This window comes from Salvia splendens, chromosome 7 (assembly GCF_004379255.2).
Source record: "Salvia splendens isolate huo1 chromosome 7, SspV2, whole genome shotgun sequence".
Classification (NCBI taxonomy): Eukaryota; Viridiplantae; Streptophyta; class Magnoliopsida; order Lamiales; family Lamiaceae; genus Salvia; species Salvia splendens.
Genome location: NC_056038.1, coordinates 4624048 through 4693975, shown reverse-complemented (window position 1 = coordinate 4693975; position 69928 = coordinate 4624048). Strand labels below are relative to the sequence as shown.

The window sequence follows — 69928 nt, the reverse complement described above, 5'->3', positions numbered from 1 at the left end:
TGAATAGTGAAGAGATGAGACGGTTAACAGACAGATAAGAGACATGGATGCGGATGGCCTAATGTTGTATATAAATGGCTCACCCAATTTCTTGTCATTCCATAAGAAAAATAAAAGTTGTATATTACTCCCTCCGTCCCGCACTACTCGCACGTTTCATTTTCGGCACAGAGATTAAGGAATGAGTGTATAGCAAAGTCAAATATTACGGCTGTAGGTGAAAATTTTTACTAAAAATGGAAATAGTGCAAATAACTTGGGACGCCCAGAAAGGAAATAAGTGCAAGTAGTCCGGGACGGAGGGAGTATTATTTATGAACGAAGAATTATTATATATTTAGACAAGATGCTCAAATGAGTGGTCTATATGAGTGTTTTTGTTCAAATATCATTTCATCTCTTTAATATATTTAGACAAGATGCTCAAATGAGTGGTATACATAAGTGTTTTTGTTCAAATATCATTTATCATAATTTCATCTCTTTAATAATTTAGTATATCATGTTTGCTACAATATAATGCTTTTCCAACTCAATTGAAGATCTCAACTTTGATGAATTGGAAATCCAACTTCGTTAATTGTTTATTACTACTAGTTAATTAGAAAATGGAGATTGTGGCATACCAAATTGAAATTTAATCCCCCCACTTATAGAAATAGAGAAAACATAATGCTATGAAGTGTGGAGAAAGGGCAAAGTAGGCAATTCAATTAAAATACATCGGAGCACGGTGTGAACGCAAGAAGATTCCGGTGGAAAAATGCTCCGGTCGTGAAGATCATAGGAAAAAGAGGATGGGGCCCGCTGTCCCCACTTGTGCTGCATTTATGTGATTTATACGATGTAAAGTTGAAAGTGGGCGAATTATGGAACAAATTATTAATTATATATTTCCATACACGTACAGGCACGAATCTTTATAAAAGTTAATAATATTCTATTAGTCTAAGATTAAAGATTTATTACCAGTTTTCATTTGTGGCAAATTTTTCTCTTAAATGTGAATAAAGTGGCCAATTTTAATAAATATGTTAACGAAGGTTGGTGAAAATTGGAAAAGGTAGGGAATATACTATTTATATACTCCTACTTTATAAATAAAAACCTAATAATGCAATGATTTAATAAGTAAGAATTAAAATTATGAATATTTTGAAATGGCAAAATATGTTATTATTCTTGGAGTACTGGAGTGCGACACAATTTTTAACTCTACTAAATCCATCGACGAATTTCTGTTATGAAAGTATGCAAAGGATCGATGATGACAACAACCATGCGAAAAAGAAAGAACACTAGAGTTTTACGTGGTTCGATCGTAAGATCTACGTCCACGGCCAAAGGCAATATGATTCAGTATATTGAGAAATATGCAGAGATTTACAATCACTCAAGAACTCTCTCCAAGAACTCAACACCTCTAATCTAATTCTAAACCAAGAACTAATCAAGCGATAGTTTGGAGACTCTTTTCTTGAATATCGAAGTAGCTGATTAACTTTTTCAGATGCAGCCTTCGTCTGCTTTATATCAGTCCCTTCATCCTCCAACGGCTCTCTTGAGATGTTAGTTAACAAACCAGTTATAACTGTTCCAACGGCTACTTCCCGTTTCTTGGTTTGCATCAACATGCCGAAGTGCTGCATGATGCCGAGCTCAGTAAAATGCCGAGCTCAATGAAATGCCGAGCTCAATAAAACGCCGAGCTCAATAAAACGCCGAGCTCAATAAAACGCCGAGCTCAATAAAATGCCGAGCTCAATAAAACGCCGAGCTCAATAAAACGCCGAGCTCAATAAAACCTTGAACGAGCTCAACCTCTAACAAATCTGCAGCTGTTGAGAATGACATTGATTTTAGCTTGCTGCATCCAACGGTGATTGTGAGATTATACTCCAACAAACTCCACCTTAATCTCAGAATCAACAATGAATCATAATCCTCTGACAAAACCTCAAACTCATCACTCCACAAGTCCCACCAACCCCAAGCAGTATTTAAACTTCATGGCTGGCAACGGCTTTGTCAACATATCAGCCGCATTATGCTCAGTAGATATTTTCACCATCTTGACTTCACCTCTCTGTATTTCATCCCTTATGAAGTGCATCCGCACATCTATGTGCTTACTTCTTTCGTGAAACACTTGGTGTTTGGCAAGGCATAAGGCGCTGCTGCTGTCACAGTTTATCTCCACTGTGTCTTGCTTCTCCCCAAAATCTTCTAGGATTCCCTTCAGCCATATTGCTTCTTTCACAGCCTCTGTCATTGCCATGTACTCAGCTTCCGTAGTAGATAAAGCAACCACATGTTGTAATCCAGATTTCCAGCTTATAGCAGTGCCATTTAGGGTGAACACATATCCAGTTTGAGATCTCCTATTATCTCTATTTGATGCATAATCAGAATCGCAAAACCCCACCAGTGCTCCACCTTGATCCTTACAATCTGCCTTGTACAACAGACCATAATCTGAAGCACCCTTCAAGTATCTGAGCAACCACTTCAATGCTATCCAATGCTCTCTCCCATGGTCTGACATAAATCGGCTAGTAACACTTATAGCCTGAGCCAAATCTGGTCTTGTGCATAGCATTGTGTACATTATGCTTCCTATGATGTTTGCATAAGGTATCTTGCTCAGCTCTTTCCTCTCTAAGTCATTCTTTGGTTTCTGATCCATGCTCAACTTAAAGTGAGCAGCCAATGGTGTAGAGACAGGTTTGAAGTCATCAGCCTGAAATTTCTTCAAAACTCTCTGGATGTAATTCCTCTGCAACAACCTGAGCTCTCTCTTTGGCCTATCCCTCAGTATATCCATGCCAAGGATTCTCCTTGCATTTCCAAGATCCTTCATTTCAAACTTGGATTCCAGTTCAGCCTTGATTCTCTCAATCACTCCCAGATCTGCTCCTGCCACAAGCATATCATCAACATACAAAAGTAGAAAAGCAATTGGTACACCATTCCTTTCTCTGATGTAAACACAGCTATCATACTGCGATTTTCTGAAACCAATACTCATCATATGCTCATCAAACTTGAGATACCACTGCCTACTACTTTGCTTCAATCCATACAAACTTCTCTTGAGCAAACACACTTTGTCTTCATTCCCAGCCTCCATGAACCCCTCGGGTTGATGCATATATATTGTTTCTTCAAGTTCACCGTGCAAGAAGGCTGTCTTGACATCGAGTTGGTGTAACTCCCAATCATACTTTGCAACAAGAGCAAGCAATATCCTGATGGAACTGTGTTTTACAACCGGAGAGAACACATCATTATAATCAATCCCCTCTTCTTGAGTGAATCCTCTAGCAACAAGCCGTGCCTTAAATCTGACACTCTCAACTTCACCAACTTCAATCTTCATCTTGAAGATCCATTTGCAGCTAATAAGCTTTTGGGTCCCTGGATTCTTCACCAAAATCCAAGTATGGTTTTTGAGTAGTGACTGGATCTCTTCTCTCATAGCTGCAAGCCATTTCTCCTTTTCCTTACTTGACATAGCTTCAGCATAGGTGGATGGCTCTAAGCACTCCAATACCTCAGCAACACAGAGAGCAAAAAAACTCATCTCATAATCACTGAACCTGGCTGGCTTTCTGATCTCTCTTCTGTTTCTGTCCCTGGCTATAATATGTGATCTCTGATCATCATCAATCTGATCTCGTTGCTGGGGTTGCTGTGGACTTGAAGCTTTATGGGAACTTGAAGCTCCACCTCCATTCTGATCATCTGGATCACTAGGTGGTGGCTGGCCATGCTGAACTTCTTGATCAATAGATACTCTTTCACCCATCTGATCCTCAGTCTTCAAGAATGGCATATGATGCTCATGGAAGACCACATCTCGGCTCACAATTATCTTCTTGTTCCCCTCTTCAGTGCACCACAACCTGTACCCTTTTACTCCATGTTGGTACCCAACCATCACACATTTCTGAGCCCTTGCATCAAGCTTTCCCTGCTTGCAGTGGGCATATGCTCTACAACCGAACACCTTGAACTGATTGTACTCTCTATCTCCACCATACCATCTGACATCTGGGATTTCATTTCCTATAGCTGATGATGGAGAACTGTTAATTAGCACTGCAGCAGTACACACTGCCTCCCCCCAGAACATCTTTGGCAAGCCTGATGATAAAAGCATGCATCTGACTCTATCGAGGAGTGTTCGGTTCATTCTTTCAGCAACTCCGTTTTGTTGCGGATTAGCCGGGACTGTCCTATGCCTTTGTATCCCATTTGATTTGCAGAAAGACTCAAAATCTTCAGATAAGAACTCCAGCCCGTTATCAGTCCTCAAGCACTTGAGAGTGGTGGACTTCTTCAGCTTCATCTCTGTGCACCATTCTCTGAATTTTTCAAATGCTTGTGACTTCTGCTTTAGGATGTATATCCAGACTTTTCTGCTATAATCATCTATTATCGACATGAAATACCTGCCTCCTCCCATAGAAGCAGGCTGAGCTGGACCCCATAAATCACAATGCGCATAGTCAAGAGGTAATTTGGAGGTGTGTTTACCAGCCTTGTATGGTAGCTTCTTGCTCTTTCCCAGAGCACAGTGTTCACATTCCTTGAACCTCTGATCACTTCCAGCCGGAATGACCCCTTTCTGGATCAGTTCTCTCATCCCACTTTCTCCAAGATGGCCGAGCCTCTTGTGCCACAGACTCATATCAGAGTCCTCTGCAAGATTCACTGAAGCAACAACAGTTTCTGCTACTAGATAGTATAAACTGTTTCTTCTCTCAGCAATCAGCAAGATTTTTCCATTAAGTGAGACATTCATATAGCCTTTCTCAGAAGAAAACCTGAAACCTCTAGATTCAAGCATGCCAAGTGAAATCAAATTCCTCTTAATCTCAGGAATGTACCTGACTTGAGTAAGCAGTTTTGTTGATCCATCATGAGCTCTCAATCTGATATCTCCAATGCCTTTGATGTAGCACATCTGATCATTCCCCAACATTACTGACCCGGTTGCCTCAGAAAGGTTTTCAAACCAAGCTTTGTTGGAACAAATATGGAAGCTGCACCCGGAGTCCATTATCCAAGAACTCTCTATCCCACCACTCACCACATTCATGATCTGGGGTGGATCTGTGTCTTCTGCAAGATCAGCCTGATTTTGGGTAGCCTTCTCTTCGTTTTGCTTCCTTTTCCACGAGTAGCAATCCCTTTTGAGATGCCCAGGTTTCTTGCAGTAATGACAGCTTCGCTTCTCCTCATTTTGCTTCTGATACTTAGGCTTTTGATTCTGATTGAATTTCCTTTTCTTGCCTTTGAAAGCCTTTACATTCAAGGCTTGACTGCCACTTCCTTCATTTGTCGTCGAAGAGTTCTTTTCCAGCTCCTTTGATCGAAGAGCACACTGAACTTCTTCATATGTGATGCCAGATTCTGCATTCCGGCCAAACAGCATTGCATCTTTAAGATGCTGGAATGTTTTGGGAAGAGCATTCAAGAGCAAGATGGCCTTGTCTTCATTCTTCATGGGGCCATCTACATTCTCCAAATCATCCAGATTCTTGCTGAAATCATCAATCTGCTCTGCGAAGGGTCGGTCTTCAAGAATCTTGTATGAAAAGAGGCGCTGCTTCATGTATAGGCGATTAGCAAGCGACTTGGTCATGTACAGCGCTTCGAGCTTCGTCCATACCCCATGCGCTGTGGTTTCCTTCGCAACCTCGCGTAACACCTTGTCCGTGAGATTGAGAATAATGGCGCTATGGGCTTTCTTGGCAATCTCAGCCTTCTTCCTCACGCTCTTCTCATCGAGATCTTCTTTTTCTTTCCCCTTCGGATCAATTGGCTCGATTGCTTCATCGAGCCCTTGCTGGATCAACAGAGCCTTCATCTTGATCTGCCACAGACCAAAGTCATTCTTCCCCGAGAATTTCTCCGCTTCGAACCTCGTCGTCGCCATCGATATCAACTCCGATTGCGTTTCCCACAGACGGCGCCACTTGTTATGAAAGTATGCAAAGGATCGATGATGACAACAACCATGCGAAAAAGAAAGAACACTAGAGTTTTACGTGGTTCGATCGTAAGATCTACGTCCACGGCCAAAGGCAATATGATTCAGTATATTGAGAAATATGCAGAGATTTACAATCACTCAAGAACTCTCTCCAAGAACTCAACACCTCTAATCTAATTCTAAACCAAGAACTAATCAGCTACTTCGATATTCAAGAAAAGAGTCTCCAAACTATCGCTTGATTAGTTCTTGGTTTAGAATTAGATTAGAGGTGTTGAGTTCTTGGAGAGAGTTCTTGAGTGATTGTAAATCTCTGCATATTTCTCAATATACTGAATCATATTGCCTTTGGCCGTGGACGTAGATCTTACGATCGAACCACGTAAAACTCTAGTGTTCTTTCTTTTTCGCATGGTTGTTGTCATCATCGATCCTTTGCATACTTTCATAACACTTTTAGATCATGTTTGGTTGACGGGAAAGTAAAGCTGACAAGGAAAATGATTTCTGAGAAAATAAATCATCGAAATAAGATTCCTAACAACTTTACTTTCTTGTATTTGGAAAAAAATTAAGATTTTAAATTTAATATTTAATTTAAATAATAAACTAAAATACAGTACCTTTTTTATTAATAAAATAATAATAATAATAATAATGAAAAAAATTTAAAACTTTTAATAAATTACTAATTAAAAATAAAACTATAATTACTATATTATCATGGTCGTAATTTTAATATAGATTATCCACCATAATACTAATATAATTGTATATTATAATCATAAATGATATAAAAAATAAGTATAATTATTACTATTATAGTACCTAGTTACAATTATAGATATTTACTGATATTATAATTGAATGAAAAGAATTTATTTTTAAAATGTCAATAAAATTTTATTAATTATTTATTTATTTTATAAAGTAATAATAATTATTTATTATTATACGATTCATAATTTCAATATTTATTTTTATTATAATTATAATTGTATGGTAGTTATTTATTATATTAAAAATAAATATGGTCATTATTTTAAATTATTTTTTTAATTTTTTTAATTAAATAATAATAATAATAATAGTTGTATAAAATTATACTTCACTCCATTATATACCTACAATGTAAGAATCCTAAACTGGAAAAAGAATACCTAAGAAAAATTAGGATTTAGAATCCTGGAAAGTACTATTTTCCTTGTTTTCAGGATTATGATTATTTTCCTAGTGTTATTAAAAATCAAAACAAACCCGAGATTTTAAAAATTAACTAATCAAATTACTTTTCCAAACATAATCCTGACAACCAAACATGGTCTTACTAGTTCCTTCATCTCAACTAAGTTGGGATAGAGGGAGTACATGTTAATCAATGCTTTGGTTACTCGAGCTTCTAGAATGATTAAACATGAATTAATAGATAACTTCGGTTCCATTTTTTTTAAACATGCAACTATCAAAATCACTTAAACGTGCCAAGACTCATGTACACAGATAAACACTAAAACAAAACACAATTCAATGACATTCGATAATAATACACGATATTAATAAGTTTACCAATAAAAGAAAAACATCGAAAGAACTTGATATCAAAACTACGAGGTCGAAATCAGGCCCCATCATTGGCGAAATCTTGAATATAGTTGCGAAATCACAAGAAAATAATGTATTAGTTTGTTTTTAAAATCATAATAAATTAATATGTTAATTTTAGAGTTGGAACATCTTCTATGTTTTCTAAATACTAAGAACTCATTGAATTACAACTAAAATGAACATCAAAAAAATAACTTAAAAATAAAATGCATATTACTGAACCTCAATCATGATAAAATCAATCCTACAAAAATATTTAAGAACGTAAAATTTAAATTATTACCAGAAATTATAGGAGTACTTACATTGAAAAGTACTCCGTATTCAATAGAATTTTTTAGTATATCAAGAAAAAATTGAATCTCGTTTGATGAATAATTTTTTGTGTTTGTAATAGGAGTATTACAAGTTACAACTGACTAATACCACCTTTGTCCTTCGATTTTAAAATTTTATTATGTTCTTTAATTTTTATGCTTAATTGCTAAATTAACATTCGTATTTAAATCCAAAAAAAAACTAAAAATAGATCGTGAGTTTTGTTTATAAGAAATGGTAATAGAATGTGTGTTTGTCAGAATTTTATGGTGATATAACCTTTAATTTTAGTAATACTAGTAGTAAGTAGTAGTTTAATTAACAAAATACAATAAAATATCTCAATTGGGTTAGTTGGGCCTGCTTTCATTATTCATTCCAGTTGTTTAGATAGTTGTCAATCTTAATAATATTCGTTATTAGTTGAATTTTATTGATGGCATGCCGATCATTGCTAATATACGCAGAGACGGATCTAGCATTAAGCTAGATGGGGCAAATGCCCCTGCTCATCTTCCATTCTTTAGATATATGTATAACTAATTATAGAGATTTTTGTGTTAATCTTCCACTAATTGCCCCTTCTTTAATTTTTAAAATTTCTCTATGTATATTTTTGCCCCTCTTGCTAAGAATTCCTAGATCCGTCCCTGAATATACGTAAGCACCAATCAGAATGAATATTGCACGACTATTTTGAAAAATAGTACTGTGTCTAATAGTAGTAAAAGATTGATGGAGACTGATTACATTCTTTTCACTTTCAATTTTCTTAACTAGGAGTTGTATTTTTTGCTATACTGGAGTAATATTTTATTGATGTTCATTTTGAAAATAATATACTCCTAAATTGTCAATAACATATGTCACCATAGGGCTTTACATTGGTGATACGAACACAATCACAAACGTATGATAAGGGAAACTTCGATTGCTTTCAGACTATATAAATTGAAGCCGATGATAGATAAATGTGTTACAACCGACGTTAGGCGAAAAGGAAGAGAAGGCCGGGATAAGCTAATGAGAGATATATAAGTTTCGATAACTTATTTTTGTAATATGAAAATCGTTTAATAAGCATTCCTATATAGATGTTGACAATAAGGCAAACCTAAATAACGTGCTATTTAATAAAATAACAAACAAATCAAATAAAATATTCCAAAACACCAATTCCTGATTTAATTCATTGATGATTGCTTGATGATGTAGATTGAGAGTTTGAAACAGTTAATTTTAGATAGCTCTAGAATTTATTATTCGTAACGTATGATTTTGTACCAAAAGTTACAAATGTAGCTTCTCACAAACTTCAAAAAATGTGTTAAGTTTCTTGTTAATATATGGATGATAAATTTCAATTTGTCACTTTTAACACAAATAAAAAATGCTAAATAATGAACCCACACTTTCATTTTTTTAGAAAATACATATTGAACTATCAACTATTGTCAATTAATATCGTTAATATGACGAATTAAAAGCCTTAAAAGAAGAATCGCGGCCTATTAATTTTTCAAGTACTCAAAAAATCCATTCGATGATATATTTGCATAAGTTTTTATAATTTGGTATTAACCTATGTATTGAGTATTTTTTTTTCAAACAAAATCATGGACACATAAATCCAAGGCTAAACCGACTCTACCAAATTCCAAAGTGCAGCCTGTCGTGTTGAGGGCCCAAAACTATATAGATGTATGATTGAGGTAGAGATGGCTAAAGACACCAATTATCTTCAATAAATAAATTATAAATATCAATAATAAGTTTTCTGAAATGCCCTTAAAAATTATTACCAATAGTACAAATATAGTCAATGTAGCATGTACCTCAATTTACAAACTTTGCACCGAATATATAAATGCACCGTAAAGCTTGGGATTCAGAATTTTGTTATTTTAAAGTTGTTGCCCAAATGAAAGGTATTGTAATTTTCCCAATGTAGAATAATATTTCTGAAATAATACGAGTAAATGCGTTGGGCCACCGAAAATATTAAGATGGGCCAATTTGATTTTGGATTATCCGTTAAGCTCATTATTTCTATGTTTCTAACCCAAAATGGACAAGGTATGTTGTTCGTTATGGAATAATGGAAAATATGTCTCGTATTAATTCATTTTTAGAGGAATTGGGCATAAATAAATAGTTGTTTTTGAAAGCAAAATAATGATATCACTTAAATAGCATAAAAATGACAATGTCCCCAGCCAAGTGAAGAAATTATTAGTTCATCGAATCAAATTCAAAATACTCCTCCACAATATAGTACAAATCAGCCTTCCTCAAAAGGCCAACAAGAAGTACTTAGTAAATGTAGATCTCAACAGAATTTAATTCTTGCTCAATGCAAAAAATAGTTCCCATTAATTCTACATGCATAGCCAACTTGGGAGGTGCCACTAGTGTGAATTAAAAAATTAGATAGTTTTGTAATGGAAAATATGAAGCGAGAAATACATCGAATGTGGCGACAGAACAATTAGAAAACACAAAACTGACGAAGTTATTAAAAAGAAAGAACAATTAGAAAAAACTGGACGACCAAAATATATTATTAGTTGCTTGTTTCATATGAGATACATACAAAATATAATGTTCATAATTCATGGATAAAATAAGGCAATGATTAATATTTTTAATAAAATAGTGACCTCAAGATGCTCCAGTTGTTTCATATACGTATTGATACTTATATTACTTTGATTAACAACCGTCTCCACCTATAATTGAAGATTTGTCACGGTATGAATTAATTATTAAACCAAATTAATGAGTGTTTCGATATTTCTGATATACATAAACATCAAAAGTGTTGATCTTCTACATTACGTAATAGATTTTTAATAATCAATTGAAACACAACAACAAACAATATAACTAAATTAGATGAAATATGCAATTGATTATATCTAGCAATATTAATAATCGGGTTACTCAGAACTAAAATTCTCCAAATTCAATCAACACAAAATCGTGTTCTATCAAAATTGGCACAATTTTATATTGCAAGGCCTCAATATTTGAGATATTGAGTTCATCGTCGTAGCCTCATAGAAGAATTAACAAAATAGTTCATCATCCTCATCGACCAGGATATGTCAATCATCGTCGATCGCCATTGGATTACGCGACGTCCATGGCATCAAACAATGGCACTGATGCGGCGATGAGGCTTGACTCTAGAAGAAAATTGTTAGCCGCCACTACCGCTAGGTCGCGAATGACGGAAGTCATGGCGTTGGTGACCATGTCATTTGGTTGTCGACGCAAATGAGTGGACTTTCAGTTTGGAGCATAGATTGTATGTTCAATTCAACATAGAGAGTATGGAAAAAATGAGAGGGGCATGAATATCTCTTCTATCTCATTTAATTTTCTTCATAAATCTAGAATATACTATTATTTAGTTTTTTATTATTTATATTATTGTTCAGTCATCTCGTTTAGATTGTTAGGATTTTATATGATTTAATTTACATTTTACAGCATATTATTTTGTATCTATTTATAAAATTTATTTATCATTTTCTCATATGATTTCTCTCATAGTTTATATTTTTTTTGCAACTCTTCTAAATAATTTCTTCCATAATTTTCAATTTGTAATCTCTCATTCATATGCATTAAGCAGAATAGAAGAGTGAATAAATCCTAAATTTCGGTAGATAAATCAATTTAGTCCAATTGTAAACATATGCATTATTGAAGCAAATGACCGACTTTTCTTAGGGGGTCCACGATAAGGCGGACACTTCAATAGCCCCGCCCCAGTTTTTGTTCATAGCCCCAGTTTTTTTGTTCATAGCCCCAAAATTTTGTTTCCACCCCTATAGTGGACACTTCTAATAGCCCCCAAATTTTATAATCAATTTTCATTTTAAAATGTTTTTAGTTTCAATCAAGTATAATTAAAATTATCGCAATGTAAATATTTAAAAAACGAGGTAATTGAGGCCGAATATTCGTTGTATTGTAAAAGGGTAAAATTATACAACGAAAATTAAAAAATAAAATGCAACAAAAAATTCACACGGCGCCGCCACATCCCCTACGTGCCCAAACTTCTTCAATCAAATCGGCCTGGAGTGTGGTATGTGATGTCGTCCTGCGCATATCAGCGAAACGTTGGATCAAATATTCATTGTTCCGTGGTACGCCCATATGGATCGGCTCGGAGGCAACACCGTGACTTGTACTTGCGCCCTCTTCCGGTTCCCAGCGCTCTGCTCAAATCCTTCATCTTCTATTATCATATTATGCAATATGATACATGCTAACATAATATCCGCGACATCATCTTCGTGCCAAACTCGTGTCGGGCACCGTATAATGGCCCACCGCGATTGGAGGACACCAAAAGCCCGCTCAACATACTTCCTAGCACCCTCTTGTTTGCGCGCAAAATATTATTGATTCGGTCCAACCGGTTGGCGAATTGTCTTGACGAATACGGGCCACCGCAGATATATCCCATCTGCCAAATAGTATCCCCTACTGTACTGCGTGCCGTTGGCTACGAATCTGATTTCTGGACCCTCCCCCCGGCACTCATCGTTGAAGAGCGGCGATGACTGAAGAACATTGATGTCGTTGTTCGAACCCGCCACACCGAAATACGCATGCCATATCCGCAAACGGTAGTCCGCAACGGCTTCCAGAATCATCGTTGGATGTTTGCTTTTGAATCCAGTTGTGAACTGACCTTTCCATGCCACGGGGCAGTTCCTCCACTCCCAATGCAATCGATGCTTCCGAACATTCCTGGGAAGCCGTGGATCGAACCGTGCATATCCAGCAGGCTCTGACACTCATCAAGGGTGGGCTTACGTAGAAACTCCCCATCAAAAATTTCCCGGACCCCCTTACAGAACTGCCTAAGCACCTGGAGGCCAGTCGTCTCACCCATCTGTAGGTATTCATCGAACATATCGGCTGGTCCGGCGTAGGCAAGCTGCCGAAGTGCAGCAGTGCACTTCTGTTGCGTAGACAGCCCGATCCGGCCCGCGGCATCACGCCGGAGGGTGAAACACCGGTAACGCTCGCCAAATTCGTCGCTATATAGTTAAACAGCGGTAGCGACATCCTGAATCTCCGGCGGAATATCTCGGGTGGATAACGGGGGTTATCCACAAAGTAATCAGCCATTAGACGCTGGTGCGCACCGACGTGGTCTCGTGGGATGGTCCGCCGATGAGTAATCGCACGAGGGATCGCAGCCTCCGCCTCCTCCGCCAAGCGCGCCGCATCCTCTTGGGCGGCCTGGTGTTGCACCTGTTAAATCAGAGCATTCCAAGTGTCTCTCCACAAATTGTCAATTTCTGACCACAAATTCTAGTGAGAGAAATTTTGAGTGATGAAGAGTTGGAATGGTGTGAAAATAATGAATGGAATTGAGTGTATTTATAGGTGAATTAAATTGAATTAAAAAAAGAATTCGTCGCCTATAGCCGCGCCGGGCACCGATCCACTATAGCCGCGCCGCCTATCCGCTGCGTTCGCCCCGGACTCGCCGCGTCCTCGCCCCGGAGTCGGCGCATGCCCGTCCGCCGCCTACCGCCCCCATCTCCTCGTCCGCCCCGAGGGCGGACATCTCCTCCACTATGGACCGCCCTGAGATCGCTATAGCCGCGCCTAACCATTGTGGACACTCTTATGAGTCTGAGCTTATATATATCCAAACTACAAAATAATGGAATAGTCTAGACAATAAAGTTATTAAGTTATTCTAAGTAAATAAATATATAAACCATGGAACAGTCTAGACAATAAAACCATTTTAGGTAAATCAAATGTACTGTAAACCATGTCCTTAACAATAAAACCATTATAAGTAAATCAAATGTACTATAAACCATGTCCTTAACTAAATTGGTAGCCTTTTGTAAACCAATAGCATGATTTTGTGATAATGTGGTTTTCATTGTTTTTGTGTTTGGATATTGAACTTAATAAGTAGTATATTGTTTGGTTGAGTCCCGAAATAATAGAAAATTACTGTAGGGTTACCATAATGCCATCCACTTAAAAGTTTGAACAAAATCAGAGCAACAATTATTTTCACAACACGACGGCCTCCATCTCCTGCCCTGCACCTTCTTCAGCCTTTCTTTCACTCAACACATTATTCTACACACGCAAATGGGTGGATTACTTGCACAACCGACGAAGTAATTTGTTCATTTTTTGGTGGGGGAAAATTAGGAAGCCAAATTCAATCGGCAATAATAGTGATGTTCACTTCACGACAACGAGGAGGCCATAATTAGTGTGTCTAATTCCAATCGGACCATAAATATCGTCGGCTGTTGGAAGAGCAATGGGACCCTAACTAAATCTGGACGAGAGAAGTAAAAGATTAATTGAAGCCAAGTTGAAAATCTTCGAGAACATGAGCAAAATGAATCGACCAAGTAAGCGTCAATTTGTTCTCAATTAATCTTCTATTTCCTCACATTTTCCATCAATTCTTGACGGTGCGTGAAAGAGGACGAGCTTAATTGAAGATTAATTCCAATTTGACACTCATGTCATGGAGTGAAGATGAAAACCAAGACAATACACCTAATTCAACAAGAACGTGTTGGGGCTTCCAGATGCATCACAAATAGAACTATTCCATAGCTTTGCATACTAAAATTAAATGATTTTATTCGTATATATTTATTTGTATTTGTATATGTATAGTATACTTAGATGAATTTTTTAGAAAAAATTATAAAAATATTTGTAAAACAAAATGTAGTTATTTTTAGATACTACTATTATTATTCATTGTTTAATATAAATAATATACAAACAATTCATAAAATAAAAATAAATCAACTCATTCTAGATTAGATCTGTCCCACAAATCATGGGCTAAATGTAACAACCACACAAAATTAGGGCTTGAAATTATCCCTAAGATAAAACCCGCCAACCAACCTGAAAACCCACCCGTTTTTCAATCGGAGCTCCATGCTTCAATTGCTGCCACGCTATTGCACGCAATCTGGAGCCCCGACCCAAGATCCAAACCCGACCCATAACAATCCCGTATAAGCTCCCAAGATCCAAACCCGACCCAAGATCCAAACCCGACCCAGAGACGACCCTTTTACTTTTCTCACACTGTATTTTCTCTGAATTCTCAGTTGTGGCTCTCTTTCTATCTGCATCTATATCTCCATATCTCTCTATTTCGGGATTCAATTGGTGATCTTAATTTTTTTGCCCCGGATCCAATCAGCTGTAAGGCCTTGTCCCCAATCTTGTTATCGTTTTAGATCCCTAATTTCAATGAAAGTTAGGAAATTTTATATTTCGATTATAAAAAGAATGGATTTTGTTGATTCATCGTGTTGAATTTTATATTTCGATTATAAAAAGGATGAATTTTGTTGATTCATCGGGTTGCCTTGAGTTTAATCGACTGTTTAGTAACTTATCTACTGGGATTATATATGGACACGTGTTCTCTGGACTCAATTCTACTTTCATCTTGTTTTGATATTAATTGGTATGATAATCAGTTCCATTCTTGATTTTAATCCGTTTAGTGTTTGACTTGTGAGTCGGTTGAGTTTTAACTGATTGTGAAGTTGTAAGTAGTTTTTTTTTCTCTTCGTCTTTGGTGAATTATTGTCATTGTTTCACTATTTTTTTCATATTGGCTATATTGATACGCCTTTCGGTTTTATTAATTTTGGCGACTTTTCTGATTTTGTTGCATGTTAACTTTAAGCTTCCAGTTGCAGTTATTAGTTTCGGTCACCTTAAAATCATAGAGTATTTCTTTGAGCTGAATTTTAAATTATTTGTGAATTTGTGAAGGCCCTCATGAGTGACGAAGGAGACAAAACTTGCCCGCTCTGTGCCGAGGAGATGGATTTGACTGATCAGCAGTTGAAGCCATGCAAGTGTGGCTATGAGGTAGTACATTCTATTTTTCTTCTCTTTCTCATTAATGCAACTCTCATTTGATTATATCAAAAGGCTGTACTTGTAACCTGCATAATAATATGACTATGTCTTGTTATGATACGTTGGCCTCCCTTGTTTTCTTAATTGTAATTTGCATCCTTGTATTATTTTTTATCGTAGCTAAAGGACCTATGATTGTTAGTCTCCTCTTGCATCATTAGAGGGACAGGGATGCCCTTTGGTCTATCGAAAAAATAAGACTATCCACTGGCAAATGAAGACTACGTTATTGTTGTCCGGCTATTCCTTTGTGGATAAAATAATGCACACTACCAAAATCTGTGGATTGAATTGATTTTCTTTGTTAGTCACCTATACTTTTGCAGCATCAGATTCTTTTAGCTGTCTTTATTTATCCCAGCCTTGGTCTTTGTGGTTTCATGAGTATATCAAATTTTCTGCTTGATTGAGATGAGATTTGTTATTTACTATTTTTGTCCAGATTTGTGTTTGGTGCTGGAATCACATAATGGATATGGCTGAGAAAGATGAGACAGAAGGGCGCTGTCCAGCATGTCGAACTCCTTACAACAAGGAAAAGATTGTTGGAACAACTGCAAGTTGTGGAAGGTGATTATAGCAATGTTGTGTTGACCATTTGGTGATATTCATGTGTATTTTATAATGTTTACTGATCCAATCCTCTCAATTTTTGGAATAGGTTGGTTTCAGATATGAATGAGGAGAAAAAGCCTAAGTCATCTAGGGGGAGGAACAAACCATCTGAAGGAAGGAAGCAGCTTGCTAGTGTGCGAGTCATCCAGAGGAATCTAGTTTATGTTGTGGGCTTGCCGCTGAAATTGGCAGACGAGGATGTGGGTGCCTTTGCTGTCCTTATTCTTTTCTCTTGCACCTGTTTCTTTGCTTATGACATTGTTTTTTTTGGCAGCTTCTTCAGTCCAGAGAGTATTTTGGCCAATATGGAAAGGCATTGAAGGTGTCTATCTCCCGGACAGCTTCTGGTGCCATACAACAATCTGCAAATAGTACATGCAGCGTGTGAGTTCAAAAGTCTCTTTAGATGAAATTGTTAATTATGATACCAATAAGATCTCCTGAGTCCTGAGTTATAAGTTCTGTTGAATTGATGCTTATATGACTTGAAGAATGTTTACCGATTGCATTGTGTGAAGCTTTGACAACATGTTTTCATCTTCATTCTTGTCTGAAATGCCTTATCAAATCTTTCCAGTGTTGTTAGTTATCCATTTTAATTGTTTCTTGCCTTTCTCTGTTTGTTTATCCATTTTGTTTTTTTATTATTGATTTCTTTTATTTCATAGATATATCACTTATTCAAAGGAGGAAGAAGCTGTTCGGTGTATCCAATCAGTGCATGGATTTGTCTTGGATGGTAAACATTTGAGGTAATTATCATCTTTCATTCTTTAAACTTAATATCTCTTGTTATATCTTATGATCTTTATAAATTGTTACAGGGCATGCTTCGGGACTACTAAGTACTGTCATGCATGGCTGAGAAATGCGGTATAACTTTTATAGCTTTGTTGAAATCAAATGATGGGAAATATCATATGATTGCTGAACTTTACTTGCTCAGAAGATGCATTAGTATTGTTCTATGCATAGTGGATCTTGATATTGAATTTCTTCTGTGTTCCAGCCATGTACCAATCCTGATTGTTTATATTTGCATGAGATTGGCTCCCAAGAGGACAGCTTTCCAAAGGATGAAATGGTATCTGCATACACAAGGTATTTCATGTCTGATTGCTTGCAGTTCTTTTCTCTCAATTTTATTTCTTTATCATGAACATTTTGTTATATATCCTCTGTTCCTTCAGTTGATGATACTTCATATCTCAGTTTGCTGCTTCTGATTTGGTTAGAATGAGTTTTGTGGCTTATCTGTATCTTGGGTAGGCAGACTCCAACTTCCTTTTAACTCTCATCTACGAGAGTGGCCATCTGTTAGATGGTTCGTCTTAACCAGTCACAGTGCAATTCTTACTTCACACTGTCCTGCCCATCGTATATTTATCAGGTTCATCGGGTGCCCCATCTTCAATTTTCCCTTTGCAAAGGCTGCCTCCAATTCCTATCATATGCCCCATCCCACATTTTTCTCATCATGCAACAGCAAATTTAATTGTCCTTCATATGAACTAAGTTGAAGTGTTGGGGTTTTTTTGATAATTACCTGTGATCATCTTCTCAGAAAATGTTAATAAGTATTTCTTTGATTTGTTACTTTGCTCTCGGAGTGCTTTGACTTCACACAATGTTTCTCAAGCATCTGATCCACTTAACTATTTTGGGAAAGGAGTAGGGTTCAACAAATTAGTGGCTCCACAAATAGTACACAACGGCGTTCTGGGTATATGCTACCTCCACCTGCAGATGAGTACTGCAATAACACTTCTGCTTCTTCAGCAAAGCCTATAAATAAAACTGCTGTAAAAACTAATGTAAGATTTCGTTACTTCTTATCATGCCCACCGCATAACTTGTATGTTTACTTGTTTTTCCGGCAGGTTGATGTAATTAGTTTTTTGTGCCTGTTCATGTTGTATTTCTCATCAGAATGCTTATGATCCATCGAGTATCATAAACTAGTTCAGGATAGATTGATCACTTCGACTCCTGTATATGGTTTTGGTACTTGGTAGTTGATAGACCACTGTCTTTTCGTTTATTGTATTTTTATTTTTTTGGTAATTTCAATTGTGACTTGGAGGTGATTGCTACTAAGATCACTGAATCTGCTTTTCCTTTATTATGTTATTTCTGTTATTTGTTCATCAGAATACTCTAATCGGTGCCAGAGTTTCTCCTCCAAATAGCAGTTCTGGAAGATCTGCTGCTCTTCCTGCTGGAGCCTCATGGTACCCAACTCATGTATTATTCCTAATTTCATGCTTCTTGTTTTTAACCTTTTAATTTCCATGAACAGGGGAACTCGCGTTGCCAATAATCTTCCTTTACATACCACTACTCAATGTTCCAAAATGGCATTAAAAGAACAGAATTTGAGCGATAGGCATGTGGCTTGTTCTGCTACAGCTGTCAGCCAAAGTCAGTTGTGTTCATTGCAGCGAGAAACTACAAATATTTCACTTACTGATAAAGATAGCGAAGTTTCTCAAGGTAAAAGTGAAATAGAAGCTTTAGGACCAGTGGTCAAAGAAGTAGATGCTGATGGGAAAGCTATTTCTTCTCAGAGTCCCAATACATCTGCACATCCAGCTTTGTCACCTGTAAAGAAATTGTCCCATGGCCCATGTACTACCAAGCTGCCAGATAACAGTACTAACGATGTTAATTCTTCCATGGTCTCTGGTGGACTTGTTTCAAGCAGAGACACTACGGGTAGCACCAATGGGAAAATTGAGAAAATACAATCATCTCATTTTACACCTAATCATATCCAAGAAAACCTGATATTTGATGGGGACTCTCAGCTTATAAGAGCAAAGGTGACTTCTCAGGTGCCTGAAACAACTGCATATACAACAGAGGAGTTGTATCCTATGGATGTCAGATCCGAGTTTAGATTGGTAACACCAAGTAGAGTAAATAAAAGTGATTTGTGTGATATCGCAGATGGTGTTTTGTCTTTTGAGAATCAAAGGCTCAAGGATCCTGAGGTTGCTCCTAACAGAAGCAACTTCTCTCATGCCTCTCATCTTTCAAGCCATTATAATGTTGATTCTACTCAGCATAGTAAAGCTGATGCTTTAGCATGTAGTCAGGCTGTTGATAGAAGTTGCAATTATCCCGTTCGACATTCTGAGTCTATTCTCAAGACTCCTGAGGTTAATAATGCTGAGCATTTAAATTTGTTTCCTTCTAAGGAGAAAGGATCAATTATAGGGAGATATGATGATGAACTATGCACACATTCTTCTGATATGGGGGAGAGCAGTATAACATCTAATATTTTGTCTCTTGATTTTGATCCATGGGATGAGTCACTTACTTCACCTCAGAACCTTGCTAAGTTGTTGGGTGAAAATGATAAACAAGGTTCTTTTGGAGTTCCAGGTTCATGGAAAAATCACACTAGCAATCAATCAAGGTTTTCATTTGCAAGGGAGGAGCCTAGGAGCCACTCATCTGGTTTTGGTCAATCTGTTGATTACTTTACTAGAAGTTCTAACCAGCTCTCCTTAGGCCATGAATTCTCCAACAGCAATAACTTGCAGCATGAGAAGTTAGATAGTCGCTATGGTTTCCCTGGTTTCAATGGTCTAGAGTCCCATAATTTTGCTGCCAATCATTCACATACATCTCCTAACATGAACTCTGGTAAGTTATTCTGGTCGATTTTATATTGTCAATGTATCAAGTCGTAATCTTATATGGCACTTTGGGCTTTGTATATAATCTTATCTCAAATTGCCAGTTATATGTGTTCAGAAACTCAAAAGGGCACTCATCTTGCAGCAACTACATCCTGATATAATAGATCTATTAGTACCTTGTCTTTTGTAAATACTAAATGACTGCACTTGATTTTATGTTTCCTGTGGATTTGGAATTTAAGGTCATTCCTAGATCATCTTGTTATAAAGAGATATTTCCATTGCTTTCAACTTGTATATCTGCACGCTCTGTTTTTCTTTTATTATATACTGTATAACACTTAATTGATTTGTCATCTTCCTAATCATTTTCTTTACCTTTGAACAGCTTCGAGACCTAATGTTTCAGCCCCGCCAGGGTTTTCAGTGCCTAGTAGGACATCGCCCCCAGGCTTTACTTCTCATGATAGGACAGATCAAAATGTTAATGGCTTTGGTTCGTTTCATGTGCTGTCTTGTTAGGCAAATTTGTGGTTTTTCTTATATGTTTGGGGCTCTTCATCTGCATAGTCTAACTTATTTTTGTTATTTCTCAGGAAATCATTTGGCTGATTCTTCCTCTTTGTTGAGAAATAATTATCAGACACCCTCTGTTGGAAATACCATTAGTAATGGAGATATTGAATTTATAGATCCTGCCATACTGGCAGTTGGCAAAGGTTTACTTCCAGGTAGCATCAATAACTCAGGCCTGGATGACGTAGGGATACGTTATTCTTCCCAGCTGAGTGCATATGAAGAAGCAAAATTCCAATCCCTTTTGCAAAGATCTCTTCCTCTACATCAGAACCAAAGATTTACCAGCCTGGGGGAAAGTTTTTCTTCTCTTGGTGATGTTTATTTTACTCCCTCAAGGGTAATGGAGCACACACTAGCCAATACTATGTCTCCGTTATCCCAGTTTAGTCTCCCTCAATCAAGGAATGGAATAACTTCTAATGGTCAATGGGATGGCTGGAACAAGTTTCATACTGGAAACAATTCGGGCATGGCAGAACTTATTTGGAACGATAGGTTGGGACATAATAAATTCTATGGTGGTTATGAAGATTTTAATATCCGGATGCCGAGTTCAGGCAGTCTATATAATTGGACTTGAGGATTTGATATTTGGGTATGGTGTTGTCAAAAATCCCGAGATAGGATTATTTCTTGCGTCTTTGACAAACCTGCCTAAATTGATCGTACCAGTTGGCATTTAAGACCAAACAACTTTGTATTCACTTTAGGGAGTGCGCCAAGATTTGGAAATATTCCCAAGTAAGCCAATGGGAGTGAGTTGTGCTTAGTTTGTCAAGCTACTTTCTGGTTGGTAAAAGGATCAGCTGTTCACAAACGTGGATCTGGAAACCAACAGGTACAATTTCTGCCTCAGTCTGTCAGTTTCACTTATCCATTATCGGAGAATCGAAAATGAGATGAGATCATGTAGGATGATATAAACTACTACATGTTCCTTGCATTACTCATATATGTGAATATGTTAATGACTTGATGTAGAATGGATTGTCCCATATCTTGATGCTTCATTGCTTCTTTGGTGAATATCTTGTGATCTTGTAAATTATTGCAGCTGAAGGGAGTCTGAGCAATAAGGCTTGGGAGTTTTGATGGCTACACGACGGTGTACATGACATCCTTAGGTTTGTTGTCAATGTTGCTCGGCTGCTGATCCAATCAAAGAAAATATTGGATGGAATGATATCAGATAAGCGGAGCCTTTACTACTATCGTCTGCTCGTGTTGATAATTGAATGCGCAGAGGGAAGTTTTATGGCTGTAATTGCTTAAACATTCATTCTTTGCAGAAACAAGAGTTTCAAAATCTTGGTTGTGAACTCTTTTTATTCATTTTCGTGAAACAAATTTGTGAGGGCTTGAAAAGTCACTAAATATTTAAGATTGTCTCGAGTGCATGATACTATTTATTTCCTTTGGTGCAATTTATGTACTATATAATTGTTGTGCACTTTTGTTTTGTTTACACACTAACATGCTATTAACACTTTCGAAAATAACTCAAGCTTATAGAAATGTTAGTGAATTCAAATATTGGTTACAACACTTAAATGAGTGATTTGATCATCACACGTTGTCTATAATAAGTATACATTTCTCATCTACAAAATCGTGTAAAAAGAAATATATTTGATACAGAGGGGGAGGGGTAGAGGTGCTCTTCTAACATCAAGAAACATCTACTAAACCTCCATTAACAAACCAAAGTATTCAATATTTCCATTGAAGAAAAGAATGACAGCAAAAGGGTGTAGCGAAGAAAAATTTAATGTGGCGGGGTCTGGGACGAGGAGAGGACGTTGGTGGGATTTGACGAGAAGCAGAGGTTGAGGGACGGAGTAGAATTTGAGAAGAGAGGTGACGGGAATCCTGATGATGCTGCAGTAGTTGGTGTGGTGTGATGCATTCGCCACGCCCACTTCACTACTTCCTCTGAACTGGAACTCATGCCATGACCCGCCCTTTCCTGGCGATACAAACGGTCTCAGACACCAAAAGATAACTGATAAACCGAACTGGCTAGGATCCTCACCTCATAATTTGGAGCCGGCAACAGAATAGGGCATTGGGATGTCACCGGATATCCATCCAACTCCGGTCTCGTAGCAGCAACATGGAGCTGCAAAACAAGCACAATGTTGAACACAGGACATTCCAGTTAAGAGACATGTGGTTCGCCATTACCTTTTGAACTTGGTAAGGCTGGATCTGAAAACATTGAATCTCTTTGGGAGAAGACGTCGAAATCCCCAAGTTCAAATCGAGACAGCCTGCTCCACCAAGTGAGACAACATGAAACACACAATAAGCTCAAGAAATGCAGAAAGAGTTGTAAGATTACTTGATTCTGGTATGATCTCGGCGTGGTATGAGCTCGACTCGAAGTTAGTGACAGCTTCCCTACCGTTATACTTGATAGCTGCCTTATCATAAGCCCTGAAGGAAAGAGAAGAATGAGACAGATTTGAGGAGCTAAAGACATTATTTGATGGTAGTAAAATTCATGACAAATAGGACCTTGCTGCCTCTACTTCATTGTCGAATAGCCCAAGATATATATACCTGCACCGAATTGCAATGAAAAACACAATCCCCAAACCACTTTCTTTGTTTCAACTAAGCCTACCTACAACACTATACACAATGGAAGAAAGAGTGAGGCTAAGGCTTACTTCTTGCCGAGAAACTGGCCCATTCGAGCCTCCCAACGGCCGCATTTGTGAAGCGTGACGCCTCTGTATTTGGAGGTTCCTCTGGAGAATCCGGTGCTATGTCGACGCAGTATCTGCACAAACTCCTCCTTGGACATCTTCTTCGTCTGCATCATACCAATACCAATACCAATACCAATATCAATACATTCACATTCTACTAGGAGGAGTAATTGTTTCAATCAAATTCAACCTGTTTCATATCTTCCTCGTAATCGCTGAGCTTGAAGTTGATGTCGGCTTCCACGCCTCGGAATTTTATTGCAGCTCTATCATAAGCTCTGATGCCATCCATCAACACAAAATTCAACCATCAAAATACCCAAATAAAATATATCAAATTATTATCACCTTGCAGCCGCAAGAGCAGTGTCAAATCCACCTAAACACAAACACATTACCGAATTCCATCAACATCAACCAAATAATTCGACATTATTGATGAATATATATATCTTCATACCCAAATAAACTTGTTTCCCACAATCCCTGCATCAAAATACCAAAATCAATAAAACAAAATTACAAAAATAAAATAGAATTACTAAAATTAATTACTGCTCCACATACCAAATATGTGACTCCCATCTGCCAGTTCTTCTATAAAACGTAATACCTCTGTATTGCGAGCTTCTCGATCTAGGCCCCCTGCGGCTCTTTCTCGGTTGCACCTTCTGTGGCGGCGGTAGTACCTCCATCCGACTCACCGGGTCACTCTTCAACTCGCCGAGTCCACTCTCCGGGAAAAGCTCCCGCGTCACCAGCCCGCGATCGCGATCGACGACGATGTCGAAGTTCAATGTGACGGCTGCGCGTGTGTAGCACGAGTCGTCGTTGCTGGAGGTGGTGCCTCCGCCGTCGACGACCGATGAAACGGACGTCGCCGGAGAGTGGAGATGATCCGCCTTCCCGTTACAGTCGACGCTCAGATTGAGATCAAACATCATGGGCAAAGCAAAGTCTCTCTCTCTCACTCTCTCTAGAAATGGAGGAGCAGTTTGGCGATGAGTGTTTGAGAATATGATAGTAAAATTGTTGAGTTTGTCAAATGATCAATAAATACAAGCATGAATATAATTTTTATTAGACGCAATTAAATAAAGGATTCATGACTCTATATAAACATGTTCCGACACATATTTAATTTATTACAAAGATTGAATTTTAACGTTTGGTTGAGTTCAATGGTTACTTAGTGGGGCAACTCCCACTGTTCTTGATTTTGTCGGACTCTTAACGAAGATTATTTTAGTTACATATTCATTTTACTCTTTTTATCACCCATTAATTGTCCCATTTCGGCTGCACTCTTAAAGATGGTAATCGAGAGAGGTAGAGAAAGATTGGTTAGACATTTGAAAGGATAAAGTGCGTCACTATTCGAATTACCCGTCTCACTCTCCCCCTGACCACTAGATTGGCTATAGAAATATTCACTTTCAACAAAATCACAGTTCATAGTGACATACATGCTATCTGTTGACGGGTCATAACATCTATACCCTTTCTGACCTTTCCCGTACCCCAAGAAAACACATTTGACTGCACATGGTGAGAATTTATCGCGATCATGTTTGGGTATGTGAGCAAAGACAGTGCAGCCAAAAACTTTGGGTTCAAGATTGAGAGAAGAGGGAATTGAGTGTTTTGAAGAGAATATTTCTAAAGGGGTTTTGAAGTTTAGGATTCCTGTGGGAAGAAGATTTAGAAGGTAAACAGATGTGGCTATGGCTTCAGGCCAGAAAGATTTAGGGATGTGGGATTCTATTAGAAGTGCACTGGTGATCTCAAGGATATACCGGTTTTTTCGCTCAGCCACCCCGTTTTGTTCAGGTGTGTATGCACATGTCGTTTGGTGAAGGAGACCTTTTTCGGTGAAGAAGGTTTTCATTCTAGAGTTCACATATTCTCTCCCATTATCAGATCTAAGGACTTGGATTTTGGTGTTGTACTGGGTTTGGACAAGGCTATAGAACTCAGTGAATTTTTCAAAGACTTCTGATTTTGATTTTAAAAAATAAATCCAAGTCATACGAGAAAAATCATCAACAAATAGCAAAAAATACCGAAATCCTTGACCCCCGGTAACCGGAGCAGGGCCCCAAACATCAGAGTGAACTAAAGCAAATGGAGATTTTTCTCTAGTTTTGTTCAACTTGAAGGAATGTCTATGACGTTTAGCCAAAACACACGTTTCACAATTCAAAACAAGTGAAGAAGAAACTAATTTAGGAAAGAGTAGACGGAGATAACCTATAGATGGGTGCCCTAACCGACAGTGTAAGAGCCATATCTGTCTTTCATTCAGTCCATGAGTTAGCAGCGCAGTACTGTGTTGGGCAATCTCATCTACGTAGTACATACCATGTCGCTTAGTGCCACGCCCAACTATCGCTCCCGTCTTGATATCCTGTAACATGCAAAAACGAGGCTGCATTAGGAGTTTGCAATTAAGTTCTTTCGTGACGTGACTCACTGACAACAATTTGTGGGACAAAGAGGGAACATAAAGACAATTTGAGAGGCGAAGGGTTGGTGATATAGATATAGTTCCCGCCCCTTCAACATGAGCTAATTCCCCACTGGCCGTTTGGACAAATGTTTTTGCGGATTGAGAAATATCGAGGAAGTCCGATGCATCAAAGGACATGGTATCGGTTGCCCCACAGTCAAAAATCCAATGGTAGTCTTTAGGTCCTATGTTTGAGGAAGATGAGTACGCTAAAGCTTGGAATTTGTTTGTACAAGTAATGGAAGGTTGAAATTCAAAATATCGGGGTGTATTTTCATTTTTGTCGAAAGTTCGGGGTGTATTCTCGGAAATTCGGACAAAAGGGGGTTTTTTCTGCAATTTTTTGGTCAACTGGGGGGAATTTGGTAATATCATAATTGACTTGGGGGGATTTTGGTAGGGATCTTTGGGGTGAGGTTTATTTTGGGATTTTCTCAAATTTGAGGGGCTTATTTGCAAAATGGAGGTAGAGACTTTAGAACACCCCATTTTCAGCCCCTCCTTCTCAGCCATTTCCCCCTTTGCAATTTCAGAATCTCTTCCTGCCATCTCGTCGGTGGCGGTTGTTCGGTCCTCACCGCCTGCCAAAATCCAGCACATCCTCCGTTTCTTTCTTCTTCTCCGCTGCACAGCTTCCGCCGCTGCAGCTCTTTCAGCAGCCTCCGACGCAGCTCCTTCAGCAGCCTCCGCCGTCGCTCCTTCAGTCGCCGCCGCCGCTACTTCAGAATTTGACGGATGCTGTTGCCGACCGGTGTTGCTGCTTCCGCCGACGCTGCTTTCTGTGACGGGTGGAGCTACAGAGTGGTCGCCTATTATAGCAGTCATCCATCCCTCTTTGTTCTCTCCGGTGTCGGTGACTGGGGCTGCTACCACCACTGGCGTCAAACCACCGCATACCCTTTTTCCGCCATCAACAAGGGCATCGGCGTACGTCTTCTTCGGTTTAGGAAGTCTGTCCTTGTGGGCAGATTCGATATGGTTTCCGTTAGGAGGCAGGGATATGTTTCTCCTTCGGTTGTTTGCCTGAGTCGTTGTTGCTGCTGTGCGCTTGGACCCTACGCCGAGATTCTTCGGCGGGTAGGAATTTTGGCTTTGGTTTATGTTGGATTTGTACAAATCAATTAGATTTGCGATTGTCTCGATCAATAATTTGAGAGTGTGTATTTGGCTGACCTCCATTGGAGGTTGTTTTTTAGTTTCCTACTCTGATACCATCTTAAAGATGGTAATCGAGAGAGGTAGAGAAAGATTGGTTAGACATTTGAAAGGATAAAGTGTATAGAGAAATATTCCAATGTTTATTTTTTGTTGTACTCTCCAAATGTTCATTACCCTAGTATTTATAAGGTGAATGAGAAAGTTCTAGTACATCAATAAATGGGATTGGAACTCTACAACACTTAGGAACTCTACACTACTTAGGAACTCTCCATAATGAATGTGGGCGGCATATTAATGTGGTCTTCTTTTCCAACAGGCACGAATTCAAGCAATATTATTTAAAAAGGTAGGCAAATTTTTTTAGTAAAATAAAAGTCTTGTTCGTATGCACTAAATTAGTTTTAAATGAAATATGAGTAAGATAAATTAGTGAAACATAGACTCAATTACCATTTATAGTAAAATTGAACTGACTTCTATTCGCGAATAGACTAATATTGAAAATGAGGTTTCTATTCGTGGACTGAAGGAGTAGTATTTATAAATTTAATTACTGTAATTCTAATCAAAAGCAGTAATATATAGGTGTATAATAATTACTTGTAAAGTCTCGAAGATGAATAATATTTTTGAAGCACATTAAGAGTGTCCACAATGGGGGAGCCGCGGCCGGGGCGCAGGGCCGAGAGCCGAGGGCGAGCCGCGGCCCTCCATTGCAGCGGGCCGCGTAAATATATTTTTTTAATTTCAATTTTTTTTTATAAATATGCACTTCTATTTCCATTTTTTTCACTTATTTCTACACTTCCAATCCCTTCATTTTACACTTCCAAACCCTACAAAAAATGCAAGGTGGAGATGGTAATTCCCCGGGGTATGGAGACTCGGGATACGGCAACTTCCCCAATCAGATGTGGAGTCCGCAATCGCCCCAATTTCGGGTCCAGCCATCCCAGCAGAGGAACTTGGTTCGCTAACCATCGGGGTTCGGTGACTACCGACCGAATATGGACGCGATCAGCAACCCGTCCCAGCACTTCCAATCCTCCCAATTCCAATCCTCCCAATTCCAATACTCCTAGTCTCCTCTGTCTGAATCTGATAGATTCACATGGGAACAGTTGATGGGTACACCGGAGACCCCGACATCCGGTAGTGTGGAGATGGAGGCCCCCACCGGGGATCGCCGAACCGGCGGTGGTTGGGGGCGAGGCGGCGATGATGGCGGTGGGAGGCGAGGCGGCGGCGGTGGGAGGCGAGGCGGCAGAGAGCAGGGGCCCACCGGGGGCGGGCGAGGCGGAGACGGAGAGCTGGAAACCGGCGGTGGCCGAGACGGTGGTGATCGGCGGGGCGAGAAGTACAACGACGACGAATCCCTCGCTGTTGCGCGGGCTTGGGAGGCGGTCACGACGAATCCGGTCATCGACACGGATCAGACCGACTTTGCTTCTGGAGGCGCGTCCTGACGGTGTACAATGGCTTCAAACCAGACGGCAGTGCCAGACGTGATGAAGGCCAGATCCGGAAGAAGTTTGGCCGGATCAGTAGAGCTGTGAAGAGGCTCAGGAGCATTTACGAGAAACAGCTCCAGAATGCCGAAAGCGGCCGCAGCGAAGCCGACGTACGAGCGTTATCGTATCAGTTATTTAATACTGAACGTTGGCCCAAGTTCACCTACTGGAATGAATACATGCTTCTCTGAGACTCCCCTCAATTCAAGGCGATCTGCGATGATGAGACCGGTCCTACTGGGAAGCGGACAAAAATCGGGGCCGACGGCACCTACAGCAGTGGTAGCGACTCACGTGCATTCGACCTGAATGACGATGTGAGGGATGAGCCGCCCTCGACAATGTCGAGGCGCCAGCGCCCGCAGGGCCAACAAGCCGCCATCCGGGAAGCTAGAACCGCTTCCCAAGTCTCTCGGGCGAGCGCGGCGGCACCGCGCCCTTCACCGACCGCGGCGGCACCGCGCCCTTCACCGACCGCGGCGTTGACTCAAACACTGGAGGTGCAGATGATGAAGCAACTTGCGGATAACTTGTCCTTGTACGAGAAGTCGACGGGCCCTATCACCAAGATGACGTACTACGACCTCATTCTTAGATTGAGGTCGAAGTTGGGCTTCTCCGTTCGGTCGGAGACGGGCGAAGCTAGCGCCAGTGGGGCCGGTGTCGGCGGCGGTGGAGGAGGTGAAGAAGATGTGCCGGATTCCGATGACGTCACCGAGTAGGTAGCGGTGGCGTTTTTTATCTTTTTATGTTGTGTTTTTTAAAAATTTTCGTTGTAGAATTTTCCACTATCAAAAGTACGACGAAAATTTATGTCTAATTCGTAACTTTATTAAATTATGTTTATTTCCCAAATTATTAGTCTACTAAAATTTAATATAATTAAATTAAAAAATAACATTACAAAAAACAAATAAATTAATTTTTTTTAGAGGGCCACATTTGGTGGCCCTTGTTATTTTTGTTAATTTTGTTACTTTTACCATTGCGGAGGGCCAAAATATTTAAATGAAATTTACATATAGAAAAGGATATATCTATTGGAATGAAAAAAGGAATAATGGATAGAATAGTACAGAAATATTTTCCATATCCTTAAATAGGAATTTCAATTTGCAGCGTTAGTTTTCCAATTTTGGCCTTGCAATAAATTTATTTTATACGGAAACAAACATAAAACAATCTTTCCTAATTTTAGTTTCGGAAATGAGAGAAAAGGTTTCCTATATTCATTCAACGTGACATAACTTTGCGTTTTTATTTTTATTTTTATTTTTTAAAGAGTAGGTGACATCTTGTTCCATTCTATTTTCCCGTGTCCTGTTATGTTTTAACATTAAAAAACATTAAATTTCGATTAACACTGATTATATAAATGTGAGCTAAAACCCAAAACTGGTACTACTGGTGATAAAGCTAAAACCTAAAACTAGGTTTGATCAAATGTCATGTCCCATAGATTTAACTATATTATTATTTCAAATTTATTTGGATGATTTCCAAGAATTTGCAGTCATTCATATGCTTAGGAATTAGGATAAACTTAATTTAAGGGTTCTCAATTCAAAATTTGGACGATTTATACTCATAATTATTGTCAAATAGATGATGTTGGTGATCTTTTGAATTCGTACACAGGAAACTTGTAAATATGCAATTTTTGAATTATAAAATAGGAGACAGAGGAGACCTGGCATATTCACACTTTTTTAATTAATTCTTTATTAAATAAAAAGTTTCATAGAAGTGACTAGAAAACAATGTTGCCACATGTCTATTTATTTTCATATAGATTTATGAATCTTGGGAATCTCACACCCAACGTTAAAACTTCACAAGGTCTCAATTTCTTAAGAGTCTTAGACTATAGGAGCTTCTATTGCACATAATATAAAATTACCTTCAAGTAAAATATAACTAAGTAAATTATAATATGTCACTCATGCATGCAAAATCTCCATCTTGCGCAATATTCAGCTTATACATTCACAATTTACTATTTTATTTTTTAGATGCGAAACTATTTTATAAATGTTGGTTGTAAATATAGATTATCTTAATTAACATAAAAATCTGATGATTTTTTCTTTAGTGGACCACAGTTTTTTAATCGTTAGGCTTTGAGCACGAATTACTACCACTCAAGCAAAATATGTCAGTCTTGTAACTTTATATTAAGGCAATTGATTAATTTCAACTGTCTACTTATCAGATTATTAATAACTTTTATTCCTTTTATAGAACTAATGATCTTAAATACTTATTACAAATTAATACTATGAATTCTTGTGCACAGAAAAGTAAATGAAAGATTCTATAAGAAAATTAAAAAACATCTATTAACTGAAACTTTTTTTTTTTTTTTAACTTTTGGTTTTGGTCGTTTCCCATTTTTTTTCCACCAAAACTGTTTAGCTCTCGAATTTCAAGTTTTCGCCCAATATAACTTTTTTTTTAATTCATATTCGTGAATGAACTTTAATTAGGTAAACCATTGTACAAATTACGTATAAAAAGGGCAAAATCACGTAATGATTTTTGGCATTCGACTATAAACCTACTATTAATGTACAAATTAGTACTATAAAAAACTGTCCGGACTACCATAAAGATTAAGTGCTAATTATAATGATAAAGTGGTTGGATTAAATTAAAATATTAATATGCATCATTGCTGCCGGTCCGTTGTTTGAGTTTGATATGATAAAAGCTAACTATTGTCGCTAATTAAATTATCGGGCCTACTTAATTCTGATGCAATTAGTTCTTTTTTAGTTGATTACTTCTTAATCTGAAACAGCTGGCATGAACAATTTTAAGTTTATGAGTTATGACTATATGACGTGGTCTAGTAATTGTACTCCAATACAATAATTTTATATGTAAACATATAGTAATTCATGGCTATTAGTGTTAACATGCTTAAACCATTTGTCTATTTGGTGAACTTAATATGGTTTTATTTTTTGGTGAAGCAACATAGCTTACTTCATGTATACGAAGTTTCTACTTGTATCTTTGTTATAAGGAGTAGTATATAATATAGTCAATAAGTTTATTAATAATTATATTATTTTATAGTAATAAAAAAAGATGATATGAAAGACTTGGGACAAATTGACATAGTATAATTTTGAGTTTGATTGAAAATAATAGTAGTATACAATATCTAATAAGAAGGTTAACCTTTTCTTAAATTTGTACACATTTAATTTGAGAAGTTCATCTTTTTAAAATTTGTTGTAGAAGGTTAGTGTGTAATATACTCCATTAATTTATATTGAATTAATTAATATCCATGAATTAATTTTAACTAAAATACCTAAAAATCCAATTATATACGCATAATTTATACACATTTATCACTACTTAAATAAAAATCTAGAATAATTGGGAGTTTCCTCTTTGGGATTGGTCTTCAATTATTGGGCAGAGTTTAATATATATAGATTGTCCGCGTCATTACGGGTGGAGACATAAATACAGGTATACTACATATACTTTGTAGATTATTTTGGATCAATAACTCTAATTTAGATGTCTTTAACAATATCAAAATAAAACTTTTAAAATAGATATACATAAATTGATAACTTTAACGTAACTAATACTCAAATACTACTTCATTATTTTATTTTAATAATTTAAGATTTCAAATCAAAAATTTAATTTCCTATTATTAAAAAATAATCTGAAAATATCACATTAAGATGAATCCAAATCTGAAATCTTTAATCTTAAAGCATTAGCCACACTATCACTAAATCAACATATATCATTTTAGATCTATTTTGTATTTTAATGTAGGAGTATGAAATAATGCAGCCGACAACCTACTTATACTTATACATATGAAATAACATGTCCCCTAACTAAACTAATAATTACGGGATAGTGTAGATGCTACTGGTGGGCCCATATGCTTTTTTCTGGGATTGGGTAAATTAATTAAGCACGAGTTTAATTTCAAACCTAAGATCTCTCTCTGTCTGCAATCGTATAATTATTATAGAAAAAGTATTAGTATTATTTTAAATTAAAAATCCTCGGACTTGAGCTGTCCACGTTGCCAGAGTCGCATATCTTGACTCCTCGGATTTCATGACCAATAAAATCTTGTGCTCATTTTATAAAGTTTAGTATATTATACTCACCAATAATTGTGACTAATTAATGATCAATTATTCTGGCGTAACATTTAATCCCAACCATCCTAGTCTTCAACTCAATCCCAATTATCTTTTAGTTCTTGTTATCCTTATCGTGTCCATACACACACAATATAATCTGATTTAATTATTTTACATAATAATGTGACTATTTATTGAATGATTCCTAGAACATGCGAATTGGGATTTTATAGATCATCCGATTTTATTCTGCACTTTTTTTGAGGGCCCCACCACATGTCTAAGATGTGTGAGATTGGTTCCTAAGCCTTCTTATTTGTTTCGAAATTTAATTGAACTCGAGATTTAGACATTATGGTGGTGTCCGATTGTCAAGATATAATATATGATTGAGTTGTGAGATTATTTTAGTCATAGGGAGGTTAGCTAAGATTAATTATTCCATGATTATCCATCTAGGATTGAGTTGTGAAATTGAATCTCATGAACCAAACACACTACAAATTTACTCCCGGATACAATCTTGCAAACCGAACACCCCATATAAGTATTTTTATAGTAATTGTTTAATCTCTAAACGCATGAATATGTACAAAAGGGGAGACACGTAATTGCAATCACAAAAAGAAAAGAGTTGTATAATCATATATTGCACCACACGTTACACACGAGAGAGTTTGAACATATATTTTGAATGATATTCGAATTCATGAGAAAGACAGCATACAAAAGAAGATTAGGCGAATGTAACAATGCTCTTTTTGTTTGAGATTCGTGCATTGGTCTCTCGTCCACAGACAGTCGAAAGGAATACCGGTGATTTACAATGGTCATATTAACGCAGTTATTAAAAAAAACACATCACATTGCCAATTATTATTCATTTATCATTCAACACTAGATTTTGCATCCAAAGAGGAAAATAAGACATCCATGTATACTCGCACTTACAAATATTAGCAAAAGAAGCTAAGTCATGACCAACTAATTAAATTTGTCCTCTTGAACATATGAAAAACACCAACAAACAGTGGCGGATCCAGGGAGGGGCAGGAGGGGGCGACCGCCCCTCCCCGGCGACCCACTACCATGGACCCGCACGTAAATTTTCCATAGATGCCCTCCGATAACTTCCGACGTCGCGCCTCACCCCTCTGTTAGTTTTCGATACAACAAATCATTTTGACGCGTATGGTCCTTGACTATTTTCACTATAATATTACTCCCTCCGTCCTTTAAAATAGAAAATTTTGAAACGACACATGTTTTAATGCACAATTAATAAAGTAGAAGAGATGGAAATGAAAAGTGATTGAAGTATTGTTAGTGGAGAATGAGTCCCACATCATTAGAGAGAAAAAAAGGTTTCCTAAAATAGAACATTTGACATTTCCATTTTTCTAGAATGAACCAAAAAGAAAATGATTTTAATTTTTAAAAAACGGAGGAATTATAATTTCTAGGGGAACATCATAATTTATGTTATTTTGACTAGATGAAAGTTGCATAAAGTTAAAGGTCAAAGAATAGTTCCCTCAAATATTAATTCAAAACTCTTTACAAAGAATAAAGATAAATAAGCCCAATCCTTGTTTAAAGAAAATGATTATGAAAAAAAGTGCATAGACCTATGTGAATAAAATGCCTTCCAGATAAGGTAAATCTCCAACCTAAACATCTTTTTCTATCTAATCTTACTTTCCAAATCTGGCAACACATGCATTTCAGCCCACCTTTGATTGCCCTACACAACTACCGTATCTTTTGCCGATTTCCCCCAACCAGTCTTCACCTGCCACCTGTACTCCACTATATTTCCCCACATCTACGGTTCAGATTAATTGCCAGCATCCAACGCACTTGATTTTTCACCAATTAACTAAGATCACTCTTACAATTTCCTTCATTTTTGTTAATGTTTAATTACTTGTCCAAAAGGAAAGGAAATTCATAGGAACTAAATTTGTTCCTATATATTCTGTAATTGTTTAAGTTTTGCTTATTCATTTGTTCCCAAATATCTTGATGTTTTTTTTGGAGCTTGGTTTATTATTTTTAGATAACGCAAGTAGATGCCATTGCTATTGAAATTACAAGCACAAGAAAATATAAATCGTCAACTTTTGTACAACTCCATAGTTTGTACCGACTGTAGACATCATTGTATTTGCACTAATTAATTTAACATCATTCTTTTGTCACAAAATGATATTTCATTATAATTCATTGTATATACAATGTACGTGCTTACATCCGAATAACTAATTCTAATATACTACCATAATTATAAATAAAATACTACTCCTATAACTTAATAATGTATCTATAAATACAAAATAGGTATCGCAATATATTTTGTGGAGCCAAAGACCTATTATAATGGAGGTTGGATGAGAAGTCATTATCCATCAATAATGCAAAAAATCCACGTTTCGGCACCACCCTATTAGGTTTGAAAAAAATGCATTTTTAAGGAAAGTACAACCCAATGAAGCAATCTTAATTTCTTCTTTTTTAGTCCGGTAGATGGGTGGGGGTAAGTACGAGGTATAGACCTGGCCTAGGCTAGGAGACGTGGATGGTGCTTCGCCATTCATGGAAACTACACTATCTATATCTTATCTCCATTGATACCATACAATTTTTCATGTCATGAGGTGATCAAGCACCGTATTCATTTGATGTTCTTGTGATTAACATCTATTAAATCATCCAAGCTGAGCTGTTATCTGATCGATTTGATAAAAACTCAAACCCATTAAATCAAATCTAAACATGTCATATATAAAAAAAAATTAATTTGAATACAAACCTGAGCATATTAGACCCATGCACATTTACGATACAAATATGGCATGATAAGATAATGACATGATAACTATACAAATCTAAAACTAACCATAATGATCTCAAAAGCATTTGCCCTCAAACTGACTCAGATATCACTTTAACATACTAAATTTTCATTTAAATTCTCTACCATTGCATTATACATCTGTATAACTGTATAATATTAATAAAAGGAGGGAACATATTTTTTGGTTCATGAACTTTGTCAAAGTATCATTTTAGGTTCGTGAACTTTAAAAATATCATTTGAGGTCCATCAATTATGAATTAATATCAATTGAAGTACTTTTTTATTATTTCCAAGTTTTTTTGGACGAAAATACCCTCAATACCTGGAATGGTATATATTTTTAACAAACTTATCATCACATACTCATATTTTTTTAAAAATATATTTTTGACTAATTTTCTAAATATAATTTGACCTTTAATATTATCACTTAATTTTGTGACATGCAAGAAAAGTTTCTTCTTCAACTTTTATAATTAAAGAATATTAAATATTTTTGAGGTATGGATACTCGTAAAAATTAATGTCACCGTCAATAGACGATACTTGAATATTGATAAGAACTAAAAGTTTTAAACAAATTTTTTAATAACTTCTTGATCCCGCCAAATTTATTAGAGAATGTTGATTCTAATGAACGATTCATAAATATGAATGACCAATACAAAAATTCTATACAATTATGAAAAACAGAAAACCGTTAAGAGTAGGGAACGTGTTCCATGTCTTTGTTTCTATCTCATCGTATCCCATTATGTTCTCCAAGATTTGAAACTGACCATCAATACCTTAGTGTATATCAATATTCAAGTGTAGTCTATTGATTGTGACATTAATTTTTATGAGTGTCCATACCTCAAAAATATTTTAAAATTCTTTACTATAAAAAGTTGAAGGAACTTTTCTTGCATGTCACAAAATTAAGCGATAATATTGAAGGTCAAATTATATTTGGAAAATTCATAAAAAATCTATAGTAAAGATATTTATAAAAAATATGAGTATGTGACAAGTTTATTAGAAATATGTACTTTTCAAGGTATTGAGGGTATTTTCATCCAGAAAAAACTTGGAAATAGTAAAAAAGTACTTCGATTGATATTAATTCATAGTTAATGGATCTCAAATGATATTTTCAAAGTTCACGGACCTAATATCTTGCAATATCACTAAAAGGACATACGATCCTAAAAAATGCCAAATCTGATGAAAACAAGATATCACAACTTGCTACTGCAGGAGATACACATTCCACTAGGAAACAAACGTATCCAACAATAATGCATCTAAACAAAGCCTAAAGTGTCAGTTGCACATTATTTTTATCACAGAAACTTAAAATATGGCAACATATCGAAATTTCGAGGAGATTAAGATGTCAAATAAGGTATAAACAAATCGATGCCTGATGCATTGGCCTAAATCAAGACATGGACCACTAATAATTTAATCCATCTTTGTTCTCCTTTACAGCATTTTATATCATGTACTTTTATAGAAAGCCAAAGAAATCCTAAGACAGATTTAGACATCCCATAATACACAGTAATCAACAATTTCCAATTGATAAAAGCTCATAGGAAAAGCCAACAAGTTGCTCGGTGTGTACTAAACAACACAAGTTGCACGTTCATATCAGTGTGTGTTGTGAGCCATCATATATAATACTAGTATGTATGCATGCTTACAATTTTCTGGCTGTGTTTAACAAACCTCGGTAACATAGTAAATATCGCGAGGCATTTATTACCTCTTTTGGCCTTGAACAAGCACGAAAGGGTTTAATTCTCTATACAAGATCTATCAACTATATCCTAGATTCTAACAACGAAGTACGTAACTAACATTATACTAATTACTAAGTCCCAGAATATTATTTTCTTCAAACTATAGTACACATCTATGTCGCATCATTTATACTTTCTTTAGGCAACACTAATTCATTACTAAACGCTAATACCATGTGACAATTAAGATAGCATAAAGTTTTAACATATTTTTGCATTTGGAAGATCAATATTCAACAACCTATTATAGATACCAATTATAGATACCAATTGCAGTCGAACATAAGTAATGGGAAAAAATATTGCGGAAACTAGGCAGCATATGAAGATAAAAATAATGAATTATATTTAGATGCTAATAGGTCATAAACAGGACAATTCATTACCTGTAGTGGTGCACTTGGAAGAAGGAAGGATAAATCAGCAAGCTTACACAAAAATATCATGATCCACCAGCTTAGTGGATTCTAGTTTCACTTCACACTCATGCCACTTCGAGTTAAATAAAGATCTCTCCTGTCTCACAATTACTGTGCTACAAGCATAAAAAGTTGATTAATATGCAAACAGCAATATCTCCTAAACGCATTACCTGATAAAGAATAGTATGATGTAGTAGACATATAGTGAAAAAATACATGTAACTGCGAGTTGTTTATAAAAAAAAATAGTAGTAGTATTATAGTTTCTTCTAGTTTTAAGAAAATATGGTACCTTCACCCTTGAGATCAAAAGTGACTCATCAGCAAGGATAACTAGCAATACGTCAAACCTCTCTTTACTTGAGGCCTTGATCGAGACCTAAACAGCCAATATGCAGAATGCTAACAGTGTTTAGAGATCTGAATCATTCAGAGTACAGATTATACTATTAGAATGGTTTGTCTACATCACATATTTTGCAAGTCAAACAAATGTAAATTCTAAGTTACACTTGCAAACTTCTACGAGTCAGATGTGCGTCATATTGCCTTCAACATGTCTGTGTTCTAGAGTTAGTCATCTATTATCAAAATGATAATACTTCGCACAAGGAGCATCATGCACGGATCATGCACTCCAGCATAAAGTCATCCTCATCGTATGGCTGGTTTCTTCTTGCATAATGATATCCATGAGGAGAGACCAGAAGCAACAATTATGGGAACACCTGTTGGATATGAAGAGGCAATTAATGATAAAAAACAGCTTCAAACATTGCATTTTTGTGTGGAATACGGCAAACATCTTATGAGCATCTCACAACTCAAATAACTTTGGATTAAAAAGTCGAAAACACTTCAAATTTCCAGTTAAAAGTGTGAAATAGCTGCAACATCATGGACCCTAGAGTGGGAGGTGACAGGTTCCTAGAGTAAGTCCTGTTTCAAATCACATGCTTCATAAAAACTCAAAAAAATAGAAATAAAAACTAAGAATCTCACACAGCCAAAAAGAAGCTGCTCTCATACTTGCACTTATTCTTATTTTATTTTCCCATTTTAATATGTATATGTGGAGAACTTGATTGTTCTTTGAACATTCAAGTTGGGATCTTCTCTATCATGCACACACTGAAATATCCAGTAATATCCTCTCATCGCTCTTGCCATTTTTCTACTTAAGGGAGAGTGGAAAGGATAGCAATATGCATAATAAGAAAGTTTATCTCAATCACACAAAAAAACAAACAGAAAACAAAAGATCATTGAGTTTAAGAGATAAAAAAATTACGAGCAATATGAGGCCAAATAGTTGACTGCACCTCGCTCTTATCATCTATAATACTAGGTTTCTTATTGCAGTGCTTCATGATCATAGTTGATTATACCACTCTGGCCTGCATTCAGAACATAAACACCATGCTTAGGTTAGTGACGTAGACATATCTGATTGATTTCTTCAGAAAATGAGAAAATAAACATCGCTTAGTAAAAACAAATAGATATTGTGTTCATTGAACCATCACCATATTTACACAAAAAACATAATTCAGAACCCCATCAGACACTTTGTTTATTTTAATAGTGTCCCCCAACTTCAAGAATATACAGGGAGGAAGAACTTCACATCAACCTTGGCAATGAATAGAGTTTGCTTCCGGGCCACTCATTTCCTCTCCTTCGTAGTTAAGAAACGAGATCCCAGATGCATCTATTCTGAAGAAAAACCCCAGAGATGGAGATATAGAAGATTTTGCTATCTTTACAAGCCTTTTTCCTGTAAGCAAAAAGGCAAAGAAACATGACCCATTTCACCACAGAAAAAAGAAAATCAGAAGTCACATTTTGCATTGTATAGAGGGAAGTGGTTACAGGACAAAGTTCACTGACCCTTATTAGCACAATGATCCTCTCTTTATAAGACCATCATGCATATCACATCACTCGCTTATAACTATTAGTTTTTTCGGACGAATAGAAGCTTAGGATTAAGCATCTAAAACTGGAGCATGGATAAGATATCACATCAGACCAGGATTTGTGGGGGTTTTCTTTAGACGTTGGGAAGCACAAAGTAAGCAGGTCTTTCTGACCAAATTACTGCTGAAAACATAGACCATGACTATGTGGTTAGACAGAACACAATTAGAATTTGAACTAAACATTGCTAATTTTTTCCTTCCCCAAATTAATGTATTGTCTTCCTTCTTGTTTAAAGTAGGGGGCTCTTCGAAATTTCATCATCTGATTGACCGTGAACTACCCTATCATAGAGTCCACCTTCTTTTTGAGAAACATTATTTCCAGATTCCAAATAACTATCATATACTGAGATGTATGTTATCTGGTTTTAGCAAAAGGATGAAACATACCTGATCTAGATTCTAGAACTAAACGTATGCTAACTGCATGAGCCCAGTGAATTCCCAGAGCAGCAACAAGGTGATATTCAACTTTTGAAGTGTCTTCTAAAGTGTCGGCTCTGTCGTGCCCTGCACCAGGATACCAATATTCATTATAAAGAAGAGAAGGAACAAAGAACTATACAATACATTGTTTATAGGATTAGACTATTTTTCGTTTCATTTACCTCCACTTCTGTGTTTCAGTTTGAAAAGGTATTTGCTTACTGGAATTATTATTGCAAAACAATTCAAGTACTCCCAAAGCTTAATTTAATTTCAATCTGTTACTTTAGAAAACCCCTTAGTTTCCATTATAGATAAAATGAAACCTACACATATTATCTACGAATATAAATTGAACCAAACTGTGAACTCACTTGGTGAAACTGTGGTGCTCCCTCATATGAACATATCCACTTATTCTGAGTTATCAAATGATTTCTCAACTCATTCATAAAGCATTTCAACATAATGATTATGAAAGGAATCCAATAATAGGTGAAGCTTACAGATCACAAATTAGTACCTTGGAATACATATCGGGAGGCTTCATCACGAACTTGAGATCTTACTTGATTGGTCACCACCACAGGAATCCGACAACATTCTGCTAAGGATCTGCATATGAAAAAATATAAGGTGGTGTACCGATATGGAGAAAATATTTAAAATTAAATCAAATTCACATATAAGAAGTCCTACTTGATAAAAGAGATGTGCCAACCTAGTTTAGGGGGTCCCTGGCCATATTCCCTGCAAAAAAGGAAAATGATTTAAAAGATAAGTGAATCATGAGATTTTTATTTTTATTTCTAACAACACAATCATGATGTGATGCATAGAGTCTAACCAAAAACCTCTTAGTTCGCTGAAAACTAAAAGAAAAATACCCATAACCTAGCAAGAGTAATCACCCAGAAGCAAGGGCTGTCATGCTGTCAATGATAAGCAGCTTTACATCATGCTGGAGGAGAGAAACCTTTATTTTCTGCAAGCTGTCAACAAAAGACAAAAGTACAATAAAACGTTAGTTTCGAAGCAGGTAAATCATCATTTTAAGTCAAATTGAGAGTCATTTTAAGTCAAATCGAGAGAAACACAAGTGAGAACAAAGGTTTAAATAACTGAGAGCATCTAAGACCACATACAAATCTAGGTCTACTTAATCACAACTTTAATTTGATCACTGGCAACAAATTTGCCAATAAGCAATTTAAATAATTTCTGATGCCTCAAGAAGAATAAGTCTGAGAATGCTATCTGGCCCGTAGCAGAATATTAAAATAACTAACTACAGAGTGAAATGTGGATACTGAGGTACAAAGAAGTTTCAGAGCATACTAGAAAACGACATATATACTCAGCCTCAGTGGAGGTAAGGACATAGATTTAAATGACATTCATGAATATGCACATGAAGTATAATTTTAGATTAAGATAAAGTTACAAGTTTTAATAATCCTTCAGAATAGCCATTCTGGACATTGGCAATTTGAAGTGTTTCTTGGATAAAGTATTACATTGCATTGCACTGAATGACAGAAATACCAAAAAAAAGTAAATAGATTAGTGTCAAAATAAAATAAGTCGGACACTCAGGCAAAGTCATATATTAATTATATGAACTTTTTACTTATTTATATCCGTGTTTCAGAAAATTCTAGTTCTCACAGACCATGTGAATAAAGTTAATATAGAGTACAGATGATATTAACAAATAGACGGATCTTTTGTACCTTTCGGTGAATTCAGATAATGATTCTGGCTGCAGAACCAGAATTCTTCCAGCCATCTGCCATATAAAAGTCTTATCGACGGTAATTGATAGATAGACTCAAGCAACAGCCAGAATCCTTACACTCAAGAGAAAAACATAACTCCCCGTTCCATGAAGTTTATCGGTAAAATCAAGTACATAAATGCATGGAAGCTAAAATCTTACTGAGTATAACAAATTCATGAAAACTGTAATACTAATGTTTTTCTTAATTGTCATGCAAGATCTTTGCAGTCAGAGAAAAAATAGAAATTTGGCATAAAGAGACACTCGGCACCAGCAGAATATCATTATAATATATAACAGTAGCACTCTCTCCCTAAGGCAATTTTTTTATTACTCTAACATATTTCTTATCATACGAGGTCCATATTTTATACTATCCCTTTGGCTCTTACAACTATTTGAATGGGGAAAAAAGAGAACGAGATAAATCAATCAAACAAAAAAGGGTGGAGAAAAACCAAACAATATTTTTACTTTATCTTGTGCGTGAATGAAGTGAAAAAAGAATTGTATGGTAATTCAGAAAGCATGATACACATTCGAAGGAAATGTGTTTTTATGATGATGCAATACCACAGCACTATTCTGTTTTTGTGTTACTTGTTCAATCACTGCAAAAACCTAACATTTCTGTAAGTCTTATATCACGAGCCTTGAGAGTTGAGTGTAACTAACTAAGACTGCATATCAGATGTATAAATCCATACCATCTCTTTGCCAGCCTTGTTTTCTTATACAAAGAACCAAAATTATGTGGTTAAGATTCATGATATATCTCAGATATATCAAAAACATCACAAATTTGAACAACCAATGACACAAAGCACAACTCATTGGGAATTGCATACCTGTTGAGCCATGCCTTCCATGTTAAATATTTCTGGGAAACTACTGAGCCCCATTTCTATAATCCTGAAGATAGGTGCGGCAACAAGTGAAATTCAGCCAATATGTGGTGATTTAGCAATTAGCATGAGGTTCAAAGCATACCTTCTTGAACTAAATTTGGATTCCACATCAATATATATTACTCGGCCACCTAATCCTCCATGAGAAGTAGGCAATGATGCAAGCAAAGCAAGCTTCAGGCAGAACTGCAAGAAGATAAGGCAATATCAGCACAACAATTGAAGACCAAGACAGCTTGACAGAAATATTAGCATACCGGAATGAGCGATCTAAGTATGATCTCCACACGGAATCATCACATTCATTTCAAAACTTACTTGTGTTTTCCCTATCCCTGCAGGACCAACAAGCTCAGTCACAACGCCAAATGGTATTCCACCACACAGAGCTGCATCAAGACCTTTCAATCCAGTGGGGAGATGACCTGCTAGGTACTCATTGTGGTTTCGCTGCTCCAGCAACGACAAAGCCTAATCTCGTAGTCCCAAACAATCATCAAAAGTATATGCATCACATTTCCCGAGCAAATCATAAGCTGCCCGAACAAATTATAGAAACCAAAATCCTATACTTTCAGCCATAAACTTACAGTTTGATAAGGTGGACATGAAATTTCACTAATGTGTCCTACTGCAGCCATAACCTCTTCCAATCCAACATCCATCAACTCCATTAACTCAAACTCACTCAGTGACAATGCATCCTACAGAAAACAAATTAAGAACAATCTCATTTGAATTCGGCTATCAAGTGTCTAATACTAGTATAAATGCATTAAAAACAGTGAAGAGCCACTCGATTAGCAATTGTATAACATATAGAAAAATATAGCAAACTCGATTCGACTCAATTGTAGCCGGGGACGGGGCGCAAACTCTGAGACGAAAAATGGTTGAGGTAGTAGATACAAAGCAATACCTTGGCGGTGAGGATATTCCGAGCAGAAAATACGTTAGCTATCGATTTGGGGAGCCCCATCTCGCTGATTAGCTTGTTCGCCATTTCCGAAGAAGCTCTCTGGATCGGGAAATTTGTTTCCGGTTTAATATATACTCCTTTTTTCTGATTCCGTTTCCCTTCCCTCCAAAGGAATGGGCCCATGGGCCGACATTTAACATCTGCTCGAAGCCCAACCACTGTTCCATTCGGCCCTGATAAGTGATACTGATAACCAAGCGATGGAACTCTATTCCCCAATTTTTTACATATAAAAAATGCTCTTTTCTCAAAAAATGGGATGAGATCCTCTACTACTGGGCTGAAAATCACAGCATTTGGTGCTGTGGTTAAAACGCAACTTATTGCAAATGAAACGCATCACTGCCACTTCTCTTTTCCTTTTATATAATAAACTTTTTATGTTGAATACATTTCATTTAAATATTATAAATATTGTAGTACTTATCATTTAGTAAGATTAATAAATTCAAATACTTTAAAAAGTGTAAAAAGACCAAATTACCCAAATGCTCAAAAGAGTATTTTCGTATAAAAAATGACAAAAGGATCAAATTTGAGATAAATCCCTAATCCATGGATGTCTATCGATATTTTCAAATTCCATAGACTATGAACAAGATAAACTCATAGTCAAGAGATATTTTTTAGTCCACTCTAATCATAAATATTACCAACATCTATTTGAGCTTCCCAGCTAACCCACCCAATATCGATTATTCGATGTGTATGGTTATTAGTTCGATTCCACCGACATTTGAATACTACTTAAAAACAAAAAAATGTCGAGTATGAATTAGTATACTGTATTGATGGATCGGCGAATTTCTGATGTTAGTGAATGCAGGAAGATGCAGATCACGACACAATGAATTTACGTGGTTCGATTTACTGAGGTAAATCTACGTCCACGGGAAGAAAAGAGGGCAGAGTTGTATTGCTTGATCTGTTTTCTACAGCTTACAATACAGACTTGCTATTTTGTATTTTATCTCTAGAGATCGAGAGAATGTAACCCTATCTATCTGATCTAGGTTCTATTTATACAAAGGACCAAGATCGTGGCATGCAGCTATTTACTAGGTAGTGGATGTCGTGGAGATCGTGGCGATCTTGCATGGGTCCACTATCCTGCATGAGTTAATGACTGCTTGACACCACTAAACAGATCGTGGGTGTAGTGGAGGTCGTGGAGGTTCTGCATGAGTCCACTATCTCCCAGTTCGGTCGAATACTGAGACCGAACTGCTGAATTATTGCCGAGCAGCTTTTGCCGATCTGAGAGTAGAGCTTGATGCCGACCTGAGAGCAGAGTGAGCTGTAGGCTGGGGCCGAACTCTTTGGTTGTGCCGAACTGAACTCTTTAGTCATGCCGAACTGATACTCAGAACTCTTTAGTCATGCCGAACTGATACTCTTTCTTGGGCTTTACTGCTGTTGGGCTTGTTTAGTACGTACTCCATCACTACCCCCCCCGGAAAGCGAAGTGAATTAGTTCGGCATTCTGAATAAAGGTACGGGGTAAGTTGATGTTTGTCCTCGGTCTTATGAAGTGAACTCTTCTTTGACCGGACTCGTCTTTGGTCTGATGAAATAAACATCTTTGACTGGACTCGTCTTTGGTCTGATGAAATAAACATCTTTGACCGGACTAAGCTTGTTGTCCTAATTTGGCGAGTTTTATCGCTCGGATCGGACTTTCCGTTGTCCTAATTTGGGGATCGGACTTTCCCTTGTCCTAATTCGGCGAGTTTTATCGCGTGGATCGGACTTTCCCTTGTCCTAATTCGGCGAGTTTTATCGCGTGGATCGGACTTTCCCTTGTCCTAATTCAGGCAAGTTTTATCGCGAGAATCGGACTTTCGTTGCAGTTCGTTTCAGACGAAGTGCTTGATTTTTAAGCCGAATTGTGGTCTTGTATCCTCTTTAGAAGCTTGGACTTCACAATCGTTGGCTTATTGCAGTTCGTTTCAGACGAACTGCTTGTTTAAGCTGAATTGTGGTCTTGTATCCTCTTTAGAAGCTTGGACTTCACAATCGTTGGCTTATTGCAGCTCGTTTCAGACGAACTGCTTGTTTAAGCTGAATTGTGGTCTTGTATCTTCTGTAGAAGCTTTGACTCACAATCGTTAGCTTGTATATGTTCTAAGAAGGGGATCAGCCTTCGAAGAACAAGATACCTCAGTAACATTTGTAAGAGACGACACGCACAGAGACAGACAAAACGCATATAGACAAAACGCACAGAGACAAATAAAGACCAAGTAAACCAAATAAAGCACATTGACTGAACAAGACTCAAGACTGACTGACCGGACTGTCTCTTACAAATGGAACTTTTTGAGGTTGGAAATGTGCCATGTTCGGGGTACCTGTTCTCCTGACATGTGAGCCAATTTGTAAGACCCTTTGCCGAGGACTTCTGACACCCGATACGGACCTTCCCATGTGGGTTCGAGCTTGCCCAGCTTTTCTGCTCGGCTTACTTCGTTGTTTCTCAAGACGAGATCTCCCACTTGAAATTGTAGCTTCTTCACCCTTTGGTTGTAATACCGGGCTACTTGCTCCTTGTACTTGGCTGCTTTTATGCATGCCAATTCTCTTCTTTCTTCGGCAAGATCTAGCTCGGCTCTCAGTCCGTCGTCATTCATTTCTGAGGAGAAATTTAGAGTTCGGGGACTGGGTACGCCGATCTCCACCGGAATCACGGCTTCAGTGCCGTACACAAGACTGTACGGAGTTTCACCGTTGGAGGTTGTGGGTGTAGTTCGGTAGGACCATAGGACTTGAGGGAGATTTTCTACCCATTGTCCTTTGGCTTGTTCTAACCGAGCTTTTAACCCTTTCACCAGGATACGATTTGTTACCTCCGTTTGTCCGTTTGCTTGTGGATGAGAGACCGAAGTGAACCGCTGTTGAATATTCAGCTCTTGGCACCAATTCTTGAACGTCTTGTCGGTGAACTGAGTCCCGTTATCCGAGATGAGGATGTGGGGTATGCCAAATCGGCACACTATGTTCTTCCAGACGAAATCCAATGCCTTCGAGCTCGTTATCGTAGCTAATGGTTCAGCTTCCACCCACTTCGTAAAGTAGTCCACGGCAACGATTAGGAATTTCATTTGCCGAGGAGCTTGAGGAAGTGGTCCCACTATGTCTATGCCCCATTGCATGAAAGGCCAAGGGCTTTGCATAGTGAATAGATCGGTCTGCGGCATCCTTGGGATATTTGCATGGATTTGGCACTTCGGGCATGTCTTGACGAGCTGCACTGCTTCTTGTACCAAGGTTGGCCAATAATATCCCCATCTTAGAACTTTTTTAGCTAAAGCTCTAGCTCCGATGTGGCTGCCGCACGATCCTTCATGAACTTCTCTGAGGATGTAGTCCGTCTCTTCTGGTCCTACGCACCGCAATAACGGCTGGAGGTAAGACTTTCTAAAGAGGACTCCTTTATGAAGTTCGTACCGAAGTGCTCGGCATGTGATCTTCCGAGCTTCTCTCTTATCCTCGGGCAATTGTCCTTGATCCAGATACTGCAAGATCGGCGTCATCCAGTTCGGCGAGCTGGATACTGAATGTACCTCGGCTTCATCAATGCTTCGATGCATTAATTCTTCCGCCTTTGAGCTCGGATCTGAGGCCAACTTACTTAAGGTATCTGCTCGGCTATTTTCCGCTCTGGGAACACGGATTATCCGAAAATAGGAGAAACTTCGGCTGAGGTTTTGCGCTTTGTCCAAATACTTCTTCATTCTCTCGTCACGGGCTTCACTTGTACCCAACATGTGATTTACTATGACTTGTGAATCACAATGGACTTTGAGAGATTTGACGAGCAGACTTTGCGCTAACTGGAGTCCGGCCAGGAGGGCTTCGTACTCGGCTTCATTATTAGTAGTGGGGAATAGGAACCGAAGTGAGTAGGTTACCTCGTGTCCGTCGGGAGCGACGAGTAAAATACCAGCTCCACTTCCCATCTTGTTTGAAGCTCCATCTACGAATCCGCTCCAGCAGTCTGGCGGCTCTACTTTGGATTCCGAGGGCTGTGCTAGTTCGGCATTGGTAGAATTTTTCTGTTCGGCAATGACAGGGATTGCTTGATCGAACTTGGCCTCTGCAAGAAAATCTGCCAAGGCTTGTCTCTTGATGGCTTTCCGAGGTAGGTACTCGATTGAGTGTTCTCCCAGCTCTATGGCCCATTTGGCGATTCTGCCTGATGCTTCTGGCTTGGTCAAAACTTGCCGAAGAGGCAGATCGGTTAAGACGCATATCTTGTGAGCATAGAAGTACGGCCGCAGTCTCCTTGCTGCATTTACTAACGCCAGAGCAATTTTCTCCAGAGGTTGATACCTTGTTTCTGGACCTCTTAATGCTCGGCTTGTAAAGTAGATGGGAAACTGCTTTAGGCCTTCTTCTCGTACAAGCACCGCGCTGATGGTTTGATCTGATGCCGCTAAGTATAAGAATATTACTTCGGCTTCGGTTGGAGCAGAGAGAATAGGAAGCTCGGCTAGATAACTTTTGAGCTCGTCAAAGGCCTTTTTCTGCTCGGCTCCCCACTCGAACTTTGGTGCCTTTTTCAACACCTTGAAGAACGGCAGTTGCTTTTCGGCTGCTTGGGAAAGGAATCGATTCAGTGCGGCTAGACATCCGGTTAGCCTTTGCACGTCATGTATGGACTTCGGCATTGCCATGTTCTGAACGACTTGAACTTTTGAGGGGTTTGCCTTGAGTCCGTCCTTTGAAACCCAACAACCCAGAAACTTTCCCGAATCTACCAAAAAGGTACATTTTTGGGGGTTGAGTTTGAGGTTGGCTTTTCGGAGCACGTTGAGAGTGGATTTGAGGTTGTCTTCGTACTCCGAAGTGCTTTTGCTTTTGACAACTATGTCGTCGACATACACTTCAACCTGTTTTCCGATTAGGTGCCGAAAAAGCTTGTCTACCATCCTTTGATAAGTGGCTCCGGCATTCTTTAAACCGAATGGCATCTTTTTATAAGCGAAAATGCCGAAATCGGTAATGAAAGCTGTTTTCGGAGCGTCACTCTCATCCATCAACACTTGGTGATATCCTTTGTATAAATCAAGAAAACAGAAAATTTCGAAGCCGATCAAAGCTTCTACTTTTTTATCTATATTCGGAAGGGGATAGCAATCTTTAGGACAGTGCTTGTTTAGATCGGTAAAATCTATGCACATCCGCCATCCTCCTCCTTTTTTCTTGATCATCACAGGATTGGCCACCCAAGAAGGATATTTCACCTCGAATAGTACATCCGCTTTTAGTAATTGGCGGACTTCGTCATGGATGACTTGGCTTCTTTCTGCCGCAAAGAGTCTTTGCTTCTGTTTTACTGGCCGGATTGAAGGATCAATATTTAACCGATGAGTGATTACCTCGGGGGGCACTCCGGTCATGTCCAACGGAGACCATGCAAAGACATCTTTGTACTCCTTGAGGAGCTGAATGGTCTTTTCCCGGAGTAGAGGCGTTCCTGCGAAGCCGATCTTGACCGTTCTGGATGGATCATCTTCGTATAACTGAACGGTCATTGAGTTCGGCTCTGAAGTGACTTCGGTCATCTCACTTGCCTTTGACTCCGGTTGCTGTGATTGCTATGCTTGATGGTGCCGAACTGATTGCTCGGCACTTTTAAGCGCAATCTGCAGACATTCTTTTGCCCTCTTTTGATCACCTCGGATGACCGCTATCCCACTTTTAGTGGGGATCTTGATGGTGAGGTGATAAGTAGAGCAAATGGCCCGAACTGTGTTGAGCCAGTCTCTCCCCAGGATGATGTTGTACGGGGACCGAGCTTTCACCACAAAGAACTCGATCATCGTATTGGAGCTTGTAGGTGCTTTTCCCACCGTGATCGGAAGGCTGATAATACCTTCAGGGCGGGTGTCCTCCTGGGCGAAACTTTTCAGAGGAAGTAGAGCCGGACTGAGCCGAGCTGGATCCACTTCCATTTTATCGAAACATTCTTTAAAAAGAATGCTGACTGACGCTCCTGTATCCACAAATACTCTGTGGATCAGTTTGTTTGCCACTCCGGCTTGAATGACAATAGCGTCTTGGTGAGGAGAGATGGCTGGGACGGGATCGGCGTCTGAAAATGTAATCACTTCGTCTTTCTTCAGCCTTTTATGTGTTGGCTCCTCTTGATTGGAACCTCTGCGTTCTGCTTTTAGGGACGACTTAGTCTTCCCGGCAGGGAGAGCATCAATAGTCAGGATTACTCCATCATATTGCGGCTCGTCGTCGTCTTCGGGATCCTCATGCCTTTTCGGATCCTGAGGATTGCAGTTCGCACCTCTCTGCCTTTTGTTCTTTTTCGGCTGCTTGCTTTGGTATTTTTTTAACGTTCCTGTTTTCACAAGAACATCAATACCTGCAGCCAAATCTCGGCACTCCTCGGTATCGTGACCGTGGGTTTGATGGAAGGAGCAATATTGATCCTGAGGTCGCCGCGCGGCTGATTTCGTCATCCGCTTTGGTCTTTCGAACATATCGGAATGTAGTTCGAAAATTTCCGCTCTTGACTTGTTCAGCGGTACGAACTGAGCGGGCGGCTTCTCGGGATTGAGACGGGGTCCCAATCTGTCTTGCACCGGAGCCCTTTGAATTCTTTCAAATGGAGTCCGGCGAGGATGCCCCTGATCGCTATGATCGGGCTTCCTTCTGTCTCCTCGGGACGATGAGCTGTCTAACGACCGTTTGCGACGGTCTGCCTCATCGGCCCGGGAGTACTGGTCCACAATGTCCCACATTTCCTGAGCTGTCTGCGGACCGCACTCAACGAGCTTCCTGTAGAGAGCTCCAGGCAGGATTCCATTTTGGAATGCCGAGATGACAAGCAGATCGTTGAGATCGTCTACTTGCAGGCATTCCTTGTGGAATCTTGTCATAAAGTCGCTGATTTTTTCGTCGCGACCTTGACGAATAGAAAGCAGCTGAGCCGAAGTGATCCGGGCTTCCGCTTTCTGAAAGAACCTCCTGTGGAAAGCATCCATTAGATCTCGGTAGGATCTAATGCTGCCTTGAGGAAGGCTGTCGAACCACCTTCTGGCGTTCCCGATGAGCAGCTCGGGGAACAGCTTGCACATGTGGACCTCGTTGAGACCCTGGTTCGCCATGTTATATTGATAGCGTCCCAAGAAATCATGAGGATCCACGAGTCCGTCATAGGTTATCGACGGAGTTCGGTAGTTCCGCGGCAAAGGAGTTCGGGTGATATCGTCCGAGAACGGAGTCTTCAATGCTCCGTACATGGCGAACCCGACATCTCTTCGGTATGGAGGAGATGGAGTTCTCCTGTGGTTCCGGTACCGAGGAGGAACAGGAACATGTCGGGGTTGAGGATTCTTTCTCCTGGAAGACACGTCACTACTGCGGTAGTGACTTTCATGCCTAGATGAGGAGGGAGAATCCGTCGTTGTCTTCTCCGGCTGTTGGCTCTTCTGCAGGAAGGTTAAGAACTCCTCCTGCTTCTCGGCCAAGAACAGCTTGACAGCTTCATTTAAATCGGGCTGCTGGGAAGACTCGGTGCGATGACTCCTGGAGGGGCTTGTTCCTTCTTTGTGAGAACCGGAGGTAGATGTCTCCCGAAGCCGTTTTTCAGACCTGCGAGCTGGACTAGCTTCCTCACGGTTATCACGAACGGTATTATGGGTGTTATGTGATCTGGTATGCATTTTTTTTGGGGTGGAAAAAGGGTCAAAAATTCGCTTTATCACAAATTTGGTTCTCTGTTTCCCACAGACGGCGCCAGTGATGGATCGGCGAATTTCTGATGTTAGTGAATGCAGGAAGATGCAGATCACGACACAATGAATTTACGTGGTTCGATTTACTGAGGTAAATCTACGTCCACGGGAAGAAAAGAGGGCAGAGTTGTATTGCTTGATCTGTTTTCTACAGCTTACAATACAGACTTGCTATTTTGTATTTTATCTCTAGAGATCGAGAGAATGTAACCCTATCTATCTGATCTAGGTTCTATTTATACAAAGGACCAAGATCGTGGCATGCAGCTATTTACTAGGTAGTGGATGTCGTGGAGATCGTGGCGATCTTGCATGGGTCCACTATCCTGCATGAGTTAATGACTGCTTGACACCACTAAACAGATCGTGGGTGTAGTGGAGGTCGTGGAGGTTCTGCATGAGTCCACTATCTCCCAGTTCGGTCGAATACTGAGACCGAACTGCTGAATTATTGCCGAGCAGCTTTTGCCGATCTGAGAGTAGAGCTTGATGCCGACCTGAGAGCAGAGTGAGCTGTAGGCTGGGGCCGAACTCTTTGGTTGTGCCGAACTGAACTCTTTAGTCATGCCGAACTGATACTCAGAACTCTTTAGTCATGCCGAACTGATACTCTTTCTTGGGCTTTACTGCTGTTGGGCTTGTTTAGTACGTACTCCATCATGTATAATCTCCATATTACGCTCGTAAACTTAATTTATTAATAACTATCTCATTATGAGCTAAGCGAGTGGTGATAATACTAGCTTACTAAGCTTGGTCCTCTATAAATAAACAATTAATCTCACTTCACCTCACCCTTTGCTCTGTTTCTCTCTCTGTTTTACTCTGCTAAACTTGTTTTATGGAAACTTCCCCGCAAAAACATGCCGGCGCCACAGTTCCGCCGAAGAGGGGCCGCATCAAGGCGCAGATCTTTGAGAGCTTCGCCGGAACCGTATCCCACGTCGCCTCCAAAGCCGTCGAAGCACTCAAGATCCGCCGTCGCGCCGACGGCGGCAGCACAACCGATAGCTCCACCACCACCTCCGTCTCCTCCGCCGCCAGTCCATGCCACGGCGCGGATGGTTAAATCCGTTCCCACCTCAAATCTCATGCTATTTATATATTCTTACGTACAGATTTGCTATCGATTTACTCATTTATCTAGATTTGTGACTATTGTGCATATTGGAATTTCAATTCCACTCTCCTGTAAATAGAAATAAAATACTATTCAGACTGTGTAGAATCTTAAACTTCACATTCGATTCATCGGTGTTTGTTTCTTTTTGTTTTTACTTTGGTGTCCATTGAGCATCCACAATAATGCTCGATACTAACAACATTTCTTAACTATTCCTGGATTCCGCACCAGTTATATTTATTTTTTTCCTTTCTTAACTTAGGAACAACATTTTTTACGATTCATTTCATTCTTTAATTATTCATGGACCTCACTATTCTATTCATTTAAAAATACAATTAATATAAAAATTTCATTAATAATACAACTTCATTAAAGAACTCGAAAATAACATTACAAATTTCTAAACAATTAAAACTTAATAATTTATACCCTAAAAATATAAAATTGAATTATTCAAATCCTAAAAGTTAAAAATGAATTAATTTAAATCCTAAAAACTGAAAACTATTGGGTGGTTGCGGCGGTATGACCAGTATAATTGACATAATTTATTTTGTTGATTAATGATGTATTATTATAGTAGATGATTGGGTGATTAATTTGGAGTAAAAAATGGAAAAAAGTGAAAAAATGGTAAAAAAACGGTTATATTTGAGTATGTGAGATTTTTTGTATTTAATTCAATTTTTTGAATTTTTACAAAAAAAAATAAATATCAAACAGTCAAAATTGACGTCACTCGGGTGAGTGGGGGTCTCCGCCCGCCACATCTCCAAGGCGCGTGATACCGCTGCATCAAGCGTGCTCGGGCATGCGGTGCATCCGTTCCAGCGAGCCACCTCCAATGGTGTTCCGATGCAATTTCATCCCGATGGGATGGTACTGCTCAATGCATCTAGCGGCATTGAATATAGTCTTAGTTTTTTAGTTTATTGTAAGACTATTTGTGTATTTCAAAAACAATGAAATTAGTTTAATATAATTAATACGTGTATATAACACGGACTTCATTTTCGTGACGTTTCAGTTACATAATCCATTGATTCAATTCAAGTGAATTCCGCGTCTAATTTTCTATAAGAATGCGACGTCATGGCCCACTTATTATTCGTTCAATCTATAAAAGATAGGCTACAAAAGATGAGATAAGATGCGAATAAATAATATATGCTATTAAGTCAGTCTAGTTCACTGTATTTTATTTGCACTCCTTTAATAGTGATGTGTTTTTCTAGAAGGTTACCTTGCAAAACATAACAATTTTATTACAGAATATTCATGACTAATATCATGAGACTATCCATCTAGGATTAAGTTATAAGATTATTTTAGTTGGAGGGGAAGGCTATGACTAATTATCATGAGACTATCCATCTAGGATTAAGTTAAAGGGTTCAATCTTATGAACCAAACATGATACATATTTAATCATGAGATTTAATCTTGCCAACCGAACGTCCCCTTAAAAAATAAAGTAACAAAACATAAAAAATACTTTTGTGATCAAAGTTCGTGCATAAATTTGTCAACTAATTGGATTTGCTTATAGAGATCTAGAATGAAATTGCCAAATTGACTTACCACACACCATGGAGATTTTATGGACTTGGTGGACTTAAATTCCGCGTCTAAACAGGAACCATTGACAAATACACAACTAAACTCAACTCAACTCAATAAAATGAATAAATGGTAAAAAAAACATTAACTAAAGCTAAATTGATCACGAGCGTGATGGTAACTTTCGAAATACTACACTACAGAAGAAAAAATAAAACCGACTAAGAATATGTTTTAATACAAATAAATATGCTAATTTGTGATTCTAATTTCTAATAATACCATCAAGCTTTAAAAAGTGACCTAATTCTTGGTGTTCCAATTAAAATTAGGAGATACAATTAATGAAAGTGTCTTAGCAAAATAAAAGATTAAGATAATTTTTCCTCAACATAGGGACACTTTTTTTTCGTTCTAAATTGCGTTTAATTTACAAAATTTCCAACGTAATTAATTGTGACTCTATTTTTATGTTCTTAAAAAGTTTGTAGTAGTAGTTTTTCAGTGCTGGTGCTCTACAATCAAAAAGCCAAAAAGGCAATTACAAAATTTTAGGAGTTTGAATTCAAACAACATTAAGCGTTACAAATGGCAATCCCAAATTTTTATGAAAGACAAACAGAGAGCAATTGACAATTTAATTTATTATGATAGTCTCTACCAAAACACGTCGATATTTGGGACGATTTGGAATATAAATGTAGAATAAATGCTATATATAAAACAACAAGTGGAAAGTGATTGAACTATTTATTTACTTCGTCGAGTGACCCAGCAAATGATTATCTTAATGGGTAATATAATTTATATAGTATTGAAATCCACTAACCCCTTTTCAACCCAATATTTATTTGTTAAGACTTCAAAAAGGATAAAAAATCTGTAATGAACTGTATTCACGATGTCTACATGCATTCGAATCCGGTGACGTCGTCTAATGACGTTAATGTGTGACGTTTGTCCCTTGCTTGTTTTGTTACCATGTTTTATTCCCTCTTTCGACAATCCAATAAAAGTATATACTAGTACTAGTTATAAACCTGCTTTAATTAGCCAAGAATTGATTGTCTATTTGTTCTTACATCAATAAAGAAAACACAAATAAAATTACAGACTAGTACTAGTTATAAACTTGCTTTAATTACCCAAGAATTGATACGCCAGGTGCACTGGTGTGTATCCAGGGTTTGTGATTCGGGGTACGACATTTACTTTGATTTATAGCTATAAAATTCGATCAATCATTTTTCAGTCATTTTCTTAGTTATAAATATTTCATTTTTCAGTCATTTTCTTAGTTATAAATATTTCATATGTATATATTTGAATATAATAATTACATAATAAATAAAATACTTTAAAAGTAAATATTTTTAACATAACTGAAATAATGATTCAATTGTTTAAAAAAAATGCTAATAACTAAAGAATTGATAGAATATATGGAAATCTTATACACGTAACAATTAATACTAGTTTAAATTATTCAAGAATATTTCAGTTATGTTTAAAATAGAAATGAAAACAATACTAATACTGTAAATAAAATACTTGAAATTCTCGTATACATACAAATTATATATAGGAGTACAAAATAAATTGGAGACAAAACAAAATACAATTAACTTAAAAATTAAAAGTGCTTTGGGTAGAACTCAAACTTGGATCTCTAAAGACAACAGAAGAAACTCTACCATTGGACCAGTTTAACTTTCTTTACTAAATCACGACAAAATATAATAAAGAAAATTTTGGGGTATAGCTGCACACCCTTGTTCTACACTAGATATGCCAGTGGCCAGGTACTTGGTATAACTACTACGAGTATATATTTTTTGCTTCTGGCCTGGTCCAGTATTATTGAATAATTTATTCGAATATACCAACTTTAAATAATAAAAAAGCACCATGCACCTATTGGCTATTAGTCAAGGATAAAAATCACCACTTATATATTATTGAATAAAATGTTCTAATTTACCCCTTTAAATAATAAAAAAAATCTAGTCAAATATTTTCTGCATCTGGCCTGGTGAAATATTATTTTATAAATTATTCTCATTTTAAACTCCCTGTAATATAGTATTTAAACACATGTCACTATCTCACTATCTCATTGGACAAAGTCGAGACATTATAAGAGTAAATTTAAATTCATTGTACGTAGAGTGTTATATATTTATCATATGCACGCCAGCAATTTCGTCTACATGACAATTTATTTATTTATCAATTCAATTATTCAAATATTCAGTTACTGAATATTGATTACTCTTTTTCAACATATAGGAAAACATCGAATTGAGTATATATGATTATCAGATTAAATAAATTTTAGTAGTACTATTTTACACTCATATGCGTGTTTTCGTCAACTCATTACTATTGTTCACAATCTTTTGGGCTGGTATTAATTTAGGAATTAAATTGGGACCACCTATCACCTCGTGGTTTGACTAATCTTTGGCTTTATAAGAAAAAATAGTTTGTGTTCACATACGATAATCTTAATAGTACTATACAAAAATTGTTGTGTATATCTCTTCTTTGATTCACTACTTTTGCATATTCATTCACGTCGTTATTATACATATCAATAGATACTGTATCTCAAAAAGATATCCTATTAAGAGCATCTCCAATGACGGACGTCCGACCTTATTATACATATCAATAGATACTGTATCTCAAAAAGATATCATATTAAGAGCATCTCCAATGGCGGACGTCCGGTCAGACATCCGCGACGGGCGACCGGGACGTCCGCCATTGTGGCGTGGCAAGTCGGATACGGACGTCCCGTAAGGACGTCGGATGTCCTCAGACGTGCGGGCGACGGGCGGGTGGACGTCCGCCATTGTGGAGTGGGTCGGACGTCCGATATTTATTTTTTTTTAAAACTCTATATATATACGGCTCGTTGAACTTCATTTCATTCGCACCACTTGTGTTAACAAGTTTCTCTCTTCTTTTACTACAAATTTCATTTCTACTTAATGGAGAACGACAGGAACTCCCCCGCCACGAGCGAGTCGCAGACTCCGACGTTTCCCGCCGAACTGGAGGGAAACTCTAGCAGAAATGCGACAACGGTTCCGGCAATGTCGGGGATGCAATCCCAAATGGCGTGTGGGATGGGTGGAATGGGTGGGATGGGTGGTATGATGTCCCCGTACTTCAATATGTACAATTGGATGGGTGGGATGAGTGGTATGGGTGGTATGATGCCCAGGGCAGCAGGGATGGGGGGCATGACCCCAAATATGATGGGGATGGGGATGGGGGGCATGACCCCAAATATGATGGGATGGGTAGGATGATGCCGGGGATGATGCAAACCATGCCTGGGGGGGTGGCAGAGGTCCTGAACCACTTGCGGAGAGTGTCTATCGCCCAGTTATCGATATGCTGTCTACTGATTCCCCATCCAGTTTTGTTCCGGAGACTCAGTTCACCGGCATGGAAACTTTCTCTTTTGAGGAGTTGGGGCTATCTCCAGTCAGTGAGACTCCTGATGATGTGGGGACAGCGGCAAGGGGCAGGGGCAGGGGCAGGGGCAAGGGCCGTGGCAAGGGGCAGGGGCAAGGGCAAGGGGAAAGCCACGGGCTCTACCTCGCGAACGGTGGCTGAGGAGGAGACGGGAAAAAGGACGGTCTGGAGCATGTGGGAAAACGTCGCGCTTGCGAAGGCTTGGGTTTCAATAGTCGAGGATCCCTATGTCGGTGCTAACCAGCATATTGACAGACTGTGGCATTGCATCGCTGAAGCCTACCTCACACACAAGCGTCGCATTCCCGAACAATGCCGGAAACAGTGGGAGCGGTTGAGGCCTAAGCTTAGTCGATTTGCCGGCCTCTACCAAAACAATCTCCGCCAGGCAACCAGCGGTGTGTCCGAGGAGGATGTGAAGAACCGTGCCTTTGCGCAGTACCCCGATAAAGCCTTGAAGTTCAAAGATTTCGACCAGTGGGAGGACAATCTCGTGGTGAAGGATTCCCAAAAGTTTTGTGGGGGTGTCGAAGCGGGCTGGCCGAAGCGGACGAAGATCAACGCTTCCGGTGAATACAGCAGCAGTGCTGGTTCGCACGAGCTCCCAGAAGCCGAGGAAGTGTCCCCGATACCTCAATCAGACTCCCGCCGTCGTCGTCACCCGATTGGGAAAAAGGTTGCGCAGCGGAATGCTAGGGGAAGCAGCAGCGGTAGCGGGTCGTTCGAGGTCCAATCGCAAGCCCCTGCTCCCCCAGAAGAGTACGACCGTCTCGCCCGCGCGCAGATAACGACTAGCTTGGTCCGGACCATGCATACGTGGCATAGCACGACCGATCCGGTGTACAAAAGGATGTTGAAGGATGTCATCGATGGATGTTGGCGCGATTTGGGGATGCCACCCATTGGAGATGATGGCGCCGAGATCAGCGGTGGGGACGACGGGGGCGGCACGGGCGACGAGAACAACGCGGAGTGAGCCGAGAATGTATGACTATGTATTTTTTTTGTTTTATTACTATGTAATTTTTTTTTCGAAGCATGTATATTTTTTTAATGAAGTTGTTAATTTTTCCCGTTCGTATTCGTGTTGATATTTTAATTCTAGTAAACGTAAATTGCTTTATTTGTGAATTTGTGATTTTTTTTATTGCGGGAAGTCCTAGTGGGAAGGGCGATGGGAAGGGCGGATTGTGCAGGGGAAGTCCTAGTGACGTGGCAGTGGGATGAGAAGTTCTAGTGACGTGGCAGGAGGTATTTTTGGGAAGTCCTAGTGGATGTCCGAGTGGGACATCCGGGCATTGGAGATGCTCTAGCAGGTAAGATGATGAATTTGTGATGTGAAATACTATGAGGGCGTGTTCAGTTTTTCAGATATGCCTAGATTAATGACCAAATCTGTGCATTTCATATTGTTCGGTTTACGATGTATAAAATCTGCACGGTCTGAAAAAATGGCATGGGCCCTCACTGTTCACTCGTTTTGAGCAGATTTGAATTCTTCCAAATTTCAGAAGATTTTATTTCTGCATCGAAGCGTGTACCCAGATTTGGATGAGAACTCCCGAAATTACCCCCGCTTTTGACGTGTCAACTTGATGACTTCACTCCACCCTAACCTAAAACACAAATTCATTTTTTGAATCAATTTTGCAGAGGGACGGCCCGTCCGAACACTTTCACCTCGTCGAAGCAATTGGTACTCAAGAGGCAGCCAAACCCTTCTCGGCTTTCCCCTTTCCATGTAAGCATCCTCTATTCGTTTGATTTACTTTGTGTTTCTTGCTCATCCGGCATATAGTTCTGAAAATGCTTCTAAAATCGGCTGATAGATTTGGGTTTCTTCGACATCGGACCCAAAAAATCATACCTACTTCATCGTATTGTTTGAAAGTGTTGGGTCAATTAATACATGTGGTATGACGTTGCTTTTGTGCTGTCCACATATCTGGATTAGGTGCAAAACTGTGGAGCTATCGATGGAAGCGGATCTGCATTTGTATTGCGGGGTATCTCATTCTCTCGGTCAGGCGTGGTCTACACTCCAGCAGTCTAGGCAGTGGCTGCATTCTCTATTTTTCACGTCTTAAGCTGTAGTATTTATGTGGTTTGTATGTGATTTTCCATCTGAGTGCTGTCTGAAATGATGATTGTAGAAGTGGTGTGGGTTTCTTATACCTCGTGAACTCTTGCTTGTGAAGCATATGTAATTGTGGTATGCTTATAACTTGATAACTGCATCTAATCTTCGGTGGGTAATGTAAATCAGGATCCTTTGTGTTGTAGTATAAATTACGTGAAGGTGGTTGCAGTGTATTTACTTTGTAAATTGTTTTGACCGGACGATGAGGCAACCAAGTCCCAATTATGCTTGGATATGTCTACTGGTAGAGGATATTCTGCGCAAATTCCGAATAGAGATGAGTCTCCTTGTGCAGAGGTACCTTAGGGCTCGCAGTGGGCGGTCGAGACGTTGAATAGTCGAGATTGCTAGGTGGTACAATGTCATTGGTAGGGTACCTTCACAACTACAACACATTGACCGTTTACTTCATTTCACCAATGCATATTGTATTGCTAATATACAAATGGATCGCAACACATTCGACCGTCTATGTCGTATTCTGTACGAGCGTGGTGGGCTGCGTATCGGCAAGGTCCTCGGGGTAGCGGAACAAGTCGCCATGTTCCTTGGGGTTCTAGCACACCACACAAAAAATAGGATTGTAGGTTTTCAGTTTAGCAGGTCGGGTGCCATTGTTTCATACTATGTAAACAAGGTCTTATGTGTTGTATTGTCATTGTACCCAATGTTGCTAGCCAAACCTACACCTGTCACAGAGGATTGTGAAGATAGCCGCTGGAAATGGTTCAAGGTATCCATCATGTCTATAATACACCATACTCTGTTGTTCGTTTGTATGACACTGACAGTCCATTCTTTTAGGGATGTCTAGGAGCTTTGGATGGCACACATATACTCGTCTTGGTCAGTAGCACAGAAAAACCTCGGTATTGGACTCGGAAGGGCCAAATAGCTACAAACATAGTAGCTGTTTGTGATCGCAACATGCAGTTTGTGTATGTCCTAACAGGATGTGAGGGATCAGCATGAGACTCTCGTGTATTGAGGGATGCGGTGTCACGGGTGAATGGTCTGAAAGTCCCAAAAGGTGATTCATACTCATGTTTTTTATAGTGTCTTGAGTATCATTCAGTTTTTATGCAAATTATAATATGATATAGTTCTACTATGTGGCAACTATCCTTCAGGTTACTATTACTTGTGCGATAATGGTTACGCAAATAGCAATGGGTTCCTTACGCCTTTCCGAGGTGTTAGATATCATCTGAAAGAATGGGGACCGGGTACCGAGGTACCCCAAAATGCAATTGAAATGTTTAATATGCGTCATACCAAGGCACGTAATGTTATAGAGCTTGCATTCACCATTTTAAAGATGCGTTGGGGGATCCTCTGTAGCTCGTCCTTCTATCCAATCAAAACTCAAGTCCGTCTAATAGCAGCTTGTTTCTTGTTGCATAACTTCATCCGCCGTGAGATGCTTGTTGATTCGATAGAAGCCGAGTTAGACGATATTCAGTAAGAGGCAATCTTAGAAGATGAGGTCATGGGTACACAGTTCCTTGAATCTGTAGAGCCATCGAACGACTGGACCTAATTACGAGAGAACATTGCAACCGAAATGTGGATGAATAGATGATTGGGACCATGTTATTAAACTAAACTAGGACATTTTCCTATCTGACTTTGTGTTCTACCATAATCACTTCTACTTTATTCATTTGTGTAGTGTGCATGTATATTATTTGTGGGTGTGTGCTATGTTATAAATGTTTGGTTGCACTTCATTGTATCAGATCAGGGCAAATATGAAAGATATGCCTGATTGCTCTTGTGGGATTGGAAAAATGGTGAGGCGAACAGCTGGGAAGACAGCTATGAATCCAGGCAGGAAGTATTGGAAGTGTCCAGTTGGAGGACAACATTCGGGTTCATTCATGTGGTGCGACGAGAGAGCAAATTATACCGCCGCACGAGAAGCCACGTCGGAGGTGGATTCAAAGAGCTACTTCGATCAGAAAGTGAATGCAATTGGGCAAAAGTAGGTGATCCACCATTAAGTGGTGTTCCGAGAAACCACTTAATGTGCACCATGTGTGGGTTGCATAATGGCTACACCTCCTTCACGTTGCATATCGTGTTCGGTTTCATGGCAGTTGTGTTGGTTCTCTTAGGCAATTTGATTGGGAAGGTGGTGTAATACATACTTGTAAAGACCGTTATTTGTTGTGTACTGGGGTTCATGTATTGAAGTTGAATCGCCCTCTTGTAATGGAGACTTATGTAAAAATTTGACTTGTCTAGCTGGGATGTAACTTTCTTTATTTTGACTTTTTGGTATGTGTATAATTTTTTAGTTGGTAGTTAAGTATTTGTTGTTTTACAATGTTCCTAATTCTGGAGAAGTTCATTTTAGCAAATGGCCACGGGTCCATTAGATAAAACAACACAACACTTCAACATGCGTTTTAACTAAGGCAAAAACAAGATCCCACAGTCGGATATCACATACCAAACACAAAATATATAGTGAACATAAGAGCGTCTAATGAAAGCGCTAGAATATTACTTCAAGATCGGTGCAGTATGACCCGAAAGTGAATACTGTCGGGATCAACGAGCTGTAACACACAACATACCCCAACATCAACATCGTTATCCCGTATGAAACGCTTCAAACCTCCATGAACGAGGACTTTATCAGTTCGGGTGGTTATGAACACCCCCCACGTCTGGTAATGGACCGTCAGGAAAACTGCCATGTTATCTCATTCTTTAGCTATATTGGCTGACCAGAAAACCTTTGGTATGGCTTTCACCAGATACACAAAATAACTCTGAAATGAAAATTAATCAGAAATGGATAAAAAGAAAATGGAGGTGCAACTCTACACATCGAATTTTACTAACCCGATAAGGGCACATGTGACAGTCCATTATTGTGAAGCTGAAGGCGGATAGAGCAGCCTGAGTGGTTATGTCAACTGCATCGGGAGTGTCTGTGCTGGAATTCTCTTCAGAATCGGAAAGAAACCAATCATCCGATGAATCTATGTCAACGGCTTGAGTGGTAGCATGAAATGTGAGTGATAGCTCACATTTCTAAAGCTTTCACCTTTTAAACCTTGTTGATATTTCCATTGATTTGGGGAATTTCGATTTTATTGTTGTGGATTTATATTATCCTCCCATGTTATTTTGGTTTTGAAGGATATCAAAGAGTAGTTGAAGGAAAATCGCACCGACGGCGATGCGGAGAGGATTCCGGTGACTGCACAACCGGAATCAGTCCACAACAATAATCCTCAAAATTGCAAATTCAATTAATGATGTATCTATATATATAAAAGTGTGTTGAATCTTCTTGGAGAAGCCACCATTTCATTGCACCAATTTTTTATTCAATAATGTCTTAGTTTTTTTTACCAATGAACGACTTTCCCGTAAAAAACAATGCCACATGACAGGCAAAAAAAACTGACACTTTATATATTAATAGATTCTCGTATCGGATCAAATGATGACAAATTATTAGGGACGGAAGGAGTAATTGACAGAAAAATCTTCTTATAAAAGAATTGCAGCCCAATATATTTTGTTTAAATTTTTGGAGATGATGGGCTTGAATCTAATATTCAAATTGAATGAGCTACAATTTGCGCATAAAAGCCCATACATATTATTCATTCGTAAATGTACGCACTTATCAGAAACTCTCGCTTATTTTTAATAGATGATGAGTTTGAGAAAATGTAATTAAGTTTTTGAATATTGTCTATTTAAATAATCCTCTATAAAACTTATCATCTTTCTCATTAGTACTTGATGCATATTCAATATTTTTATAGTATAGAATTTCTTTCGTTACAACTAGCAGGCCAGAGTCACCTAAAAAGATCAATACGTGTTCCATTTGTAATTTCTTCAAACTAGTTATTCCGTGACACCTAAAATAATTAATATGGGTCTATTTTTCTAATTTGTGTGTTGTGTGTGTGACGTATTTGCCATTTCAACGCTCATCGCTACACAGCCTAATTTGTGCAACCAAAAATTCTCTCATAACAACCTTCATTAAGGATAGAAAATTAAAGCGGACTAAAAAAAAATAACACACCCAGGCTTAACCTGCTTTCTTTACCAAAAAATGAAAAAATAAAATAAAACTACACAATATAAAACTCGATACGTTACACAACACAACTAATTAAAGCAATGTGCCAAAGAATTATTATAAAAATTTAATATAATTAGATATTGCATGCAACGCCCGAGAATAGAACTAACCATTAAAGCTCCACGCCATACAAGATTATAAATGATACGACGTGGCAGTTCATCATTGGAGGGCTTTGTAAACATTCCTGCGCGAGAAGTAGAATAGCCATACCCAAGAACAGAGATGTTTATATCTGAATTAGAAAGCTGAATAAAACAGAGGAAATTGTGTTTGGGTTGCAGTTTCTCCTTCTCTCTCTTCTTTCTCTTCTGAAAACCGTCTTCTGCTAGTACTAATAATTCATTTCTTTCCCTGTTCTCCGTTATTTGCAGCTGAGAAATAAAAAAGAAATCACATATATTGGAATAAATATTTATAGAGAGAGAGAGAGAGAGGGGAGAGGGAGGAGGAGGAGGAGCTAGACATGGGGTGTTTCTCGTGCGCAGGATCCTCTCACAAGAAGCAATATAAAAAGAAAAAATTGGCCATCAACGACAGAGATGATGGTCATGCACGAACCCCGTCGGGTAAATGTAGTTAAAACTAACACAATATCAAATGCAAAGACGATTGATTCTCTGAAACTTTCCACATGGGTTTCCGAAAAGATCGGATTTTTTCTCGATCGGAATCGTTTTCTACATTGCATGTTGTCATTCTATAGATTGTAATATTATTCCTGTTTATGTATACGTGTTTTACCTTCTGTAGATTGCGAATTGATTGATTTGGAGAAACTGAATTCCTGCATTTGATCGATTGATTGATTTGGAGAGACTGAATTCCTGCATTTGATGGTGCTTGCTTTTCTGTGTTTATTATTGTGTAAAATCCTCTTTGAACTGTCTACAATGTCAATGTAGAAAATTTGATAATGAGATTTTCTTTTATTATATGCAGGGGTGGTGGGGAAAAAAGGTGATGATATGACATTAAAGCAAAAATTATTGTAGAAAAGGCCTAATGTATTTGAAATGCAAAACTGCTAATTGATTGTTATCTGAAACTGTTGCTTGCGTTTATGTTCTAGAGGTTTGTGATTGTTGTTTGGAATTGCACTTTTCGTCTTTGCATTACGTATTGTGAATATTTATAAGTTACCTTATTGATCAAATTGGGCCATTGATCTTGTAACTTGGTGTTTGATCTTCTTTGTTCATCTTTCTCTTGTGTTGTTTAGACCACTCAAAGGAGAGCCCGTATATATCTATTAAAGATCCTAAACTAGTGTCTCAATCCTCAGATGGCAGCTTGAGTCCTAGCTCTGATGCGGGGAGTGATGTCGTTGAAGCGAGGAACTTCGCCCTTGCTGACTTAGTTGCCGCAACAGAGAATTTCAAGGATGGAAATTTTCTGGGTGAGGGAGGATTTGGACCAGTCTATAAAGGTCGTTTACCCGGAGGCAAGGTATATCAAGTGATGCAACAATAATGCGTACATCTTTTGCATTTACTTTGTTTGCAAATTTATTATGTCTGTTGTATGGTGAATGCAGATTGTGGCTATTAAGCAACTTGATCGCAATGGCGCTCAAGGAATTAGGGAATTTGTGGCCGAAGTTTTAACACTAAGTAACGCAGATCACTCTAATCTTGTCAAACTAATAGGCTATTGTGCCGAGGGAGAGCAGAGGTTGTTAGTCTATGAATATATGCCCCTAGGTTGTTTGCAGGACCTTTTACATGGTAATCAAGCTCACTTCTTTTTCTTTTACGCCTTCTTCGTTTTTATGAGTATTGAAAAGATTTACAATTGACTTGCTTTTCTTGGTACCTATAGACATCTACCCCGGCAGTGAGGTCCTCGACTGGAATAGCAGAATGAAGATAGCAGCGGGGGCAGCAGAAGGGTTGGAGTATTTGCATACAAAGATGTCGCCACCAATAATATACCGAGATTTGAAGTGTTCCAACATATTGCTCAGGGAGGGATATAATGCCAAACTATCGGACTTTGGTTTAGCGAAGGAGGGGCCGTGTGGAGACAAAACTCATGTTTCCACGAGAGTGATGGGCACGTATGGATACTGTGCTCCTGATTATGCCATGACTGGCCAACTCAACTTCAAGTCGGATATCTATAGCTTCGGTGTAGTTCTTTTGGAGATCTTGACAGGAAGGAGAGCTGTCGACTATACAAAATCTGGTCCCGGGCAAAATCTAGTTGATTGGGTTAGTATTCAAATCTCTACCCGAACATATTTCACCGGTGCCATTGCTTGTGATACTTGAATAATTTGTTGTTGGCGTATGCATGTAACGAACAGGCACGGCCGCTATTCAAAGACAGGAAGAGGTTCCACGAGATGGCAGATCCGGCTCTGGAGGGGCACTATCCGGTGAGGGGGTTGTACCAAGCCCTCGCGATCGCTGCAATGTGCATCCAAGAGCAGCCTAACGTAAGGCCGAACATTGGAGACATCGTCAAGGCGCTCAAGTATCTAGCTTCGCAGCATTACGATCAACACAATGCCAGCCCTTATACGAGAAGGAATAAATCTGTCACCGGATATGAACATGAAGCTGAGATCATCACCAAACCGGAGGATGAGTAAACTCTAGGTAGAGTTAGAGTTTGCTTTTCCTTCTCTGCATCCCTTGTAGAGTTGGCTTGCAGCAATAGCAACGGTGAAGGAGTCATTTGCTTTTTACTCTTTTTTCCCCTTTTCTTTTTCCTTCCTTTTTTCCTTTTTATTCGTAGGTGTCCTCAATCATCTCAGAAATGAGTATAACAAACTAATGTTTCTCTTGAGATTAAAGTAAGAGAGTGATTTTGACTATGGTTAAATGAAATATCTAGCTTCTTTCATTAGATGTGTGGCCTGATCAAATCAAACTATGTTTAGAAATCAAGGAATATTATGTTGGATTAGTTTACCATATCATCCTAAATAATTTTAATTACTAGTACTAGAATATAATCATAAAATTCTTATTTCGAAACAACAAAACACATAAATGGGCCACGTTGTTATTTGTTACTAGTACCAAATAATGGCAGTGTTTATCGGCCTACAGTTGGCACGAGTCTGACCCATACATTTTCGAATACTATAGTTTATAATTTAATGTACTCTTAAAATAAAGAAAAATAGAGCAAAACTTGATTATGGGAAATAAATAGGAGTATTTCTTAAAACTTAATGGAGTATAATTTTATTTCAGGTGCATCGGTACATTAGAGCATCCAATATAGGCAAAAGGGGGCGGACGCCCCGGAGGGGGTGAGGACGGGGCGGTCTATAGTGGCCGGGACGTCCGCCCCGGGGCGGACAATTCAAAGTGGGGCGGACGAGGTAGCGGCGGATAGGGGGCGAGGACGGGGCGGTGGGGGATAGGCGCGCCGGTCTATAGTGGGGCGGCGGTCGGCGCGCCTTAGCCCCCTCGATTTTTTTTTCAAAAATTTCTCCTATAAATATTACTCATCCACCATCCATTTTCACACACTCTCCCTTCATTCACTATCTACACTTTCACTCTCTAAAAATACACGGTGGAGACGATGAATCACCCGGCTCGCACGAATCGGGATATGGCGGCAATCCTTCCCAGCCGTCGGGATATGGCGGCTATCCTTCTCAGCCGCCGGGATATGGCGGCTCTCCGTCCCAGCCATGGAGTTGGAATCAATCTCCCCCGCCGTGGGCATCGAGTTCAACTCTTCCACCATCTCAGCCGTGGAGGTCTTCGAGTCCAACGCCCCAACCTTAGCCGAGGAACTTGAGCCGCTCGGCGTTTGGAGATTACAGACCCAACCCCGACGCCCTTCACCATCCGCGTCCGGAGACCCCTTTCCAATCCAGCAGCTCTCATTTCACTCAGGTAGATCAAGACGCACTGGATACGATGTTCAATCTGCTTAGTTCCGGCGTACCGGATACGCCCGTTGCGACGAGAGGCGGGGGTCCGGTGGCGGTGGCGGTGGCGGATCGGGCTATGTCAGCGCCGCCGACGAATCGGGCAACGGCGTCGGGTTCGCGACTGGCAGATCTTTCAGCGGCTCACTTCCGGCCGGACGGCAAAAGGCCACGCACTACACCAAGGAGGAGTCCGTTGCTGTGGCGAGGGCGCCACATCCGACCCCATAGTGGGCACCGATCAGAACGCGTTGAGCTTTTGGAAGCGCGTTGTAGCGGCGTACAACGAGTTCAAACCTCGCGGTGCCAAATCGCGTGACGCGGAACAGCTCCGCAAGAAGTGATCTAGGATTCTGCCGCCCACCCGGCGGTTCGCGGGCATATACCAGAACAACTTGCTCCATGCGGAGAGTGGCCGAAGCGAGGCTGACGTGAAAACACTTTCGATGAACCAATACAACGCGCTAGGCTATCCAAAGTTCACAATGTGGGAGGAGTATCTAGTTCTCGAGGACTGCCCGAAATTCAGGGCCATCTGTACGCAAGAGAATGCTTCAGCGGCGAAGCGGACAAGACACAACATTGCCGGGGACTACAGCAGCGGCAGCGGCTCGCAATCGTTCGACCTGAACGAAGAGCAAGCCGAAGAGCCCTCCGCTACACACTCTAGGCGCGCCCGCCCTCCGGGACAACATGCCTTTATCCGACGCGCTAGAGAAGCCGGCGGTTCCTCCCACCAATCGTCGGCAGCGTCTGGATCGCGCGCCCCGCAGCCCGTGCCTATACCGCCGTCAAGAGCAACCGAGGTCTTGAGGGATAACGTATATGTGCAGCTGACGCATGAATTGCATGAAGTCTGCAGCAAATACAAGGCCGCAACCGACCCGTACATCAAGAATATATACTCCGACCTCATACGTCGGCTCCAGCGCCGTCTGCATGTGGCTGATGATGGTCCTGGGGCAGCGGTGGCCGACGGCAGCGAGGGAGACGGAGAAGGAGACAGAGAAGAGGAGGAGGAATCGGACTCCGCCACCGATTAGATGGTGGCGGCGTTTTTATTTGTATTTTTTTTACGTTCGTTGTATAATTTACCTTTGCCAATACAAAGAATATTCGGTCTCAATTACCTCGTTTTATAATTATTTCAATTCCGCTGATTCAAAAACGAAATGAAAAAATTAAAATGAAAATTGATTATAAAATTTCGGAACTATTGGAAGTGTCCGCCTATAGTGGCGGAAACAAAAAATTGGGGCTGTGGACAAAAAAAGGGGTAGAGCTATTGGGGAAGGCAGCCTATAGTGGATACTCTTATTACTCTCTTGTGTCGGTGCATAGAGTAGCATATTTATAAACTTAATTACACCTAGTAATAGTAGTAGTAGTATGTTTTTTGTATTTGTAAATATTTTTAATGGATATGGGAGAAAAGCTTTTAAATTAAATAAATTCGGCCTAATATGTGCGTTTACTTGATTAGTACTGTAATTAAAAATATGAATAGAGTAGTATATTTATAATCTTAATTACACCTAGTAGTAGTAGTATGTTTTTTGTATTTGTAAATATTTTTAATGGATATGGGAGAAAAGCTTTTAAATTAAATAAATTCGGCCTAATATGTGCGTTTACTTGATTAGTACTGTGATTAAAAATATGAGAGTGTAATTTTAACATTTAAGTTATAATGCAATTATTAGCAATAAATTAGGGTTGGCACCATGAGTCTATAATTTTGATTGCTCAATTTAAATTAGGCAACATCTGTTGATGTGACAAGCATATAGATAAGATAGACAATTCAAAAGGTTGTTCACGTGGTTTGGACCTACCAATTGTTGGTTTTTTATCTATTGAGGCCATCCACAACGCTGTCTCTATACCGTCTCTTAAACCGTCTCTTAACTACTATTTGAGCACTATTTGAGGG

General features: G+C 38.8%; 5 protein-coding genes across 9 annotated transcripts; 3 read left to right on the top strand and 2 right to left on the bottom strand.

The window, feature by feature from the left end:
- Positions 1-15009: 15009 nt before the first annotated feature.
- On the top strand, positions 15010-22189 carry LOC121742297. Of its 2 annotated transcripts, none has more exons than XM_042135402.1 (14): positions 15010-15163; positions 15746-15844; positions 16338-16465; positions 16557-16710; positions 16785-16894; positions 17179-17262; positions 17335-17383; positions 17520-17611; positions 18186-18324; positions 18662-18741; positions 18810-20164; positions 20549-20656; positions 20757-21577; positions 21794-22189. In XM_042135402.1, the coding sequence occupies exons 2-13, from the start codon at positions 15752-15754 to the stop codon at positions 21317-21319; spliced, it is 2955 nt and encodes a 984-aa protein (XP_041991336.1). In that variant the 5' UTR covers positions 15010-15163; positions 15746-15751; the 3' UTR covers positions 21320-21577; positions 21794-22189. The 2 variants fall into 2 exon arrangements, with proteins under 2 accessions (XP_041991336.1, XP_041991335.1); XM_042135401.1 differs by having other exon boundaries at positions 18180-18324.
- Positions 22190-22317: 128 nt separating this feature from the next.
- LOC121742298 (APETALA2-like protein 1) lies at positions 22318-24612 on the bottom strand. Of its 2 annotated transcripts, XM_042135403.1 has the most exons (10): positions 24021-24610; positions 23914-23939; positions 23802-23832; positions 23644-23731; positions 23412-23557; positions 23257-23301; positions 23081-23175; positions 22924-23009; positions 22772-22858; positions 22318-22705 (listed from the first exon to the last, which is right to left on the bottom strand). In XM_042135403.1, the coding sequence occupies exons 1-10, from the start codon at positions 24395-24397 to the stop codon at positions 22505-22507; spliced, it is 1182 nt and encodes a 393-aa protein (XP_041991337.1). In that variant the 5' UTR covers positions 24398-24610; the 3' UTR covers positions 22318-22504. The 2 variants fall into 2 exon arrangements, with proteins under 2 accessions (XP_041991337.1, XP_041991338.1); XM_042135404.1 differs by lacking the exon at positions 23257-23301 and having other exon boundaries at positions 24021-24612.
- Positions 24613-38244: 13632 nt separating this feature from the next.
- LOC121811145 (DNA repair protein RAD51 homolog 2) lies at positions 38245-43969 on the bottom strand. Of its 3 annotated transcripts, none has more exons than XR_006052512.1 (13): positions 43849-43968; positions 43520-43633; positions 43248-43400; positions 43012-43115; positions 42870-42933; positions 41975-42030; positions 41153-41233; positions 40941-40991; positions 40765-40856; positions 40206-40325; positions 39467-39610; positions 39125-39230; positions 38245-38561 (listed from the first exon to the last, which is right to left on the bottom strand). XR_006052512.1 is itself a non-coding variant. In XM_042211942.1 (13 exons), the coding sequence occupies exons 1-12, from the start codon at positions 43930-43932 to the stop codon at positions 39187-39189; spliced, it is 1107 nt and encodes a 368-aa protein (XP_042067876.1). In that variant the 5' UTR covers positions 43933-43968; the 3' UTR covers positions 38245-38561; positions 39156-39186. The 3 variants fall into 3 exon arrangements, 1 of the variants encoding a protein (XP_042067876.1); XM_042211942.1 differs by having other exon boundaries at positions 39156-39230; XR_006052513.1 differs by lacking the exons at positions 38245-38561; positions 39125-39230 and adding an exon at positions 39724-39933 and having other exon boundaries at positions 39470-39610; positions 43849-43969.
- Positions 43970-60422: 16453 nt separating this feature from the next.
- On the top strand, positions 60423-61965 carry LOC121741727. The gene is made up of 4 exons (XM_042134612.1): positions 60423-60710; positions 60782-60932; positions 61108-61211; positions 61717-61965. The coding sequence occupies exons 1-4, from the start codon at positions 60423-60425 to the stop codon at positions 61963-61965; spliced, it is 792 nt and encodes a 263-aa protein (XP_041990546.1).
- A 2418-nt stretch (positions 61966-64383) lies between these two features.
- Positions 64384-66931, top strand: LOC121811296 (probable serine/threonine-protein kinase PBL7). The gene is made up of 5 exons (XM_042212125.1): positions 64384-64666; positions 65383-65546; positions 65635-65824; positions 65919-66310; positions 66406-66931. The coding sequence occupies exons 1-5, from the start codon at positions 64564-64566 to the stop codon at positions 66691-66693; spliced, it is 1137 nt and encodes a 378-aa protein (XP_042068059.1). The 5' UTR covers positions 64384-64563; the 3' UTR covers positions 66694-66931.
- Positions 66932-69928: the final 2997 nt, after the last annotated feature.

Excerpts from the sequence above, each read along its gene's own strand:
- LOC121811145 (XM_042211942.1), bottom strand. The coding sequence starts at position 43,932 with ATGGCGAACAAGCTAATCAGCGAGATGGGGCTCCCCAAATCGATAGCT. Across the intron at positions 40,992-41,152 it reads ATGACAGCCCTTGCTTCTGG|GGAATATGGCCAGGGACCCC; the intron begins GTGATTACTCTT and ends CCTTTTTTGCAG. Across the intron at positions 40,326-40,764 it reads CTCCCGATATGTATTCCAAG|GGCACGACAGAGCCGACACT; the intron begins GTACTAATTTGT and ends ATCCTGGTGCAG.
- LOC121811296 (XM_042212125.1), top strand. The coding sequence starts at position 64,564 with ATGGGGTGTTTCTCGTGCGCAGGATCCTCTCACAAGAAGCAATATAAA. Across the intron at positions 64,667-65,382 it reads TCATGCACGAACCCCGTCGG|ATGGCAGCTTGAGTCCTAGC; the intron begins GTAAATGTAGTT and ends CTCAATCCTCAG. Across the intron at positions 66,311-66,405 it reads GGCAAAATCTAGTTGATTGG|GCACGGCCGCTATTCAAAGA; the intron begins GTTAGTATTCAA and ends TGTAACGAACAG.
- LOC121742298 (XM_042135403.1), bottom strand. The coding sequence starts at position 24,397 with ATGATGTTTGATCTCAATCTGAGCGTCGACTGTAACGGGAAGGCGGAT. Across the intron at positions 23,558-23,643 it reads ACGAGGAAGATATGAAACAG|ACGAAGAAGATGTCCAAGGA; the intron begins GTTGAATTTGAT and ends GGTATGATGCAG. Across the intron at positions 23,176-23,256 it reads AATGAAGTAGAGGCAGCAAG|GGCTTATGATAAGGCAGCTA; the intron begins GTCCTATTTGTC and ends TCTTTCCTTCAG.
- LOC121741727 (XM_042134612.1), top strand. The coding sequence starts at position 60,423 with ATGGATCGCAACACATTCGACCGTCTATGTCGTATTCTGTACGAGCGT. Across the intron at positions 60,711-60,781 it reads GCCGCTGGAAATGGTTCAAG|GGATGTCTAGGAGCTTTGGA; the intron begins GTATCCATCATG and ends CCATTCTTTTAG. Across the intron at positions 60,933-61,107 it reads TGTGTATGTCCTAACAGGAT|GTTACTATTACTTGTGCGAT; the intron begins GTGAGGGATCAG and ends ACTATCCTTCAG.
- LOC121742297 (XM_042135401.1), top strand. The coding sequence starts at position 15,752 with ATGAGTGACGAAGGAGACAAAACTTGCCCGCTCTGTGCCGAGGAGATG. Across the intron at positions 16,466-16,556 it reads ACAACTGCAAGTTGTGGAAG|GTTGGTTTCAGATATGAATG; the intron begins GTGATTATAGCA and ends TTTTTGGAATAG. Across the intron at positions 16,711-16,784 it reads TGAAATTGGCAGACGAGGAT|CTTCTTCAGTCCAGAGAGTA; the intron begins GTGGGTGCCTTT and ends TTTTTTTGGCAG.